This window comes from Orcinus orca, chromosome 19 (genome assembly GCF_937001465.1).
Source record: "Orcinus orca chromosome 19, mOrcOrc1.1, whole genome shotgun sequence".
Taxonomy (NCBI): Eukaryota; Metazoa; Chordata; class Mammalia; order Artiodactyla; family Delphinidae; genus Orcinus; species Orcinus orca.
In genome coordinates, this window is record NC_064577.1 from 44,612,125 (window position 1) to 44,680,005 (window position 67,881).

Sequence of the window (67,881 nt, forward strand, 5' to 3'; positions counted from 1 at the left end):
GCAGAAAGAAATCTTATCTGAACTTCCCTTATCTGAATAATGCAGAGGTTTACAAGAGCCAGCAGTTACAACCCAGCAACACCCCCACCCCTCCAGGGAGACCTCCAGTCAGGGAGGCACCATCCCGGGATACACGGATATTCCAAACAAACTGTCTAAATAAGTCTCATCAGAGCCTTCCATCCTTTGAAGCCTTGAACACCCCCCCACACACCCTTATTAAACTGATGTATAAACCTTAATTCCTAGCTATCGGGGGAGTTACTCACTCTAGACTGCTCTCGTATGCATATAAACTGTTACCTTTCAGACGTAAATTGGTAGAGGAAAAGATTTCCTGCCAACACAGGACACTGCCCCTTTACCTGCTGATCTGCCCAGGCAGGAGGATAGAGGTAAAGGCATAGCTTAACCCGAAGCAGACACTGAAATCCTGCTACGTGGTACTTAAGTTCACACTGTAGGGCCCGAGGTGGAACCAGCAGCCCATCTGCTGCTCTTCCAGAAAACTCTCTGCCATCCTGTCCTCTTCCCTTTTCCCTTTTCCCTCTTCCCTCCAGGTGGCCCTAGGCCATCTTGCCCTTCCCCCTCTCCAGGGCCTCAAGGACCCAGGTGACCATCATCGACTTGTCACTCAGCAGATGCTTCCCTAAGACCAACTGTCCCAGCTTGGTTCCCCTCCCCCCATCCTGCCTCTTTCTTTCCCCAGTGTCCTACCAATCTGCTCTGGCAAGCTCACACTTTGGTCTCTGGTTCCTGTGGAGTGATATTGTGATGGAAATGAGGGAGAGGATGCAGGAGGGAGCTGCAAAGATTTACAGCTTCCAGAGGGCTTCCATTAAAATCCCTGACAACGGGTTATTTATGAGAGGGTTGGCTGCAGTGGGAGCTAATAGGCCAGAGCCTGGCACTGCTGTCCTTTCAGGGGTGATGACAAGAACAAACGCAGGGTGAATAGTAGAGCTGCCCCCACTGTAGAACAAAACAGGCTTCGACCCCATTGGGCATCCTCTCCAGGGCCAGAGAGTGACAGCCAGGAGAACTGAGAGCATCAGCGATTTGTAGCAGACAAACCGGAAACAGAAAAATACACGTGACAAATAAGTGAGGGGTTTTCTGAGCCTGGGTATGAAGGTTGAAGCAGTGTGTTGGAGGGTCCTGCCGGTCGTTGCAAAATGTGAACTATGTGCCCTCCTCTGAGCTCCAACTCAGGGGAAAGATTGTGTGAAAAAATACAGGTCTGAACTTTGGTTTTCACTTTTTGTGCCTAAGGCACCCACCTGACTAAATAAATAGTAAGACAATAACAAACCCCTCAGAAGGTTGTTTACGGTTGACACACACTCTCAGTTTGAGATGCTTCCTTTAAGTAATTAATGAAAAAAGAGAGAGTCCTGCTTTTGCTCCCCTGAACCAAGGTCCCGCCTGGAAGCACTCTCTTCCTGTGCCAGTCAAAAGAAAGTCTTGGTGGGCTTCCCTGGTGGCGCAATGGTTGAGAGTCCGCCTGCCGATGCAGGGGACACGGGTTCGTGCCCCGGTCCGGGAGGATCCCACATGCCGCGGAGCGGCTGGGCCCGTGAGCCATGGCCGCTGAGCCTGCGCGTCCGGAGCCTGTGCTCTGCAACGGGAGAGGCCACAACAGTGAGAGGCCCACGTACCACAAAAAAAAAAAAAAAAAAAAAAAAAAGAAAGTCTTGGTATATGTACCAGGAAGGAAGTAGGGAGTTGAAATGCTGCAATGTATTAGGGAATGTTATAGAAATGTGTCCAATCACAGAATCAGAAGTCTTGTTAAATCAGAAGAGATCTTAAAGACCCTGGTATTTCTCTTGTTTTCAGATGAGGAAAGTGAGGCCCAGAAAAATATGGTGGCTTGGCCAAGTCCTTGCAGGGTTTCATAGAGAACGGCTCCTTCCTTCACACATTCTTAGTACTGTTATTGGTGAAACAGAAACAGAAGTTGCTGTCCAGCACCTTTTTTGATGTCTCCCATTTTGGTGTGTATCTGGTGGGGCTGAGAGAGCCCCTGGGAATGGGGTTACTTGACGAGGGCAATGGAGCTTCCAGGCTTCTGGGTTTTCTTTGTTTTTTTTGTTTTGTTGTTTTGTTTTTAAATTTATTTATTTTATTTATTTTTGGCTGCGTTGGGCCTTTGTTGCTGCGCGGGCTTTCTCTAGTTGCCACGAGCAGGAGCTGCTCTTCGTCGTGGTGCACGGGCTTCTCATTGAGGTGGCTTCTCCTGTCACAGAGCATGGGCTCTAGTTGCGTGGGCTTCAGTAGTTGTGGCTCGTGGGCTCTAGAGCGCAGGCTCAGTAGTTGTGCTCAGGCTTACTCCGCGGCATGTGGGATCTTCCTGGACCAGGGCTTGAACCATGTCCCCTGCATCGGCAGGCAGATTCTTAACCACTGCACCACCAGGGAAGCTCTCCAGGCTTCTGTTTTTATCTTGTCCTTCTTCATCTTCCCTCTGCCTTCTGGGGAAAACAGCTTTCCTTGAAAGGAGCTATTCATGGTTGTTTTTAGGGCACCCTTTTCTTGGCATAGATGCTCTTAGAAACAAGTTCCATAGAAAGTGCCCTGACTGCAGCTGAAATAACAGGCACATTACTTGAACAATTTCTATGTGCAAGGCAGTTTGCTGGGTGCCATGGGAGACACCCAGACACATGCACTTATAAGTGCACTGCATGTAGCAAAGGATCCTCTGTGAAGTTGCCTTTTTATTTTTCTTCAAAGTGCTTGGAACACTCATTTCCCACCAACACTCCTTTTTGGTGGGCCAAACAATATTTATGTGTGTGACATGGGTATATAGTATGGATTCCTCTCACTTACACATTGCTGTCATTTTATAGGGCAAAAATAGTAATGATAGTCAAATTCAAGAATTACAAAGCAGTTAAATAGATGTAGAATCTTTGCTTTTTAAAAGTTGTTTAGGGGGCTTCCCGGGTGGCGCAGTGGTTGAGAGTCCGCCTGCCGATGCAGGGGACACGGGTTCGTGCCCCGGTCTGGGAAGATCCCACATGCCGCGGAGCGGCTGGGCCCGTGAGCCATGGCCGCTGAGCCTGCGCGTCCAGAGCCTGTGCTCCGTAACGGGAGAGGCCACAACAGTGAGAGGCCCGCGTACCGAAAAAAAAAAAAAAAAAAAAAGTTGTTTAGGGAATTCCCTGGCATTCCAGTGGCTAGGACTCTGTGCTTCCACTTGCAGGGGCATGGGTTCAACCCCTGGTCAGGGAACTAAGATCCCACATGCTGCACAGCACAGCCAAAAAAGAATATAAATAAATAAATATATAAAGTTTGCTTAATGCATAACCTAAATATTCAATGGTTAGAGAATGGGGAAGTAAACTGTGGTAGAATCACTTATGTAACAACAACCAAAAAAAAAAAAACAAAACCAATCATTATGAAGTTTTACAGCGTATAAAAGAATTTTTTACCTAATAGTAGTAAGTGAAAAATAATTTTATAAAGGCTATGACTATAATTATGTCAAACATGTATTTGTTTGCATTAAAATTTTGAAGTACTAAGAGAATGTTCACCAAAAATGGTAAAACCAGGGCTTCCCTGGTGGCACAGTGGTTAAGAATCCGCCTGCCAATGTAGGGGACATGGGTTCGAGCCCTGGTCCGGGAAGATCCCACATGCCGCGGAGCAGCTAAGCCCGTGGGCCACAGCCACTGAGCCTGCACTCTAGAGCTCGCAGGCCACAACTCCTGAAGCCTGGGCGCCAAGAGCCAGTGCTCTGCAGCAAGAGAAGCCACCGCATTGAGAAGCCTGCGCACTGCAACGACGAGCAGCTGCCACTCACCGCAACTAGAGAAAGTCCGTGCGCAGCAACAAAGATCCAATGCAGACAAAAATAAACAAAATAAAATAAATTAATTAAAAAACAAAACAAAACAAAAAAAGGTAAAACCATGACTCATACTGGCATAAAAGTGAATGCATGTTAAAGATGTTATTTAACTTATTCACTGAAGATAGTCAGATAGTCAGATCGTTCAGCTGGTTCAAAAAAAGCAGCACAATTTGTCTGATAAAAAGAATTGCCAATACAAATAATCAATAACCAAATTATAATAGGAATATAAAAGAGTTGTATTTGAGCCAACCAGGAGACAGCCTCTCAGATATCTCTGAGGAGCTGCTCTGGAGAAGCATGGTTTTCAGCACAGCTTTATATCTTGTCAGAACAAAGAACATCAAACAAGTCAGAGATACATTCCTTCAAGGTTTCCAGGAAAAAAAAAAAAACCGATCAACATGTACACAGCAAGTCAGTATGGCCTTAGCACCTGGGAAGGGAGTCTTATCATCAGAAGAGTACCAGCACTGGTGTCCCAGGAACTTTATTTTTAACATGGACATTCTTTACTTCTGGTCAATGTCCCCTTTTCTTTGATGAGTAAAGCAGATGCATAATGTATGTTTGATAGGCCACAAACAGTCTGTATTAGTTAGCATAAAATTCAACATAAATCATCTATAAGCCAGAATGACTTCCTCATACCTCTATGTGAAAATTTCTTCCATTATTTCCCTCTTTTGATCGTAAATCTTTTTTTTTTTTTTTTGCGGTACGCGGGCCTCTCACTGTTGTGGCCCCTCCCGTTGCGGAGCACAGGCTCCGGAAGCGCAGGCTCAGCGGCCATGGCTCACGAGCCCAGCCGCTCCGCGGCATGTGGGATCTTCCCGGACCGGGGCACGAACCCGTGTCCCCTGCATCGGCAGGCGGACTCTCAACCACTGCGCCACCAGGGAAGCCCAAAAGCCAGTGGTATTTCAGATAAAAAGTCACAAAAATCATAATCACATTTACCAATTAGTCAAATCCCATGTAGTTGATTTTTGTTCTGCTTGAGTTTAGTTTTTCCTTTAGTTTTGTTGACCATGCCTAGTGATTGAGGATGATGGTGACAGTAATCATTTTAAGAAGTTTGTAAGGTTTTTTTTAAGATTCCTATGATTGGGAATTCCCTAGAGGTCCAGTGGTTAGGACGCTGTGCTTCCACTGCAGGGGGCACAGGTTCGATGCCCAGTTGGGGAACTAAGATCCCGCATGCCATGTGGCATGGTCAAAAAATAAAAAATAAAATAAAAAATAAAAAAATTTTATTTTTAAAAATAAAAGATAAAAAGAAGACTCCTATGATTTGCCCAGTGAAGTGGGTGCCTTGATCACTGGAGACTGTGGAAAGCATACCCCACATGGAAAATACATTTTCTAACAGTTTCTTTGTCCTTGGGAGGGTGTCAGCTTTGCAGCAAGGGAAGGCTTTAACCCATCAAACAAAAAGGGGGTTGCCAGGGAGCCAGGAAGAGCCAAGCAGCTGTATTGGGTTTCCCATAGCAGCCCCAACTGTTTAATTTACAGCTATTGTTTACCCATCTTAATTTCTCTGATTTGGTAGCAGACTGTTGTCATGTTACAAAGACATCAAGATGGCAAAAGTCTGACAGCAAGGGGTTCATTTTTGAAAAAGCAGAATGGACTTTATCTACACGTGCCATAACCTTTACAGATTCTGTTGTTGTTGGCTTTGTATGAAAGTCAGCTAGAGCATTTCTCTAATACTTCGGTTCAGTCCCTTTAGTGTGAACCTCAATTTTGATGACTAATGACATTTTTATGTGAGGACATATAAGACTTCCAGGAGGGACTTCGCTGGTGGTCCAGTGGTAAAGAATCCACCTTCCAATGCAGGGGACACAGGTTCGATCCCCGGTCAGGATACTAAGATCCCACATGCCACAGGGCAACTAAGCCCGCCAGCCACAACTACTGAGCTTGTGCGCCTCAACAAGAGAGCCCACGTGCTGCAAACTACAAAGCCAACGCTCCCTGGAGCCCACATGCCACAACTAGAGAGAGAAAACCCACACACCACAACTAGAGAGAAGCCCCCGCACCACAACAAAGACCCCACATGCCACAACTAAGACCTGAAGCAGCCAAAAAAAAAAAGACTTCCAGGAATTTCACATAATTTCTGGAACGTTTATAATATATATTTATATAGGCATAACATAAAGGAGGCTTAATGTTACCTTTTATTTGACAATGCTTCCCATGTAATTTAACATAACAAATAAGCCCAATTAGTTTAATATCTCCCTTTGAGACACTTTAGGACAAAATTACTTCCTTTTCCCTTAACAAAATTCATTTCCATTCCTCATACCATTTTTTTCTGGCTGCATTGGGTCTTTGTTGCTGCACGCAGGCTTTCTCTAGTTGCGGCGAGCAGGGGCTACTCTTCATTGAGGTGCGCGGGCTTCTCATTGTGGTGGCTTCTCTTGTTGCAGAGCATGGGCTGTACGCACGCGGGCGTCAGTAGTTGGAGCACGTGGTCTCAGTAATTGTGGCGCATGGGCTTGGTGGCTCCATGGCATGTGGGATCTTCCCGGACCAGGGATCGAACCCATGTTCCCTGCATTGGCAGCTGGATTCTTAACCACTGTGCAACCAGGGAAGTCCCTCCTCATACCTTCTTTTACTTAAAACACACACCTATTTTCCTTGTATACTGAAACATTTCCCATATTATTTCTAGTAGCTTTAATCACATATGTGTTATAATTTGTAGCCCTTAAAAAACCTTAGTTGCTAGATTAAGAAACCAAGAAGCAAGCCACTGTGAACTGCTTGTCATACCAACATTTCCTGATTGGTGAACTTATGAATATATTTCCAAACCTCTAGAAACATATATTTTCTCTTCCAATAAACCCAAACATCTAAGAAGACAAAGTAGGTAAACTTAGACTTGCTTAGCAATTAATGTTTTAGTATTTTATCTTAATTGGAAATGATCTGAGTATTCAATGAGTTCCATTATTTAAATTAATTTAGCAAAACCCCAAAATCTGGAGAACCTATTTTTAAGTAGACATACCAGGGAGATCCCTGGTGGTCTAGTGGTTAGGATTCTGGGCTTTCACTGCTGTGACCTGATCAGGGAACTGAGATCCTACAAACAGCGTGGTGTGGCCAAAAAAAAAAATAGACATACCGTAAAATGTAATTATTCTCGGGACTTCCCTGGTGGCACAGTGGTTAAGAATCCGCCTGCCAATGCAAGGGACACATGTTTGAGCCCTGATCCAGGAAGATCCCACATGCCATGGAGCAACTAAGCCCGCGTGCCTCAACTACTGAGCCTGCATGCCACAACTACTGAAGCCTGTGTGTCTAGAGCCTGATCTCTGCAACAAGAGAAGCCACTGCAATGAGAAGGCTGTCCACTGCAACAAAGAGTAGCCTCAAAAAAAAAAAAAAAAAAAAGAGTAGCCTCTGCTTGCCACAACTAGAGAAACCTCACGAGCAGCAACAAAGACCCAATGCAGCCAAAAATAAATAAATAAAAATTTAAAATTAATTAATTAATTTTAAAAAATGTAATTATCCTTAATCACCTAAAAACTCTTATCCTATTTGTCTCTATTTTATTACTTACGAAAATATTATCATATCAAGTTAATTTTCTTGTTGACAAGTTTTATAACAGAGATAACATAAGTTTATTGACTTTCAGTAAACCCAGGCACATTAAAAGTATTATACTTAATGTTGATGACTCCAAAGACATGCCTGTATTAATAAAACCAATAACTTAAACTTGTTTTCATTCATTAAAGATTAATCTTAGATCATGTGATCCTTTAAAAATTGGGGTTAGTTTTTCATTACATGTAGAAATATTTGATTTGTAAGTGCTTACTTTTAAGTCAATTAAATAGAGCTCTTTTACAAATTAATTTTGATAATATCATCTGGAGGTAGAAACATCATATTTATAACACACACACAAGACACACGTATATCCAGATAGACACACACAGAGATCTCATAATTTTCTTGCTTGAGTTTAAAAGGCCTCTCTCCTTCCTTTCCCCCACCTGCCTTTTGTTTTCAATTTTAGTTTCTAGTAATTGAGCCAAGGCTGTAGTCTCAGGCAATGTGGTCTGTGTTTGCATTTCAAGGACATGATAAGAGTTATAACTTCAAGTTTTCTCCTAGGAGTACTTTTGTTCTCTCAGGGTAAGGATTTTGAAAACATGTTTTATCAAGCCAGATTTCTTTAACTGCACATGCAAAAAGCAGTTCTGGAATGTCAAAAGAGCTCCATCCTGGCCATTTTAGGGTTAGATAAGTACTTGCAAGTATTGGCTCCGTAATTGTACATGAAGCCAACAGTTCCAGTGGGTCGCTGTCTGTCTGGGAGCTGATAGGCTTTAGAAGCATAGTTTCCCACTTTTTTTTTTTTTTTTTTTTTTTGTGGTACACAGTTCTCTCACTGTTGTGGCCTCTCCCGCTGCGGAGCACAGGCTCTGGACGCGCAGGCTCAGCAGCCATGGCTCACGGGCGCAGCCGCTCCGCAGCATGTGGGATCTTCCCGGACTGGGGCACAAACCCGTGTCCCCTGCATCAGCAGGTGGACTCTCAACCACTGCGCCACCAGGGAAGCCCTCCCACTTTTTAAAAAAAGTTTAATTTTACTATAAAGTACACATCTTTCCAATTTTAAGCTACATTTTTTAAAAAAGGTCAGCTGACCTAGTTCACTCCAAAGTTCTTTCTAGGTCCCTTGCCTAGAAATTCTCCCTAGGTCCTTGCCTAGGAATTTCCCCCTAGGTCCTTTTGTCTAGGAATTCTCCCTAGGTTACTTTCACCTAGAAAATGAACTGTTACCCCCTTAAGACTACGAATCTTAAGATAACAGCTCAAATAAAAGTGACAGACCATTACTTAATAAAAGGATATCCAGATATCAGGAAAAACTCACCAAAGCATCTGAAGAGTGCTGTGAAGCAGGGGTGGAGGGTGGGAGTCTCCTCAGGGGGCTTGGTACCAAGCACCAGCACAAAGTAACATCCACGTGACCTCAGGCCAGTTTTTCTGATATCCTGTCAAGAACTCCAAGCATTGTCGATGTAAATAATTAATAACCAAACTATAATAGGAATAGAAAGGAGTTGTAGTTCAGCCAAACTGAGGACTATAGCATAGGACACAGCCCCTCAGATATCTCTGAGGAACTGTTCTGGAGAAGCATGGTTTTCAACACAGTTTTATATCTTGTCAGAACAAAGAACATCAAAAAAGTCAGGGATACATTCCTTCAAGGTTTAAAAAAAAAAAAAAAAAAACAGATCAGCACATACACAGCAAGCAGTATGGCCTTGACACCTGGGAAGGGAGTCTTATCATCAAAGGAGTTCCAGCATTGGTGTCCCAGGAAGGGAGACGTTTACTTTTTATTTTTAACATGGACATTTTTTACTTCGGGTCAATATAACCTTTTCTTTGATGACTAAAACAGATGTATAATATATGTTCGATAGGCCACAAACAGGCTGTTTTAGTTAGCATAAAATTCAAGTTCAATCATCTACAAGCCAGAATGATTTCCCCATACCACAATATGTGAAAATTTCTTCCATTAGAATATTGAAAGGAGGGACTTCCCTGATGGTCCAGTGGTTAAGAATCTGCCTTCCACTGCAGGGGATGCAGGTTCAATCCCTGGTTGGGGAACTAAGATCCCACACGCGCTGGGCAACTAAGCCTGCACGCCACAACTAGAGAGAAACCCACACGCCGCAACGAAGAGCCCGTGCGCCGCAACTAAGACCCAATGCAACCAAATAAATAAATAAATAAATACTTAAAAAATATATATTGAAAGGAATTGCAAGCAGAGGTAAAACTGATTTTTTTCCACAAGGAAAGGAGGGAAAACAATCAAGCCTCTGTCAGACAAGTCAGAAATTACTCGTCCACAAATTACTTAAAATTTACAGAATTGTGAAATAATTCCCGTGAAATCAATTTGAATCAGCTAATTAAAGGAAGGGTGTGCAACACACACATTTTTCTCTACAGATGGCAGTCTTAAAAACATGGGTGGGATTATGGAATTTTTTTTTTAGTTTATTTAAAGTGGCGCAGTGGTTGAGAGTCCGCCTGCCGATGCGGGGGACACGGGTTCGTGCCCCGGTCCGGGAAGATCCCACATGCCGTGGAGCGGCTGGGCCCGTGAGCCATGGCCGCTGAGCCTGCGCGTCCGGAGCCTGTGCTCCGCAACGGGAGAGGCCACAACAGTGAGAGGTCCGCGTACCGCCAAAAAAAAAAAAAAAAAAGTAATTTTAAAAAACAAATATATCCCTCCACAATTTTTTTTTAACATCTTTATTGACAAATTTTTAACAGGACATTCCAAAGCACCTTTAAATATTAACACCCCCTGAAGTGCTTAGTAGGGGATTTGATTTGCCAGAACATTTTAGAAACGCATGGTTAATTTGAGGCATACCTGGTTCCTGTTTCTGTCTCTCTTTTTTTTTTTTAATTTTATTTATTTATCTGTTTGCGCCAGGTCTTAGTTGCGGCATGTGGGCTCCTTAGTTGTGACATGCAAACTCTTAGTTGCAGCATGCATGTGGGATCTAGTTCCCTGACCAGGGATCAAACCCAGGCTGCACCACCAGGGAAGTCCCTGGTTCCTCTTTCTCCTGAAGTTTATCAAATACCATACTTGACCTAATTAATAGTCTCCTTCTTCCCATTGATTACTCATTCCTTCTCTTTCTCAAACCTGGGCATACAAGCTATCTCTGCTTTGTAAGTCATCAAATTGCAGAGTCTCTAAATGGTTACAGAGACAGCAAGCTTCAGGGATAAAAATTCCTCTCACCTTCCTTTTCCATGGAGTCGAGAGTCCAAAGGCCAGAGGAGCCATTGCTACTGTGCAGGACTGGGCAGGGCCGGAGCTGAGGGCAAAGGTGAAAGTAGCAGCAGCTACTTGGGCACCTTCTCCTTCCCAAAGTCCACACCCCTGCCGCCCAGATGCTGCAGATCTGCACTAGCCAGGACAATGATCATGTAGACCTAGTTAAATTTACATTAAAAGAAAAAATCCAGTTTCCAGTTGTAATAGCCACATTTCAAGTGTTCGATACCCACACGTGGCAAGTGGCTACTGGATCAGATAGTGCAAGTAGCGAACACTTCCATCATCGCAGAGAATTCTACAGGACTGCACCACTGAAGATGACCACTCCCTCCCTCCATCTCAGATTTCTCTCCCATCACTTTTTCTGCCTGCCACGTTTGTTATTCAAATAAATCAAGCGTCTGACAAAGACTGTCTCTTTGACCAAACTCCAGTTAGGTGCCTCTGAGCACTTTTCTCAACTAGGTCTCAACTTTTGGCTTCTGTGTCTAATCCTTGCCAAGTCCAGTTTTAGCAAAAATCCTAAGTCAATTTAGAGGGAATCCTCCACCCCTGAGATCTGATCCATCCCTAGCTTGCCCTCAGCAAAAATCCTACTTAGTCAGTTTAGCAAGAATCCCCACTACCCTTGGTGTGTCCTCTTGGTAATTTTTCATCTACTGACCCCCCTCACTCTGCTTAATGGCTATAAATTCCTACTTGTCCTTATTGTATTTGGAGCTGAGCACAATCTCTCTCCCCTGTTTTAATGTTCCTATTGCAACAGTTCTGAATAAAGTCTTCCTTACCATTTAACAGGCTTCAGAATAATTTTTTCTTTAACACCTCTTCTATGAAACCTTCCTTCTTGCCCCTAGGAAAAATTAATTCTCTTCTATCTTAGCACCACGTCAATTCCTCTTCTAAAGCCAATATCGTGGTATTAAACTCATTTATGTGTTTTTCGTCCCTTATGGATTACTGAACTCTCATGAAAAGTATAGCGAGTATAGTGATTAAGAGTACACTTGAGTCAGAATGCTGGGTTCAAAGCCTTCTAATGGCGCTTACTAGCTGTGTGAGCTTGGGCAAGTAACTTTATTTCTCTAAGCCTCAATTTTATCATCTGTAAAATGGGGATAATAAAAGTGCTTCTCTTATAAGAATTAAATGAGATAACCCACTGTGTCAGGCACAGACAAATTACCCCAATCCCCAGTCTTTGTTTGACTCCATACCTGGAAGTTGAAGATAAAAGTGGAAGATTTTCTCTGTAGGTCTGAATGTAAATTCCCATTTCTTCAATATTCAGTTATAAAGGGTTGTACTTGCAGGCTTCCCTTGACACTTCTATTGGAAATAAGTAAATCAGACTAATTAACCTTTTTTTTATTATTCTGTGCTGTCAAATTTAGCTCTCCAAGCTATCAACAAAACAACCTATTGATAAGACAAAAGTGAGTTTATTCTTACTGCAGTAAGGAAGACTAGTATCTTGACAGAGTTGTAATAGTGGCCGACAGGTGGCAGGACAAATTAGTAGTATTTATTGAGAATTTGAAGATTGGTTGGAGGCGGGGTGGGGGGGGCGGGAATCTTTCAGTGCAGGTGCGGGGGGCGCAGGATTTGATTAGAATTGGGCAAGGGTCATGATATAATACTTTAGGACTGGAGGGCACAGCAAGGATTTTGAGGCCAGCGGTTCTAAGAGTCTTGGAGTGTACAGAATTGTCAAGTGATACTTCCTATTGAAAAGCTGATGGTTCTTTTAGGAAGTTCTTAAAATGAACAATGGATTTATTTGCATTTTTAACTTCCAGGCAAGAGTGTTAATAGTTGTCATATTAACATAGACAGTAAGCTGTGTGTGTGTAGGAGGTGTCAGTTCTCAGTGCTTTTAAGAAAGCTAATAAGTAGAATTAATGGAAATATATCCAAGATTCTAAGGTCACCCCTGTAGATAGAGTTTTAAAGGGAAGAGTATTATTTTGGTAACTCAGAAGGTGATCTGAACTTTCAGTAGAAACCCCACTCCCAGGTTTACTCATCATTTCCCACCATCCTTTCATCTCAGTTGAGTGCCACCAGTCTTGTGAGAAGGCAGGATTAAGAATGCTCATTCTCCTGCCTGAAACCTCAAGTGGCTTCAGGGGCAAAAATCCCTGGTTAGATGACATGGAAAACTTTCTCTCCAGATTTAGACAGATGCTACTCCTTGGAGAAGGGGCACTTCTGAATTTAACCTTCCATAGACAGCATGTTCAGTGTTAAGAAATAATTATCCTGGGCTTCCCTGGTGGCACAGTGGTTAAGAATACGCCTGCCAGGGCTTCCCTGGTGGCGCAGTGGTTAAGAATCTGCATGGCAATGAAGGGGACACGGGTTCAAGCCCTGGTCTGGGAAGATCCCACATGCTGTGGAGCGACTAAGCCCGTGTGCCACAACTACTGAGCCTGTGCTCTAGAGCCCATGCTCTGCAACAAGAGAAGCCACCGCAATGAGAAGCCTGCACACTGCAATGAAGAATAGCCCCCACTCGCTGCAACTAGAGAAAGCCTGCACGCAGCAACAAAGACCCAACATAGCCACAAATAAATAAATAAATTAAAAAAAAAAAAAAAGAATGTGCCTGCCAATGCAGAGGACACGGCTTCAAGCTCTGGTCTGGGAAGATCCCACATGCCACGGAACAACTAAGCCCATGCACCACAACTACTGAGCCTGCGCTCTAGAGCCCGCGAGCCACAACTACTGAACCCGAGTACTACAACTACTGAATCCTGCGCCTAGAGCCCGTGCTCCGCAACAAGGGAAGCCACCACAATGAGAAGCCTGCGCACTGCAACAAAGAGTAGCCGCCACTCGCTGCAACTAGAGAAAGCCCGTGTGCAGCAATGAAGACCCAATGCAGCCAAAAATAAAAATAATTTTTTTAAAAAAGAAATAATTATCCTGACACTTGATAAAACAGTAAAAGAGACTTTAACCAGGACTACTGCAATAGGGGAGAGAGATTGCACTCAACTCCAAATACAATAAGGACAAGTGGATAGAAAATTACTAAGAGGAGACATCAAGGGTGAGGGAATTGTTGCTAAACCTACTTACAGGATTCTTGCTGAAGGCAGGTCAGGGTTTGATCAGATATCAAGGGTGGGGAATTTTCTCTAAACTGACTTAGCAGGGTTCTTGCTGAGTTTATTCTTACTCCGATTAGGAAGAGCACTACATTAACAGAGTTAACACTAAAGAATAATTTCTTTCTGGAGGGGTAATGATGAAACACAAACTGGGCTACCCAGGGGGGTTGCTGGGTCTCCTTTAGGGGCAAGTGGGAGGCATGATTAAATGACAAAGAGATTCTCATCTATAAGACTCTTAGTGAAGTATTACGTGGAGCAGGAGAAAAATGAAGATGACCTCTGAATGGTCCTTCAAATGTACGGAGCTTTCACTCAGGTCTAAAGGAAAAAAAAAATTTTTTTTAAAGGAAGGTAAATGGCTCTTTCTAGGGAAAGAAGTAGGCTCCTTGGAATGTGATCTTTGCTCCAGACTGGGGAAAACCATACAGGGCTGCAGAGCAACCCTGGGGCGCAGTCACCTAAACACTACAAGTCCCCAAAAGCACCGCGGTGAGGGCGGGGCTTGCTGACCGTTACGACGTAGCGGGCGGGGTCAGACGGGACCGCTCTGCCCTGGGTTTTCAGCCCCGCCCCTGTCCCTTTCCCCGCCCTGTTGCTGTGGCGCCGCCGCTGGCTGTAGCCCCTGGTGAGTCCCTGGAGTGAAGGTGGGCAATTAGGGACAGTTGGGCCCTCGGGTTCCCCGACTTCACACATCCAGTCCTGAGAAAGGGCCATGGGCGGGCAGTGGTGCGGCTGGTTTCGGTTTTCACCTCCTTCCATCCTTCTAGGGTGACCGTGAGAGTGGCGTCATGGGGCCCCTGGAGCTCCTCCGCGGCCTTGGAGGGTTGAGGGCAGTTTTTTCCCCGAGGAGGGTAGGGATTCAGTGCCCGGGGCCGGGTGGGCGGCTCCTGGGGCAGAAGGAATCCTCTGACCCGAGTGAGGGTCTTGAAGTCACGACGTCATGCCCCCGCCTCTCTGGCCGAGGTCGTGTTGGTTCCTTAATCCCCGTGCTTGACGTCATTGGTGGCTGTGGCCGAGGGCGGACCTTGCCCAGTCACCCTAGGCAAGTTACTTTCTCTTTGGGCCTCAATTTCCCCGTCTTGATCCCTGAAGCCCCCTTCCTTCAGTTGAGGCCGTTTGTAATTGGAGGAGATGTTCTAGACGACCGAGAAGAAAGAGCACTTGGGGTGCGGTGACCTGCTTCTTTACCGTTGATCTCCGGTGGCCCCTCCCTCCCCACCATCCCCCCCCATCTTCCCCCACCCCCAATTTAGTTTGGGGCTAATGTTCCCACTCTAATTTATTATGATTTCAACCCCTCCTGGACATTTAAACTTTTTTCTATCACTTGGATTCTTTGCTTCTGATGTAAGCCAACAAGTGGCCATGGTTGGAGCTGAGTAGAATAATACAAAAGCTATGTATTATAACATCTCCACTATTGCAAAAACTGTTAAAAGCAAAAGACTTTTAATACAATAGGTCTTTGTAGACTGTGTAGAGCACATGATTAAGGAATATCCAGGTGAGTGACTTTCACCGATACTTTCAGAGGGCCTCTATTTGAAACTCTACCCTTTTGCAGAAATGACAGCTGTGGAGTGGGAAGGACCCTAAGAAAGGTAGTAAGAGTTACGTAACACAAGTCATGTGGTCTTTGGAGTCAGATAGTACAAATAGGGCTCTTTAAAATTTTTGACTGTGCTTATTAATATAATACCATGCTTCCTCATTTTCTTAGATGAAAAGACAGTTAAACTCTTTCATTTCCTTTTTCCTTCACTTGGGATCATCATTATAGCTGGAAAGTTCCTTAGAGATTTTCTTGCCTGATCCGTGTGTTTTACGGATGAGGAAACTGAGGCCTAAAAAGAGGTAATGTGACTTGGCCAAGATCTCAGAGCTAGTTAGTGGCAGAACTAAGACAGGAACCCAGGTGCCTTGGCTCCTAGCTTAGTCCCCTTTCTATTACACTTCAAACACTGTCACTACCCAGGTCACTTCAAGGGTTAGCAGAATCACCCTTTTCACAGAAAAAGTATAAAATCTCAGTAAAGTAAAATGGAATAAAATGGAGATTTAGTCCACAGCTTGGAGCTTTTCGCAGTTTCTCCTGGTTGCCCAGAACAGTTTTTCTGTTCTTCCCTAGTACTGTTGGCACTGTGGTGTTGTGGTATGTGGGATGAAGGCTGCTTAGAATAAGCCCGGCAGCTAATCCAAACAGTTGTTACTGAATTAGGTATTAAAAGTCTCCTGGGGGTACAAAATTTACTTAAGGCACTAGAAAGATTTTAGGTAAGGAACTGGAATGAACTTGGAAAATTCGGATTAGAGCAAGTGGCTCTCATAATTTGAGGACCAGTGACTATGTGTCTGTGCTTTTGCTCCCCATCTCAGGGCCATCTACACATCCATAATATCTATTGTCAGTGTTCTCGAAAGGGTAGTTTTGTGGAAGCATCTATTCCAGGGCCAGGGGGAGTGGAACTCAAATCAGTTTGTCCATTTTGCTAATTGCTAGTAGTTTAGAAACTTAAGTAAGCAGAAGGATGAAGGGATTAGGTTGAATGTGTGTTTAGTTTTTACTTATTTTTGTTTTTACTATTCCCAAATGAAGAACTGATTGGCATTTCTCTCTCGGCTGTGGATTCATTTGGTTTCCTTCTGTGAACTGATCCAGAGAAACTTATAATCTATAGTCTTCACTTCTCTTGAAACATGTGCCCACTGGTATAAAAGGCGAATGTAAAAATGTTGGGCATTCTTTGTGCTAGAATTTTAGTTTTTGTTGCTGTCGTTTTATAAGGTTATTCTTTGTGGTTCAGCACACATGAGGAAAAAGCTTTAGGAAAATTGGTGAATTGATTTGGTTGAATATTTGCACTGTTAGAACCTAAACCAGAAAGCTTAAAAAAAAAAAAAAGACAAAGCTTAACATTTTTCAATTATTCTGCTAAAAAGCGTATCAGCGTAGTTTACAGATTCAAGAAAGAGCAGGAGTAGAACTGGCTTCTTGTTCCTTCAGGAGAATATAGGAGAATCTATGCCCTCATGGAACAGTCCTGGGAGTACTGTATTAGGCTTGAGAAGCTCATTAGATGAAAATGTGTCAGGTTTTCTTAGAAGCCAGGAGCCAGTTCGGGAGACTCATTTTAAGATATATTGCCTATTATTGCCTGCCTCCTCTGAGGACCCTCATCATTTTGGAAACTGAGCTGAAAAAAAAGAAAAAGTAGCAACTGTGTCAGAGTCCAACTAAAGTGCCTCTGACAGTTTGTGGAATCTCTGCATTATTTTCCCACGTTTGATGGTTTGTTTTCTGTTTTTGGTTTTGGTTTTTTTTGCGGTACGCGGGCCTCTCATTGTTGTGGCCTCTCCCGTTGCGGAGCACAGGCTCCGGACGCGCAGGCTCGGCGGCCATGGCTCACGGGTCCAGCCGCTCCGCGGCATGTGGGATCTTCCCGGACCGGGGCACGAACCCGTGTCCCCCGCATCGGGAGGCGGACTCTCAACCACTGCGCCACCAGGGAAGCCCTGATGGTTTGTTTTTAAAATTTTCTATTTGTTTTCCCTGGTCACTCGTTATATGGCCAGTCTTTGATTTGAGGGTAGGAGTAAGGAATTAAGTGGAATACCATTCCATGACTTCTGGGGAGCCTAATTCATCCCACTGCTTTTTAATGACTCTAGGTTTCTAAATTTAACATTTGCTCTTTTTGTATTTCTTCTCTCTTCCTTGTCTCTGTGGATATTGCCAGAATTAGAAGTGGATGGTGGACAGGTTCTATAGTGGGAAGAGTGGTTAAAAGAGGGGAGCTGATGCTTAAATCATTCTAATTTTCCTTCCGCATCCTTCCTGCCCGCCCCCGCCACAAACAGTCATTTCTAGACTGCTTTGTCAGAAAGACAATTTCCCAAGCCGTTGTTGGAGCCCATTTCTCCCAGGGAATTTTATCGCTGGGAGGGAGGATAAGCTTTAAGGATCACTGACCTTAAAAATCAGTAGATAGCTTCCTTCCAGGAAAAGTTGAATGAGGTACCTCCTCACTGACCCAGTGTAGATTGACATGGTTATGCTCTAGGTTTACCCATGGCCTTTTCTAAAAGTCGTCGGCTTTGGTAAGAAGCAGAAAAGCCACTATTTTTCTTCACTCTACCTCCTCAAACCCTTCTGCAGTCTTGGCAGAAGAGTTTTTTATTTCAAGAATGATTGAGTTCCAAACACCCGGAGTGCCATTGGGTGTCCCCTGAGTCCTTCTGGGAATGTAATGAGGTCTCTGAAATGGAAAACTTCATGGAGTCTCTTATATTTTTGATAAGCAAGGAACCAAGGCTGTTGACTTTTCCAGACAGATGTTAGGTTTTCAGATGAATGACAAGAGATGAAGGTTCCATTGGCTGTGCACTCAGGCCTCAGAATATGAGCTCTTTCATGTCATTTTGTGTGTGTATGCTGTCCTTTCTTCAGTGAGATTCTGTCAGGATCTCAGTTCCCCAACCAGCGGTTGAACCCGAACCACAGCAGTGAAAGCCCAGAATCCTAACCACTAGGCCACCAGGGAACTCCCGCCTCACCCTATTTTAGAAAAGAGAAAGCTGAGAAACAGCTTCTCCAAAGGTACCCAACAAGTTAAGAGCAGGGCTAAAGACAATAATCAGCCCCTCCATCATTCACAGCATTGTTTACCTACAAAGCCGCTTCCTTTCACTTTTTGATGAATTGCATATGTATCTTATTCATTCATTTATTCAGTGAGTAAGTACTATGAGTACATAGCAATAAGTGATTGCTATGGGCTAGGTGTTCTGTTGTGTATGTAGTGGTGATAGTGTTATGAAGGAAAAGAACAGGGAGTATGATGGTATTTAGGCTAATTGAGAGACAGGCCCCGAATTCACTCTTTCCTGAGTGTTCTCATGATCCACAGTAAAGGACAGATTAAGTCACATGCTCAGATAAATGGTGCTCCAGGCTTAGGACACAGGGGCTATGCTGGCCTCAGTGTGACTGAAGACCACTAGGAAAGACAGGGGGTCTGCGAGCTGAGAAATCTCCCTGCCCAACCTCCCACAGCATCCAACAGATCAGTAGTCAACAGCTTATCATGAGGAACAAGTACTGGCCTAGACTGGAATGTGACCTCTTTCTTCCTTAGAAAAACTGATCTGAGGTTTGAGGTTGAGGATGTGGCCAAACTGTGTCACAAACCAGAAAGCTAGTACATTTCTTAGTTCCTTAGCTCAGTCTCGAGAACAGACAGTTCAGTGCCTCAAAGTTCTCTTACCTTCTCTGTGAAAAAATTGACTTCTGGGGGAGCTGGAAGAGGAGGCCTGTTAGCTTAGAGTTCAAAATAAAACCAGGAAATAAGTGGGGTGGGGCAGAGCTAGAAGAGCTACTGTGTTTTTCTGGTTATTGTACTTACTCTTTTTTTAAGGGGTGTGTGTGTGTGTGTGTCTGTGTGTCTGTGTGTGTGTCTGTGTGTGTGTGTGTACAATCTTCCAACACGTTCTAACAGCTGAATTTGTAAGATACCATGTAGTAGTATTTGCAAATGTACAGCCCTTTCTTCATCTGCTGTGTAGAGCTGCAGTATTGTTTTCATTTCCCAGTAGAACTCTGGGTTGAGAAACATAGACTCACTAAATGCATTTAGAAGACAGGCATGTGGCTTTTGAGGTCCCGACAATTCAAAAGACTTTGTTTTCTTTTGTGTGCTGTTTTTATCTCCCCAATAGTTCCCATCCTTGATCACATTTTATCTGTACTATGACCTAGAAAGGTGAAATACAGCTTACTATCCCCATTTTTAGGAATCCAAACTTGCTTGCTGTCCTCCATGGGCTGCATTTTTCTGTTTCTTTGCTTTTATGCATGCTGCTTCGTTCATCTGGAATTTCCTCACCCCCAAACACATTTGTCAGAATTCTAATCTTCCTTGAGGGCTTATCTAGGATTCTACTCACTCCTCGAAGCTTTTCTTCATTTTCCTAACCAGTTTCATTTCTCTCTCTTTTGAACCCAAGAGCATTTTGCACTTATTTGGCAGTCACTTAAATTCTCATCTAACCTCCATATCGGATTGGGACTCTTTTGAGGGCAAAGACTGACGGAAAAGAAAAGAAGCACAAACGTAATAGTCACTAACATCTGTAAAACCCTCTCTTTATCCAGACTTTGTGCACGTGCTTTATTCTGTCACTCAGCCTTTACTTTGTGTGAATTGCCTGCTCTATGGCAGGTACTGATTTAAGGACTAGACACTGCACATTGTAGGCATACCTATCTGCTTCACAGATACTATTTTTTCTTTTTTTTTTTTGCGGTACGCGGGCCTCTCACTGTTGTGGCCTCTCCCATTGCAGAGCATAGGCTCCGGACGCGCAGGCTCAGCGGCCATGGCTCACGGGCCCAGCCGCTCCGCGGCATGTGGGATCTTCCCGGACCGGGGCACGAACCCATGTCCCGTGCATCAGCAGGCGGACTCTCAACCTCTGCGCCACCAGGGAAGCCCACAGATACTATTTTTTTTACAAAATTGAAAGTTTGTGGCAACCCTACCTTGAGCAAGTCTGTTGGCGCCATTTTTCTAACTGCATTTGCTCACTTCATGTCTCTGTGTCACATTTTGATAGTTCTCACAATATTTCAGACTTTTTCATTATTATTATATTTGTTACGGTGCTCTGTTATCAGTGGTCTTTGATGTTACTTTTGGAAGTCTTTGGCATTTTTTAGCAATAAATTATTTTTCAATTAATGTATGTACATTTTTTTAGACATAATGCTACTGCACACTTAATAGACTACAGTATAGTGTAAACATAACTTTCATATGCACTGGGAAACCAAAAAAACTGTGTGACTTGCTTTATTGAGGTATGTGCTTTATTGAGATGGTCTAGAACTGAACTTGCAATGTCTCCGAGGTATGCCTGTGTTTCAATTAATGCTCACAAAAAAAAGAATGAGGTAGATGTTATTAGCCCCATTTTACAGATGAGGAACCATGCACAGAGTCCAGTTAAGTAAATTACCCAAGGGCATGCGTTTAATAGGTGATGAAGCTGGAATTTGAACTCCAACATTTTGATTTCTGAACCCATGCTCGTCACCACTGCATGTCAAATAATCTCCTTCTCTCATCCCTATCTTTCTTTCTGCACCCATCCCCAGCTCCTAGCAGAGTGCCTTAATGTATAGAAGGACCCGATAATTACAGGATAAATGAAATTGAATAGAGAAGCTGAAATCTAGAGAAATTGACATTCCAGAAGTCATAGGGCTTGTTGGAATGAAAAATCTAGAATCTAAGTCTTAACAGTTCCCAGCTCAGGAACCTCTAGGCTGCCTTACTTAAGGCATTTAGAGGAAGGGGAGCAAACTAGATGTGAGCAGAGAACAAGGGTATGTGAGGGTGGTGGTGCCTGTGGTGAAGAGGTCACAGAGACTCAGAAAATTCTTATAGCACAGGAAGTTATGAATGCAAAGTGGCTCATAGTGAAACCGAAAGCAAGTTGTGTGCTCTCAATACTTGTCAGGCTTTTGCTTTAACTGACTGGCCCCGAACTGAATGTTTCCTGGGTGAGAGCCCAGAAATTTCCAGCATTTCAGACAACCCTTTTTGAGCCTTATTCTATCCCATATCTCATAACAGGACCCCTACCATGGAAGAGACAGTAGAAGATCCCCCCACATCAGCTGTCTTGCTGGACCACTGTCATTTCTCTCAGGTCATCTTTAACAGTGTGGAGAAGTTCTACGTCCCTGGAGGGGACATCACATGCTATTACACCCTCACCCAGCATTTCATTCCCCGTCGAAAGGATTGGATTGGCATCTTTAGAGTAAGTGCTTAATTTAGTACCAAGTGACTGGGAACTAGAGGTTCATCTTAGTTACCTGAGTGTGTGTCTGTCTCTGTATTATAAGCATTTTGCATATATGTGTGGCCAATGTTAAAATCCTAAACTAAGCTCCCTAGCACTTCTCCCTACACACACCAGCATGTGCTGTAGGACTCAAATTTTAATTTCAGTCTTAAGCTAAAATAAGATAGCAAATCATACAATCCACAAGTTTTATTATACTTTCAAAGACCAAATGTAAATGTTTTTTAAATTATCCTATTTTGAAATATTCATCTATGACTTGACTGGGGTAGGTGGCCCCTTATATAATTTCTGTGAATTTAAACGTCACTTGCTTACTTAGTACAGTGTTTAATTTGTTTTAATATAAGTATTACAAATCTGGAAAGGATGTTGAAAATTTACCTTGTCCTATATCTTGCATCCAAGAAGTTTGTTCCTGAATAAGCGTGTCTTGCTTCTTTGTGAAGATTTCCAAGAACGGAAAGTTTATGAGCTCCCTCGGTTTCCTCTTCCAGTGTCTAATCGCCCTGTCAGTTCAAGTACAGAAATGGTACTTTTTATTATAGTCAACTTACTGTCTAGCTCCTCTTCTTTCCCCCTCTGTATCTCTGTCTCTGACATCCCCTCACACACAAACACACACATCCACACTCTTACTCATTCACTCACTCACACACCATAATGACAAATCGTCCTATTTACAGAGACAGAGATAAAGGTCAAACGTAAGTAACTTACACTGCTGAGTCCCAACATAAGTGACCTTTGTTTTGACACCTCAGTATGTCATGTGCTTGTTTACCAATGCTGTTCATCCTAAAATCAGACATCGTTCTTGAGTGCACTGTGTAGGAGCTGATGCTAATTCACATTTCCTCATCGAATTCCTTCTCCTTAATTGTTTGGAATTCCAAGCTAAGTGATAGAACGATGGAAGCTGTAGGTAACAAGGCTGGTGTTTAGAGGTGGGGGTAGTGGACAACCGGAGGGACAGCCGGAGCAACTTCCAGTGAGGACTTCACTCTAAAACAGATGAGAGTCTTATGCTTTTTATTTATTTATTATTTATTTATTTTAATTAATTAATTTATTTATTTATTTTTGGCTGTGTTGGGTCTTCGTTTCTGTGCGAGGGTTTCTCTAGTTGCGGCGAGCGGGGGCCACTCTTCATCGCGGTGCGCAGGCCTCTCACTATTGCGGCCTCTCTTGTTGTGGAGCACAGGCTCCAGACGCGCAGGCTCAGTAGTTGTGGCTCACGGGCCTAGTTGCTCCGCAGCATATGGGATCTTCCCAGACCAGGGTTCGAACCCATGTCCGCTGCATTGGCAGGCAGATTCTCAACCACTGCGCCACCAGGGAAGCCCTATTTTTATTTATTTATTTATTTATTTGGCTGTGTCAGGTCTTCATTGCTACACGAGGGCTTTCTCTAGTTGCGGTGAGCGGGTGCTACTTCTTGTTGCCGTGTGTGGGCTTCTCATTGCAGTGGCTTCTCTTGTTGCAGAGCACGGGCTCTAGGCACACGGGCTTCAGTAGTTGTGGTGCGCGGGCTTCAGTAGTTGTGGTGCACGGGTTTCAGTAGTTGTGGCACGCAGGCTCAGTAGTTGTGGCTCTCGGGCTCTAGAGTGCAGGCTCAGTAGTTGTGGTGCACGGGCTTAGTTGCCCCGTGGCATGTGGGATCTTCCCAGACCAGGGCTTGAACCCATGTCCCCTGCATTGGCAGGTGTATTCTTTTTTTTTTTTTTTTTTTTTTTTTGCGGTACGTGGGCCTCTCACTGTTGTGGCCTCTCCCGTTGCGGAGCACAGGCTCTGGACGTGCAGGCTCAGCGGCCATGGCTCACGGGCCCAGCCGCTCTGCGGCATGTGGGATCTTCCCGGACCGGGGCATGAACCCGCGTCCCCTGCATCGGCAGGCGGACTCTCAACCACTGCGCCACCAGGGAAGCCCAGCAGGTGTATTCTTAACCACTGCACCACCAGGGAAGTCCCGAAAGTGTTAATTCTTTTTAAAAACAAATGTTTAAAAGCATTGTTTTTAAATGCATCTATACTTCATTCATTTCAGAGGTATTGCGTACCACAATAAGGAAATTGTGGTTAACCCAGAGAATGGCCTCTGATGTTCATTGTCACAAAGCTGTTGATTTGAACACCTACCCTAAAGTGTGTAAGCAAAGTTTAAGACTAATAAAGAGAGAACACAAACTTTTTGAGAACATATGATGTGCTAGGTCTTTGATGAGGGGTGTGTGTGTGTGTGTGTGTGTGTGTGTGTTGTGTTTGTGTGTGTTTGTGTTTTCTAATTTAATCCTTACAGCACAGCAGCCCCCTGAGGTAAGTAGTAGTATTGCTTGTGCACAGATGAATAAAGTGAATGTACTCAAGATGGTGACCTTCCCAAGGTCTCCTAGCGGTGAAGCAAGTTTGTTTGACTCCCAAACCTCTGCTTTTCTTCCTCTTTTCTGCTGAATTCCTTTGAACAACAGATGGTCAGTTAGAGAATTAAGGGCTGACTGTAAAGTTGTGTACTTCCTAGCTCACTTCTAAAGTGCTCCTGGTGTTCTTGCAGTGTAGTCTTAATCATACCCCTCAACTCCTCATTTGCCCTAACACCGCTGGTTCCCAGCACCAAGTAGGCCCTCACAAAATGTTTCTGCACGTGCAATATGCTACATCTTCTCCATAGAGTGAAAGCTACCACCAGTGATAAAGCCTAAAGTGGATGGGAGTTAGCTTTTCTTCCTTCAACGTGGAGCCCTGCGCTCCATACTCTCCTTTACCCGGGCATTTATGCGATGTTCCAAGGTTCCGGGGAGGGGAGATGTCATAGCACAAGAGGCAGGCTGCGACTAGGACTGCTCAGTTGGAAGAGCCAAGGACAGAAATCGCAGGTGGCTAGAAGTTGCTTCCTTGTTCCAAGGCAGCAGTAATTCTTAGGCCTTCCTAGATGATATTTTGGTCACAGTGCATTAAGAAACTCCAGGATGTGAATGAAGACTCCATAAAATTCCTGCTTCCTGTACCTCCACAGGTTTCAGTGGCCCAGAGGTGCTTACAGCAATGGTGTGGGTGTTAATGAGACACTAAAACATGCCCTAGTATGTGTGATGCACTTACAGCCTTTTCAACCCTGCTCTGATTCCTTAGTATATGAACATGGAATTTATTTTTAGTTCTTTTTCTTCCCACTGGGCTCAGGCAGGGTCACAATATGGCAATAAATGTAATTTTGCTTATTTGCTGAGTATTCTCCCCTTGAAGACACACGGCTCCTTTTCTATTCTCCGGTGTACTCTCATCTTCCAGATAGGATTTGAGCCGTCTTTTACCCCTCTTCACATTTAGTGAGAATGTTTTCCACTTAGCCAGCTTTCTGCTCTGAGGCATAGTTTACAGTATCCTTATATCTTATGACTTACTGCATTCCATACCTAGAAGGGGCCTTTATGACTACCAGATTGTTGTTATCTTTATCACCAAAAAGCCTTCATTAAACATGCATTAAGAAAAACACTGAAGAAAGAAAACTCTACAGATTGGACTCAGTTATCTGGTACCTCATAGTCTAAGAACACTCTTGCATCCAACCCCAACACACACATTATTTTTAAAATGCACTTTTAGGGGCTTCCCTGGTGGCGCAGTGGTTGAGAGTCCACCTGCCGATGCAGGGGACACGGGTTTGTGCCCCGGTCCGGGAAGATCCCACATGCTGCGGAGCGGCTGGGCCCGTGAGCCATGGCCGCTGAGCCTGCGCATCTGGAGCCTGTGCTCCGTGATGGGAGGGGCCACAGTGGTGAGAGGCCCGTGTACCGCAAAAATAAATAAATAAATAAATAAAATAAAATGCACTTTTAAACGCAGTGATATAACCGGGTTGGTATAGGTGACAAGACTGAATTGGACACAGGAGAGGACGAACCAGTGGAGAGGGCAGATCAGAAGTGCTTTCTGATTAAGAGGTTCCAAGAACACTGTTGTAGGAAAATAGCGGGATCAAGGTTCACAATCCCACAACTTTTCCCCATCACTCTCGGTTCTATGTCTGACTTGGAGATACAATATTTGGAACTCTTGTCCTGGGTGTTGAATGGCCAGTTTTTGTTTCCTTCTAAGACAAGTAATTTAGACTGTGTGTGTGCATACCAGTTTTTAATTGTATATATAGTTATCATAAGTCAAAAAACAAGATTTGATCCATTGTGGGTAGATCTTATCATAATGAACTTACTCTATTGTAAAATCAACATAACAAAAAGTGCATTTTACGAAGACGTGGCCCAAACCTGAGCGCTTTCAGATGCTGAACAAGAGCCTCTTGTCATTGCAGGTGGGATGGAAGACAACCCGTGAGTACTACACCTTCATGTGGGTTACTTTGCCTGTTGACCTAAACAGCAAATCTCCCAAACAGCAGGAGGTCCAGTTCAAAGGTGAGAAAAATACTGGATCAAAGGTAGAAGACAGCTAGCAGCCAAGACTAATTAATTCCCTTGAGCTTGAGCTTTCTGGGTAGATAAAAGACTTCCGGATTTTTAGTTTTCTGAATAGACCTTATTTTGGATTAAAAATCATGTTCTGTTTTCAGCTTATTACCTGCCCAAGGATGATGAGTATTACCAGTTCTGCTATGTGGATCAGGATGGTGTGGTCCGGGGGGCAAGTATCCCTTTCCAGTTCTGTCCAGAAAATGAGGAGGACATCCTGGTTGTTACCACTCAGGTCTGTAAGCATCTCATCTCAATCCCTTCCTGCCGCTAAGGGTAGCAATTCCAGGATAGGGTAGAATTTTAGTCAGTAAGCCTTTATTGAATGTCTAACAGTTAACTGTTGGGAAAATTTTATACAGTACCCATTCAAACCCACCATTCCTAAGGGAATGACTTAGGAATGTTAACAAGAATCATAACAATAAGTGATTTCTCCTTTCTCGAAAACTTCTGTAACTCAGTTGACATTCAGTTATTTAACTTTCCCAGTTACTTAATTTTTGTCATCTGCACATCTTATCACCATAGTAAATTTTATAAGCTCCTTTGAGGAGAGACACACCAGATATTCTTCTTTGTATCTCTCAGATTCATTTGCTTACTCAGTTATTTAACAGGACACCTACTTCCATCCAACACTCTGGTAGGCACTAGGGATGTAGTGAAGAATCAATGAAAATCCTGTCCCAGTCTCAAGGAGCTAAGTCTGAGAGGACAGACAAACAATATTAAGTGTTTGCAAGAAAAAACTCTGTTCTTTTGTCAATTACCCCTTTTAACTTTTTGTGGCCTTAATTTTGTTTATCTTTCTTTCTTGGTAATGGCAGCCTCAATGCTGCAATTATACAGACACACCTCTCTTACCCCGCTTCCCTACATACTGAGGGGCTGCTTCCACTTGGGGTACACAGATGTCACTACAGTGAGTGGGAATCAGCTAGACCCTAACCATCCCAGCCTATGGGAATTTTCTGCTAGAGGGACTTGAATATCCATTGAGCTATAAAGGGCCAAACATGAGTTTATGGAACGTTCTTTCGTAGGGTGAGGTGGAAGAGATTGAGCAGCACAACGAGGAGCTCTGCAGGGAAAACAAGCAGCTGAAGGACAGCTGTGTCAGCCTCCAGAAGCAGAACGCAGACATGCAGGCTAGGCTCCAGAAGAAGCAGGTATGGCTGCTGGTTAAAGGTGAACTTGGAGGTTGGAGATCAGAATCATTTTCTGTTTTTCTTGTGATCTCACGCCCTTATACTAATATCTGGCACAGATTTTAGTATATTAGAGATTTCCTTTTTATTGTTTACATATTGAAATGATATTTTCATTTAATGAATTAAATACATATACTATTAGTAAAATAATTTCATCTATTTCTTTTTACTTGTTTTAATGTTGCTACTAAAATTTTTAAATTATGTATGTGGCTTTCATGAATTAATTGGACAGCACGTTTCTAGGAGAAAAGCACCTTTATTTTGCCCACTGCTGTGTCTGCAGTGCCAGAACAGTGTCTGGTGTGTAATAGGCACTCAGTAAATATTTGTTTAATGAATTAATGGACAAATATAAGCTCCACTAGAAGAGAAATTAGGTAGATGTATTTTTTCTTCCTTTTTTTAATTGAGTTGTAGTTGATTTACAATGTTGTGTTAGTTTCAGGTGTACAGCAAAGTGATTCAGTTTTATTTTTTTATATATATTTATATATATATATATATATATATATATATATATATATTAGATACTTTTCCCATATAGGTTATTACAAAATATTGAGTATAGTTCTCTGTGCTATACAGTAGGTTCATGTTGGTTATTTATTTTATATATAGTAGTGTGTATAATGTTAATCCCAAACTCCTAAGGTAGATGTATTTTTAATATGGAAAGAACATATTAAGAACATTTTAATATAGAACTCCTTTTACTTGGATATTTCATTCACTGCTGTGTCATGCTATATGCCTGACATATAAGTGCTCAATAAATATTTGTTGGCTGCCTGAGATACTAAACACTGTCTTAGAAATGTTAAGTCCCTTTGATGTTTCAATCTACAGGAGGAGCTAGAAACCCTAAAGAGCATCAATAAGAAATTGGAACAGACAATGAAAGAGCAGAAGGACTGTTGGGAGACAGAGCTTCTTCAGTGAGTGTGACTCTTGAATGGGAGGAGCTGCTGTATTATAGACACCCTTAGGCAGGGTCCGATTAGATTTTAGAACAGTCTTCCTATTATGACAGTGATAGGTATGATTCTCCTTCTTTGATTCATGAGCTCTTTGATTCTAGGTTAGAGAATTAGTATCAGAATTGTAAGGACAAATGACCTGAATTCAAGTATTAGCGTTAAGTATTGAACACTTGCAGTTTGAGGTCAGGAAGCCAAAATAGGACTGAAGAAGAGACTAGTGGATTTAAAAATAACTCTGCAGGCTTAGGGCCAAGGCAGCCTTAAATCGTTTAAGGTCTGGGGGAGCTGACCTAGGATCAGTATTTTTTTTCACTTAGTCGTCTCCACTTCCACAGGCTGAAAGAACAAAACCAGAAGATGTCCTCAGAAAATGAAAAGATGGGAGTCAGAGTGGATCAGCTTCAGGTAGGTAATGCCAAACCTTTGCCAAAGTATATTTCCTTAGCCTTTCCACCACTCCACTGCGGTGGCCCAGGAAGATACAGCTCATTGTACTGAGGGCCTAGTGGTGGATCGCTCAGAGCATCACACTACAGTTTCAGTGTGTGTGTTTTCCGTTCTTGGCCCTCCACACCCTTTTTAACTTTTCTTTTAGCTACAAAATCTTTTCAAGCAAAGTCTTACTAAAAAGCCTGGAATGTAAAGCAGGTAGCAGCAGGACTCTCTTTTTTAGGAAGCTGTGCCTTGAAGAGGGGCTTTAAAGGGTGGCTTGTCAGATTTTACTCAGCTGAGCCTTAGATTCTCAGGTGTAAGGTAGAGCTGAAGAGTGAAGACGTTCTTAGGGGTATTTGGCAGCTGGGAGTTGCTGGGGAACACACATCTCTTTATGTTACTGCACATTTAAAAGCATTGTTCCTGTTTAGTTTTCCTTCTTTTTTATTTTGGTTACATTCACTATTTTTGCTTTAGACCCAGCTGTCAACTCAAGAGAAAGAAATAGAGAAGCTTGTTCAGGGAGTCCAAGATAAAGCAGAGCAGTTGGAGGACCTGAAAAAGGAAAACGGCCAGCTCTTTCTCAGCTTAACTGAACAGGTAGAGTCATGGAACAAAATATTTTTAGGGATTTGTGAAAAAATATATACATTGTTCTTTCTTTGCTCTATCATATACCTGGGTGTCACTGGCTGCGGGAAAGATCTCAGGGAAGCCATCTGAAATGAGGTATCTAACGGCTTTTCTCAGAAACTTACAAGAGAAGACTTGCTTTTCTCTCTGCACCCTGCTCGCTCATTAGCTTAGCAGGCCTTTCCCCAGTGCGTGCGCACATGTGCTTGTGCGTGTGCGTGTGCGTGTGTTTTCCCAGCAGTGGTACTGAAATCTGTTTTTGTGCAGAGGGAACACCGGAAGGAGCTCGAACGGACAGTGGAGGAGATGAAGCAGAAAGAAACTACTGCAGCGAAGAAAGAACAGGAGTTAACGGCATGTCTGTCTTTGGATGGCTATGTGGGAGGGAGCCTAAAGAAAGGAAGGGATAGAGCCTATTTTCAGGGGATGGACAGGATAAATGACACAGATTAGAATAGCATTTACCTCTGGACTTTCTTCTCTCTACCCAAAGGGACAGAGAATCTGCCATTTATAGACTGTTGAGGAGAGGTGGGCATTTCTAATATGTGACGAGTGAAAAGGAATATTGGAAGTTAAACTTCACGAGAGATTGTAGTAAATAGAGCCTTGGGCTAGGAATCACACAGAATAACCCCTACCCCCTTCTTAAAGAGTTTTTGTCGGGGCAGACAAATTAATGATTGTCAAATGAGCTCTACAATTAGAAGATATTATAGTGGTCAAACAAATTTTGTTATAATTAATATAATGTTAGCGATTATCATAATTATAAATTGTTCTGAGCTATGTAATATAGTAATGAAAGCCTAATTGACTAATAATTTCCTATAATACATTGTTGGAAACAAGGCCTCATGGTGATCACAGGTGCCTAGAAGCTCCATTTTCTGAACTGTTGTAAGGACATGAGAACTCCTGATGTGTGGAGAATATCCAGTTATTGGGAATGTAACTCATATCCTCTATGCATCATTCATTCATTCAATCATTATCTAATTGATCATTGAGTACCTACTGTATATAAGATACTGCGTATTTTAGCTTATATAATAAAGAATAGATGCAACAAAGTTTGAAAATCTTCAACTCACAGATCAAGTATAGCTCACAGGAATGTTTTATTGTTCTAGATGGTGTTTTTTAAAAAACTGATTTGGTGAACAGCACTTAAAAATGGGAACATTTCCCGTTAAAAGAAATTTGTATTTCCAGCTTCTTGAAAAATCAGAGGCTCTGGCAACATATGAGCCGACACTCCCGCCCAGTAGCAGTATCTGGAGCTGGAGCTGCTGACCCCTTAGATGGGTCATGCGTTCCCCATGTGGCTGCCGTCCTCACTGTTTTGTTGCATCCCACTCCTTCATTCAGTTCCATTACTTGCCAGGCCCCTATTGGCACTTTTGAGTTTGTGACCTCTGATGTAACAAAGAAATCTGCTTTAAATAATCTACAGCCATTCAAAGGTTTGAACCTCCTTGGTTTTCATGGAATACTTTGAAAGATCCAGGGGCTCCCCAGCTGTCTGACAGCAATTCTTTATTCCTCATGCATCCAAAAGTCCCCTAACTCTGACGACTATGTATCTTAGGCTTCAGGAGCCTAAGAACAAGAAAACAGCAGTGGAGGAGCAGCTAGTACAAGAGGTGGAACGCCTAAAGGCAAAGGTAGAGGCCGGGAAAGCCTGTTTCTTAGAGAAGTACAAAGAGTGTCAGCGGCTCCACAAACAGATCAGGCAACTCAGGGCTGCCGCACGGGTAGGTGACAGAGATGAGGGGCCCAGGAAGCAAAGGGTGTGAAGGTTTGTGGCTCCTGGACCAAGCCCAGAGGATTGTACACCCTTGTTAAGGAGCATACACCCTCTGCTAAAAAGAGGGATGGAGTATGGGGCCAGAAACCAGCCTGGAGATCCCCAGAAATAGAGGCCCCAGCTCAGCCATGGGTCTCAGGGAAGGTTTTTTTTTTTTGCAGTACGCAGGCCTCTCACTGTTGTGGCCTCTCCCGTTGCGGAGCACAGGCTCCGGACGCGCAGGCTCAGCGGCCACGGCTCACGGGCCCAGCCGCTCCGCGGCATGTGGGATCTTCCCGGACCAGGGCACGAACCCGTGTCCCCTGCATCAGCAGGCGGACTCTCAACCACTGCGCCACCAGGGAAGCCCTCAGGGAAGGTTTTTATAACCATTGAGCAGGTTTCTGTACAGACTCAGATAGTGCTTTCTTATTTCTGCCTTTTGAGGAAGTGAACCAGGACCAGAAGAGCCAGCAGGAGCCAGTGGGGGTGGGGAACCAGGGGCCTGCAGTCAGCACTGTCATCGGGTAGCCCCCTTTCGCATTACTACCTCAGGGTCGGCTAGAAGTGCACAGCATTCAAATAAAAAATCTTGAAAAAAAAAACCCACAACTGGTAGGATTAGCTTAAAGTGTTTTTGTGAGGTATTCGCATGTGTGTGTATACAGGCAGGTGTCGGGAAGCGCTGAAGCATGCCTATGAGTTTTGGCTCCATGAAACTAGTCAGGTGAACCCATCGTACTGGGAAGCCCAGGACCGCAGTCTGGGTTCCTTTTAGCCTTGGATAAATGCCTTCCAGGGTTCCTTCTTCCTCAGTGTAACTTGAGTCCACATGCTTGTCTTCACACTGGGAGGGAGTCACACCAGCCTAACTCAGTGCTTCTCGCTGTGTTGGGTGAGATGTTTATTCAAGACAAAGATGATGATTGTTTCCATGGTTGCGTGGGGTTTAAAAAAAGCTCAGTTTATCCCTAATTCTGTTAAGCCAGTCTTGAGGTTTCCCCCAAGCTAACTTTTTCTCTCTTTGGTCACTTACTCCCAGCTAAACCAAACGAAACTGGCATCTTGATGCCAGCCCAAGCCTTCAGGCATTTTGTTAAGTCATTTTTCTGTAAGTCAGCATCACCTCCATGGTACCACTCCTCCCTACCCCCATTTCCTTCTCCACCACCTCAGTCCCACCACTTTGGACAGCCAGATCCTCTCTGATCTTGTTTTACCCCACCTTGGATCCAGACTGCAATAGGTGGTCCTAATCCTAATTTTTTTTTTGACAGGACCAGAACTTTGACCTGTCAAAAAGACTGAGTGAGAACAAGATTATATATAACGTTCTGCAGAAAGAGAAAGAGAGAATGGAAGAAGAAAATGGTGTAAGTGTGTAAAAGACTTTTTAAGGGAAGGAGCAGGGTGACCCAGAGATGTGATGATAACATAAAAAGTTAAACAAAAGAGCCCTTTCTGGGACATTGGATGAGACAGTTGCTCCCAAACAAAGGGTACATTTCATCTGGTTTCCTAATCTACCGCAAAACCCATTCTTTGTTCTGTAACTGAAGCTTGTTTGGCATGGCAGTAGTGACCTTGAAAGGAACAGCCTTGATGAAGATCTAACTTATTATTTTTGCTTTTAACTCCACAGCTATTCTAAGTATTGTCTTTGGGGAGTAATATCCTACATCATTTTTGTGCTAGCTGAGGGACCCTTTTCCTTCAGCACAACTTTTTTCTTTTTCTCTGCTGCCAAACCAGGAGCAGAAGTGGTGGTCTGTACCAGTGCTGGACCCATGGTAGGCCCCAAATAAATACCATGCATTCATTCATTCATCAGTTCATTCTTTCATCCAACCAGTATTTATTTTCTGCTGTATGCTAACACATTATTATTGATTGATTGAGGATGATGGCAGCAAATAAGGTTGAACTTGAAGTCATTCTCACGTGCTTGCTGGCATCAAAGAGCAGGTGTCCATGCATTCTGGCTGCTCCTCCGATCCACACCTCCAGCCATTCTCCATCTCTACCCTCTCCATAACCTTCTGGGCTGTGCCTTCAAGTGATCATTTCTACCTTTGATTATATCATTTATGCCAATGTGTTTCAATTTTGCAGAAAGACTTTGGGGTCTGTTTCTGGTCCTGTCATTCTCATCCTCTTGATTTAGTTAGCGGTACTTTGACTTTGAAATAGTCGATGGTGTGGGCTGGGGGTGGGGGAAGGGTGTGCAGCGGATGGGGAGGAAGAATGCACACAACTTGCAGCAAGAAGAGAAAGATCTGATATTTGGAGCTTTGTTAGGAACTGTAGTAAAACCCTCTGAAGATGTTAAGAGGAAATTTACTGATTTTCTTTTTTCTAAGAACTTTAAACGCTGCCTGTCCCCCTTGTGGCTTGATCTCTTACATTCTTTCTCTCTCTCGCATTCCCTCCCTCTCTTTTTTCCTCCCTCTCACTCTCTGTTGGCATATCCATTTAATGGGATAAAACATGAAGAGGGAAAATTATATCAGATGAATATTCACACTATGTAAGAAAATTGTTCTAGGAAGGAGACTAAAAAGCATTCTGCTCTCAATAATGTGTAACAATTTCAATCTTAATATAGCTCCCACCACCCTCACATATCCATAAAACTTCTGTACCCCCTTCAGTTGGTGTGTATTTAAAGGTTTAAAATTCCTTTTTGCATTCATTCTAAACAAAATTCAATACATATTTAAATTCAGATATTAAGAACTCAGATCTTTGGAATACTGAGGCTGCTGCTTCCCCTTTTGAAGGATTATGGTTTATCATTTCTTGGGCTTCTCCAGTGCCACACTGTTAATTGAGAACTACCTGTAATGGGCATCCCTGGCCAGTTCCTTGTGGCCATTTGTTGTTGGCTTTTAACATGTCTCTTTAAATACTCTATCCTTAGCTTTTGAAGATGGAGAACAGCACACTGCTGAGTTACATGGGTCTGAATTATGACTCTTTGCCGTATCAAGCGCCTGCTTCGAATCAAGGAGGTGCGAGACCAAACCCAGGACTTGTCTATGGAAACCCATATTCTGGTAAGACAACTTTGCCATTCGAGGTGGAGGCCCCTGCTTGCATCCCTTTCCTCCAATAAATTTTCTTTTTATCTGAAATGCTAATTAAGACCAGCTTCATTGTTAAGACTTGTTGGGCAGAAGCTGAGTACCCAACAGAAAGACTGCCAGGCAAGAAGTGTTAATTGAGAAATAAATCTGAATCTAGAAGACACAAATAGATCATTCGCCTAGAGGCAGCAGACACAAATTGAGTCCCGTGGCTATATTCCAAATATATGAGTCAGAGAAATGTCTCTGTGTAGAAGATATATACATCTAAAGCTGAGGAGGCTAATTAAGATTTGGAAGTGGAAGCACGAGAGGCGGACTGTGCCACCCAGGATGGGCTGTTAGGCAGCCACCCCCGTGGCCTGACCAAGGGTAGCAGGGATGTGCTCAACAGAGACTCCTGAGTGGTTTGGAGGACAGGAAGTGGGGTGACAACCAGTCTTGTCATTGAAGGACCCGGGGTCAGATGTCTTTGCCAAACAGGGAACTTTACTCCTTTTTTGTCTCCAAAGCGATATGAGACCTCATTTGCTTTTTTGCGACAGTTTAAAGCAGTCCTGTTCTCTTTTTTTTTTTTGCGGTACACGGGCCTCTTACTGTCGTGGCCTCTCCCGTTGCGGAGCACAGGCTCCGGACGCGCAGGCTCAGCGGCCATGGCTCAGGGGCCCAGCCGCTTAGTGGCATGTGGGATCTTCCCAGACCGGGGCACGAACCTGTGTCACCTGCATCGGCAGGTGGACTCTCAACCACTGCGCCACCAGGGAAGCCCAGTCCTGTTCTCTTAACAGTCACAATCTGATCTTTGCAACAGGCAGGGGTACAAGTTTATTTTTCCTTAGAAGTATATTTTTAAACATTTCATTTAAAAAATGACTGTGTGGATTTGGTCTTAAAATCTATTCTCAGACTATTTCCGTGTTAAATTGTTACTGTTTTCATTAAAATCTCATTTTCTCCACACTGAAAATAGGTTTATTGTTTTTTTCTGATTATATAATGGCTACTGAAAATGCCACTTCATTATTTTTTCCTCTTTTCCCACTATCCTTGACCTAGATCCCCTCTATCAAAGTAGATGGTATATATGAGAGCTAAAGAATCAGAAGGGGAACAATGAGGGTTACAAAAAACAGCTGCTAGAACACAGCTGGAGAATGTATTCTAAGGATGCATTTCATTGAGTGCAGTCTTTTTTATTACCTTCAGGTATCCAAGAAAGTCCTGCCCCCAGCCTGGTAAGTATTTGATTCCTGAGATTGCCCACAGCAAATCTTTGAGAAGATTTCCCTTCCTGCTCCATCCAGTTCACGGGAGAACCGTAGGGAGACTGGTTCACTGTGATAATCCAAGTCAGCAGGGTCAATTTGGTCAGTGCCGAAAGCTGAGAGAGCCTGTTAGGGCGGGGAGAAGAAAACACAGTTCATCCATCAGTGTTCCGCTGAAGATTTTTCACCTGTGAATTGAGTTTGGTAGAAGGACTAGGGAGGAGATATGAACCAGGCAGGTAGCCAAACAAGGTATGTCCAGTGCCCCTTCCAGGCAGTATTACATCCTTTCAATCCTGGGGTTAGAGAATGCCCCAGTGAGTAGCTCCAAATGTGAATTTGTTCATTCATCCTCTATTTCTTGATCACCTACCATCTGCCAAGCATGATGCTAGGTGCTGAGGATATAGTAGAAAGTCAGACACAGTCTCTGCCGCATATAGCTTACATTAGGACTGACCTCTTTGCTCTTCCTCCCAGCTCTCCATCAAGAAATGCCCCACCTGCAAATCAGACTTTCCTGATGACTTGTTTGATCACACCTTGGAGCAGCACATGCAGCCCCTTAGTTTGAATTGTCCAATTTGTGACAAGGCCTTCCCAGCAAAAGAGAAGCAGATCTTTGAAGACCATGTGTTGTGCCACACTCTCTAAGTGTCCCGGCCTCTTGGATCTATACTGTACGTGGATTTTATAGAGTAGAAGCTTCTACTATGAGTTATGACCCAAGATCCTGCCTAACCTGAATCATTAGGGATTTACTTAGTCCTGCTGCCCTATAGGTGGAGTCATGTCGATTATCTGAAGCATAGTGTTAACGGCTGTTACTTCCATCCTTGTGGGTTTTAGTACCTTTTAAGTCACATAACTCCAGCTGTGTCAGCCTCTCAACTAAAATGCCCATTCTTGCGAGGGTCTCCAGCATAAAGGCCCTGGGTTGGAGCTGACCTGGCTGTTCACAGGAGGCCTGACTCGAGTACTAAGTGAGTAGTTTTCCAGGTTGTCCCACTGCCATTCAAGGTCAGGCCTTGAGTGTGTTTGTACTCAGTCCTCAGTCCTAACCCTGGGGCTGGTGACTGATCAGAGGTTGAGAATTTCTACCTCCTCCTCAGGCCTCCTTCTCCAACTAATTTAGAATAGTCAAAAAAGGCATGGCAGAGAACCCAGATATCCAATTTGGATACCAAAGTTTTCTCATCTTGATTTCCCAGCTCCCGACGGAAGCATTCCTGAACAATGGACATGAAATATTTCACTCACAGAAAGGGTTTCTCTCTGGATACCTCTGACTGGCATTTTCTACTCTGGTTTTTTCCTGTGCACATAACTATTATTGTTGTAAGTCCTTTCTTAATGGTTAGTGGGACTTGTTAGAAACTGTATGGGTTTGCAACTTTCTGAGCAGGTGAGTTTGAATATGGATAAGTTAGAATAAGAACTATTGTTAATCGCTTTAATACTAAAAATAAACTAGTCCTCTATTCAGGGACTTTGGTAATTTAAAATAAACCTTGAGTTCATGTTTTTTTATTTTTAAGCTTGTGGGGAAAGTATAATCAAAAGGATTGTCGGAATTATAGACTCCACCAAGGATTTCTCTTCACCTGTCTTAACTAGTCAACAAAAGAGTGTCCTGGCCATTATCTTGAGGTGGAGAGGGAGGTGACGAAGCATTAGTTTGAGAAATCTGGAGCCCTGACTTTCTTGTTCTAACTTTCTGTGCATTTTTGAAAGGGTGTGGATTTGGGCACCTTTTGTGAACTAACTTCAGTTCCCTCCATCCAGATCTGCCTAATTGAACTATAAGAAGCAATTCCATTTTCTCCACCCCAGGGACTGAACAAATGGAAATGACTCCCAGGCCGTCAGCCAGCTAGCTGGTCACTGTAGAGACTTTTACAGAAACTTTTGAATGATGTGAAACATGATGCTGTGCATCAGGTTGAGCCAGTTATAGCTCTGCATTCCTTCTGTGGTTTTCCCTGACGTGACTAAGTTAGGCCTTAGACTAACTGTATTGTCCTAGTCACAGCTCCTCACCTTTATTTCTCCTTTGATAAAATGAAGATGAGACTATACTCCCACTGCTTCTCCCGTATCACCATTTCGATATGATGTCTCTTGGACTCATAAGCCTTTGCCCTGTAAGAATCAGATGTGACATTAAGACAAAGTTTAGAATAGAAATATAGGACTTCCCTGGTGGCGCAGTGGTTAAGAATCCGCCTGCCAGTGCAGGGGACAAGGGTTGGATCCCTTGTCCAGGGAGTTCCCACATGCCCCGGAGCAACTAAGCCCGTGTGCCACAACTACTGAGCCCACGTGCCGCAACTACTGAAGCCTGCGCGCCTAGAGCTCCACAACAAGAGAAGCCACGGCAATGAGAAGCCTGCGCACCGCAACGAAGAGTAGCCCCCGCTCACCGCAACTAGAGAAAGCCCACGCGCAGCAACGAAGACCCAACGCAGCCAAAAAAATAAATGAATGAATGAATAGAAATATAACGGGGAGAGAGTAACACAGTTTTTCTGGCAGATACCCTTCCTGCAAAATTTCTGTTGCTCCCCAGATAGTTCCAGTGAAGAATTGCAGTTTCATTTATTTTATACTAGTCAGCTCTTAATTAAGCACACGAATGGAGAGGAGCAGTGGTGCACATAACCCAAATCAGCGAATACCATTTTCTGGTGAATCACCCACCCTTTGCCCCTGCTACCCTGAGGGTTACCGTGATTATCAACAGCAGCAGGAGCCCTTCCACAGGCTTGGTACAAAAAAGCAGTTGAGGTGTTAATCATCCTTTTTGCTGGATGTAAAACAAAGCATCTTTAACCACTGTTCATTATCCCCAGCTGCTCTTACCAAGGCTTTGAAGGGGAAATTACGCTCCAGGCATCTACTAGTGGTAAAGGAAACAGTCATTCTTACATAATCCAATCATCACCCCAGCCTTTCCCGTCTATACCTCTTACACCCACAGATTTTAAAGCTGGAAAATTCCTGCAAGAAATAACAGCTTGTGGGAGCAAAATGGATTTGAGAATCTGTGTACTTATTATGGCAACAAGTTTTCCTTCCTAGTTCATTTTCTCTTTTCTAATATTAAAATGTTTTTGCGTTACCTTAGCACACTCACTAAGCAGTGGGGAAAAAAGTCACCCTGGCATACATGAGTGTGAGTGGTGAAGGAAAGCTAACCTAAAATCAGAGAAGGGAGAGTTGGCAAGATATTTGGTAAACTTAGACCCCTAAGAACACCTGTAGCTTCAGCCCTTTTGCCTCATCTTGCTAAAAATTGGGATGAAATGGAACTGCCTTGATGTTTAAATATGATCCTGGGATTCGAGTGATTTTCTACAGTGGCTGTGGACTGCACTGAGCTAAGCACTTTCTAACCTGGTCTCCTAGCAACAAATGCTAATGAGATGGTAGGCTGTGGCAAAAAGATGCCGTCCATTACCTAGGGAAAAAAGCAAAATGGACTCAGCATAACATAGAGATCAAACCTGAAGAGATAGCACCTAATTCTCCTGAGTTAACCAACAACAGGCCACAAGCTCGGGGAAATTACACTGAGATCTCCTTAATTGATCTCATATAAATATTAAAATAATGGCTTTATAAGCATGTAGTGCTTTATAGTTTAGAATACATTTCATATAGTCCATGTATACTTTCAGTAACCCTTTGAAACAGAGAGCTTTTTTTAAATTTATTAATTATTTTTGGCTGCATTGGGTCTTCTTTGCTACGCGGGCGGGCTTACTCTAGTTGCGGTGCGCGGGCTTCTCATTGAGGTGGCTTCTCTTGTTGTGGAGCACGGGCTCTAGGCGTGCGGGCTTCAGTAGTTGTGGCACGTGGGCTCAGTAGCTGTGGCTCACAGGCTTAGTTGCTCCACAACATGTGCAATCTTCCCAGACCAGGAATCAAACCCGTGTCTCCTGCATTGGCAGGCAGATTCTTAACCACTGCGCCACCAGGGAAGTCCCTGAAACAGCTATTAACTCCCATTTTTATAGATGAATAAGATGAAACGTGGAGAAATAACCTGCTAAAAGTGGAAACAACCCAAATGTCCGTCAGTTGATGAGTGGGTAAATATGATATAGCCATACAACGGGATATTATTTGGCAATAAAAAGGAACGAAGTACTGAGATGTCACAACATGGACGAACCTTGAAAACATGCTGTGAAAGCAGCTAGTCACAGAAGATCACATACTGCATGATTCCGTTATATGAAATGTCCAAAATAAGAAAATATTCTGTGGAAATAAAATAGATTAGTATTTTCCTAGGGCTGGGTGTTGGGGGAAATGGAGAATGACTGCTAATGGGTGTGGAGATTCTTTCTGGGGTAGAGAAAATGTTCTAAAATTTATTACAGAGATGGTTGCACAACTGTGTGACTATACTAAATACCACTGAATTATACACTTAACAGGTGAATTGTGTGCTATGTGAGTTATATCTCAAGTTGGTATGTTTTTAAAAGGTTAAAAGGATGTCTTTTTTTTTTTTTTTGGCCATGCCATGTGGCATGCGGGATCTTAATTCCCCAACCAGGGATCAAACCTGTGCCCCCTGCATGGAGAGCGTGCAGTCTTCACCACCAGACCGCCAGGGAAGTCCCTAGGATGTCTTAAATACAGATACAGAGCAGGTTCAGCACTGTTGACCTTGGTTAAATCACACTTGTCAGTACAACCCCTGCCTCAGCAGTGTTGGGTTCTCCCCCTCTCTTGGGCTGGAGGCAGCGCTTCAGTTGTGATTAGTAGCATCAGGCCAATTAATGGTAGCCTACCATCTGGCCAGCAGCATTGGTGGTCTCTGGGAATATCTATTTTGTGGAGATGAATGGACCCAATAAAGTTGGGGTAAAGAGTCACCAGCCCACAAATCCCAGGTAATCATATGAAGGGATCCAGCCTGCTCTGCCTAGTGTTATTACTTTCTCCCTGTGGAAAGAAAGAATATGACACTCTGGGGAACTAAGTCTGTCGTTTACCCAGTCAGTCAACATTTAGTGAGCACCCACAGTGTGCAGAGCTAATACAGGGCCAGGATTTTTTTTTTTTTTTAATAGAAAAGTTCTTCCCTCGAGGGATCTGCAAGATTAATGAAGACATTCTGTCTGCCCTCTGGGAGCCCTCGAACTGCTGGGGGAGAGATTCTCAGGTTTCAGGGGTCTCCTAATCTGTTGGGGAAATGAGATTAACTGCCCAATTTAAGGACGCAAAGATAAGGGACATCATCTCGCAAACTGAAGACATGAGGGCTATGGGACCTGAGTGTTAATTAAGATGTGAGCAAAGCCCAAGTTAATGTCGTCTTATATGAGTGTGCTTTGGAAGAGGTTGAGGGACAAAAATGGCAGACCAAAATGGGGAGGGTATCCTGAGGGTCTCTACAAAGGGGGAGAGAGAAGCCGCTCCAGAATGCAAAGAACTTTGAAGCAAAAGTACTAGCATATAAAAAGAAACAAGTTTCTGTCCTGAAAGACACTCCAGTCAGTTGAACCACATCTAACAAGCTCATTTGAGCTCAAAAGGGACAGGAGGGAGGGTGGCGAAGGGTGTCAGTTTTAAGGATATAGGAGTGTCTCAGAGCCCCAGGCTTAAGATTCCCAGCCCTCAGGGCTAGAGTGCTAGGTGACACAGAGACATCATCCCTTGCCATTTGTTACCCCTGCTTCTCTGCCTCTGAGTCAAACCTCTTTCACTGCAGTCTGATTCTCTGCCTCCCAGACTGCATGATGGAAACTGGTTGCTGCTTATCTGAGTTTTTAGGCTACTCTGCTTTAAAAAAAAGAGTTGTGAAAGGAAAGGATGGGAATCTCAGTCCAACTCTAGATTCCCTGAGGGAGGGACTTGTTTGGCCCTGCTAGGGTGAACCAATGCACTCACTCCTTGTTCAGTCAACTGTGGCCAGAATGTGCGGTCACCCTGCACCAACCTGGCAGCTCTGAGTCACTGCAGGGATAGGAAGGGAGGTGCATGGGGAGAGGAGAGTACCAGAGAAGATGGTCTGAGCTGAGCGTGCAACAGATAATTGCAATAATTTATAACAAATGCTGCGGGTGGGAGGATGGGATTCAAATCTGATTAAAGGATGAGTGGCCTTTAGGTGGAGAAAACTGGGCAGGATGCCATAATAGAGCGCAGGATGGGGACTTCCGTGGTGGTCCAGTGGTTAAGACTCTGCACTCCCAGTGCAGGGGGCCCAGGTTCGATCCCTGGTCAGGGAACTAGAACCTGCATGCTGCAACTAAAAGAGCCCGTATGCCACAGCTAAAATCCGCGCATGCCACAACGAAGGTCCCGCACACGGCAGCGAAGATCCCGCGTGCCACAGCTAAGAACCAGGCACAGCCAAATAAATAAATAAATTTTTTTTTAAAGACAAAGGATGGAATACTACCGAGCAATAAAAAGGAGCAAACCTGGCACATGCAATAACTTGACTGACATCTCCACAGAATTAAGCTAAATTTGAAAGCATTTTAAATTACATACTATATATTCTGTTCATTTAACACTCTTGAAATTTCAAAATTATAGAAATGGAGACTAGGCTACTGATGCTGGGGGTTAGGTAGAAGGGAGGTTGGGGTGTGAGGGCTATGTGAGGAAGGGGTCCTTGTGCTGTATCTTGACTCTGGTGGTGGATCCACAAACCTACATGTGATAAAAATGCATTGAACCAACTATGTAATGAGAACCAGAAAAATGGGAAATTGAATAAGGTAGGTGAATTGCATCAACGTTGATATCCTGGTTGTGATATTGTACTAAGGTTTTGCAAGATGTTGCCACTGAGGGAAGCTGCATTAAAAGGTGCATGTGAGGGTTTCCCTGGTGGCGCAGTGGTTGAGAGTCCGCCTGCCGATGCAGGGGACATGGGTTCGTGCCCCGGTCCGGGAAGATCCCACATGTCGCGGAGCGGCTGGGCCCGTGAGCCATGGCCGCTGAGCCTGCGCGTCCGGAGCCTGTGCTCCGCAACGGGAGAGGCCACAACAGTGAGAGGCCCGTGTACCGCAAAACAAAAACAAACAAAAAAAAGGTGCATGTGATCTCTCTATTATTTCTTAAAATTGTACATGAATCTACAATTACCACAAAAGTAAAGTTTTATTTTCTAAAAAAGAGCAGGAGCTTCAAAAAGCAGGTCATGACAAGGAGATTGCAACAATCCGTGTGATGAGAGCACGGCGTTCCTAGTGGGGCAGAGTGAGAAAGGAGGAGGCTGGAAAGGTTAAATCCAGCCTGGGAAAGGCCTTGTATACCGTCCTGAGGAATAATCTGGACTTGGTCCTATTAAAGGCAATAGAGAGCTTTTGAGGTCTTATAATAGGGGAGTGATGTAGTCAAACATATTCTAGAATGATCCCTGTGGTTCTAGGTTGTGGAAGCACTGTGGAGAATGGATTGGGTGTAGGGATAATAATCAGGGGAAGCCGGGAGGAAGGGAGACCAGTTAGGAGACCACTACAGTGGTTCAAGAGAGCTCAGGAGGGCCTGGACCAGACAGTGGAGATGCAGAAGGGAGGGAAAACCAGAGCTATTTAGGAGTTGAAGTCAACAGGACTTTTGTGATCAATTAGGTGCCAAAGAATGAGGTTATATTAATTTCCATAACAACACTAACTGGGTGCCTTAAAGCAACAGAAAGTTATTCTTTCACAGGGGCAGATTCTGGAGGCTCTTAGAAGTTCAAAACCAAGGTGTTGGCAGGACCACACTCCCTCCCGAGGCTGGAGGGGACAGTCTGTCCTTTGAGTGGCTGTTGGCATCCCTTGGCTTGCAGCGTCATGCCAGTCTCTGCCTCCGTGGTCACAATACCTCCTCTTCTCAGTATGTCTCCTCCTCCAAGTGTCTCTTAAGGGCACTCCTCATTGGATTTAGTACCCACCTAGATAACCCAAGATAAGCGCCTCTCAGGATCCTTAATCACATCTTTCTTCTTATAAGGCAGTATACTTTATCCATATAAGGTAGTAATTATAAGACATGGACATCTCTTTTCAACCTGCTACAGAGAGGTAGGGAAGAATAGATGATAACTACGATTCTGACCCAGACCACCAAGATAGATGATACAGAAGGGAGAGTTGCTCTCAGGCAGAGAGTTGAAGTTTTAAGCATATTGAATCTGAGGAACTTGCAGGAATAGACAGTAGATGATTGGAGAAATGTTTCTGCAAGAAGATGGGCTGGGGGACTTCCCTGGTGGTCCAGTGGTTAAGAATCCGCCTTACAATGCAGGGGACGTGGGTTCGACCCCTGGTGGGGGAACTAAGATCCCACATGCCACGGGACAACCAAGCTCGTGCACCACAACTGGAGAAAAGCCTGTGTGCCACAATTAAGACCTGATGCAGCCAAATAAGAAGATGGGTTGGAGCTGCAAGTTGTTACTGACACAGGGCAGTGTAGCTGCAGCCATGGGAATGAGTGTGCTAACGTGGAGGGTCAGTTGAGGACAGGCCCTGAATAACATCAACTTTCGGGGCTAGGCAGCCATCCAAGAAGCAGAAGAAAGCTGCCACCTGAAAGCCGAGGGGTGAAACAGCTTCAGAAAATGAGTTCAACAGTGTCAAATACTAGCAGGTAAATTAGGTGCAAAGGAATCATTAACAAAGGAAAAGAAAAACATATGGAAAGAAGACGTGCAAGTGAAGTATAAGGTGATGGAGGCCTAAGTAATTTAGTCAGTTTTAGCTATATCAGTAGGGCTAGAAAGAAACCTTTGATTTCAGGAACTAAACGTTGACAGGCAGATGCGCTTCTTTTCTCTCTTTAAAAACCAGTATTTGCTCATTAAAGAACATTTGAAATGCATGAAATAGAAATAAAAGAAATATAGTTCCATCAAGCAATCACTATTAACATTTCCATCCAGTTCTTTCTATGCATAGGTGACCTTAAAAAAAAAAATTATTTATACGTGTGTGCTCCTGTGTGTGCATAGCCACCTGCCTTGATTTCAAACATAAGGATCCTTCTCTAAATCCTCCTGGAGGATCTGTCTCCAGGTAGGGAGACTGAGTTCTGGACCTTGGTGAGGCTCCCCCAGGGCGAGCTGCAGGAGCCTCGGCCTCCCAACCTGGGCCATCTTCCTGCACCTCCTCCCGCAGAAGCTGCTGCACTGGTCTGGCCTGGACAAACACCAGGCACTTTTCTCTGGGTCAGTATTTCACATCCGTTGTCAGAGGCTAATCCTTTCTCAACATCTGCTCCCTGGGGTGTTGTTCACTGCCCCGATACCTCTGATACCACCTGGTCTCTCTACAAGCCCCCAAGGCAGAGGTGTTTTCTCCACCTTACTGCTTCTTGGTGTTGATCCTCCTCTCCTTTTTGAATCCTATACCCTTTGCCTGAGCCAATAATCTCCCGCCAGTTACAAGAAGAAGCCCCCTCCACCTGGAAGCCTTCTCTGATTACTGAACACACAGGTGCCTGGTAGACGCTTGTTGCCTCCTGTTGAATTCGGTGACCCCTGCCTAGTCTTCAGCCAGCACAATCTAGTCCCTGCCATCCCCTCTGTGCTTTTGTAGTGAAATGGTCGATTCCCCAAGTCAATTCCCCAGAATCTGCCAGGCGGCCCAGAACACATTCTGACCAAATGTCCGGCTCGCCACCATGTGCTTCCTGACTGCTGCTTCCTGCTGTCAGTGTGTGGGAGCCCAGAGGACACACTTTTATTTGAACAGCATCTCGAGATAGACAGGGCTGAGAAAACCAACGCAAAGGTGTGACAAAATATACTGCAGAGAGTAACTAGAAATTCTTTCCAATGTTTGTGTTTTGCTCCCCACCACTGGCTGGAAAAGGCATTTTCCAATTGCATTTCTTTTGATTTATGCCTGGCTTGTTCCTCTAATCAGCTCCCAAGAAAAGGGACAGACTCTCTTCTCTGTTCCTTCCCCTCAGTGCAAATCTTTGACCTCAGGAGTCATCACATATTATTTAAATCCAAGATACATTGAGTGTTTGCTACCAGTTAAGCGCTCTTGTCATCCCCTTTTATAGAGGAGGGAGCCAGGGCTTAGTGAGGATGAGGACTGGACGAGGGTGGCACTGCTGCAGGAGGCCAAGCTGGATCGGGGTTTAGGTTTGTAACACAGAATCCTGCTGTGGGGCAATGGGTGGGGTGGGTGTGGCGCCTGAGGCCAACTTCCTCTCGTCCACCCATTCTGCCCTCTGCAATAAAGTTCATTGTCCAGGAAATCCCCTGCAAGTGACAATGACTCTGAAACTTTCCCGAAGATAAAAACTGCTTGGCCAGGGCCCCACTCACCACTCGCCATCCCTTCAGCTGATGCTTAGTAACTCTTCCTTTGCCAGTAGTCGGGCTTTCCAGCTACCTTCAAGTCAGGACAAATTCTCTTAAAGAGGCCCTAGGGACATCCAGGCTCGGATTCAGGCCCATCCCCCATTATGGAGGACCCATCCCTGCCACCCCACCCAACCCACTATCCCTTCCTTCCTTTCTTCCTTCCCGGAGTTTTTGCAGCTCAGCTCTCACTCAGCCAAAGGGAAGCAACTGCTAATGTTAAGCAGTAAGGAGACTTAAGTAGGGGCCCAGGAGGTACTTTTTAAACAGAAATTTACTCAGGTTCAGGAAACAGCTATAAAGGGCATCTTGGCAATGCAGGCGCTCCTTCTCCTGGTTGTAAACCCCAGGCAATGCCATACAGAGTGTCTGTTTATCAGTTGTCATGGATTCAGGAAGCCACACAGACCTGCCCATCACCAGGGCATCCCCAGGCCCTGCCTCCAGAAATGACCACCCCTGAGTTGAGATCCACTCTTGGAAAGAAACTGAGGAGGGGCTTTCACAATTTTCTTAGGCTTCACACCCTTTGTTGTTAGGAAATTCTTTCTACAGCCAACTTCAGTACCTGTTAACATATTCTGAACAATAGAGTTGTTTTTGTTGTTGTCCCCCATTTAATTTGAATAAAATAATAGGCATTGAATGTTTGTATGACAAGCATTGTATTAAGCACTTTGTACTTGGTCATTTTAATTCCCACAAAAAGCCATTAATCATTACTGTATAAACAGTTAATGATCAAAGGTATCATTAATATACCCATTTTACAGATGGGGCACCAAGACTTAGGTTGAGTAAATTACCCAACATCATACAATAACAGAGTAGGGATTTGAATTCAGACAGTCCCAACTTCAGGGCCCATGTGCTTAATTAATTATTAATGCTCTGTATCTCCCTACAATTTTCCTTTCCCCAAATGGGATCGTTCCACCTGCATATATACCTGTCCACAATATTTCCCCTTGAGGCAGGCAAGAAGGGGAAACGATCTAGTCTCACCTTTGGGACTAGAACTGGTCCCAAAGACCCTGAATAGAGTCATATTAGGGACCAGGGCCATGGAAGCTTTCCATTCCATCTCCTAATTCAATCTCTGACCACATCCACACCAGCCTTTCCCTTGTATGGCCCCATCTTGTTAATATCCTTCGTAACAAAGTGGTTCCTCAGCCTAACTGGAGGACTGTGAGCCATTCAGGAAAGCTCCAACAGACCAGGAGCTCTGGTCACAAGCGGAAAATAAACCCCTCTTTGCAGAGCAGCTGTATTTGCTAATTAAAAATTACTTCAACAGGGCTTCCCTGGTGGTGCAGTGGTTGAGAGTCAGCCTGCCGATGCAGGGGACACGGGTTCGTGCCCCGGTCCGGGAGGATCCCACATGCCGCAGAGCGGCTGGGCCCGTGAGCCATGACCACTGAGACTGCGCGTCCGGAGCCTGTGCTCCGCAACGGGAGAGGCCACAGCAGTGAGAGGCCCGCGTACCGCAAAAAATTAATAATAATAAAACAAAATAAATAAAATTACTTCAACAAAATGCCATAAGGAAAAGATACCTGGGGAGGCATTATGCTCTCAGTAGTTTTGGTAGGAACTCAGCATTGAATTCCAACTGAGGAAACAGCAGAGTAAAACACTGTGATCAGCTCCTGTGGCTGGGTTCTCCCTCACACATCACATAGACCACTACATCCCTCCCTCTTATTCTCTACCCCACTGGGCTTGTCACTGCCCCAGCCCCATACCTTATGACCCCATAGAGTAGGCAGGCTTGTGGTAAAGAGCCCAGACTCTGGAACCAGACAGCCTGGCAGCAACCTTTAGCAAGTTACTTAGCCTCTCTTGGCCTTGGCTTCCCCATTTATGAGTGGCAAATGAGTTAAAATGTTCAAAGCATTTAGAACAGGGTCTGACACATTGATTGGGAACAATAAATGTTCCACCCTTCCATGTAATTCATAGCCCTGTAAAATTGGGCAGGCCACTTTGAAAAAGGGCATGATGTAGTGATTAAGAGCACTTGGTTTGAAGTCAGATAACCTTGCCCTTGAATCCTAACTTTCAACAACTTATTTAACCTCTCTGAACCTCAGTTTCCCTATTTGTAAAATGAACCTAATAACATCTACCTCTCATTAGGATTGTTGAGAGGATTAAATGAGACAATATATGTAAGGGGCTTAGCACAGGGTCTGGATGGAAGTAAGCACTCAATGATTGGCCTTGGTTACTATTATTATTAACTCTCTGAACTTCACCCCTTCATGTATGACTTGGAGACACCACTGCCCTATGAATTCTGTGAAGCCTGAAGGACATGCCATCTAGTTTCCCCTCCACTCTCTCCTGCTCTTTTAGGATGTTCCAACTACTGCCTGTGTGACACTCACCTGTCAAAGCCAACTCAAAATACTGCCTCTTCCCAGAAGCCTTCCTGGGTCCCTACCTAGTGCTTTAGAGCCCCTGACTTGTTCTGACTTGAATTCAGAGTCACTTGGTCCCGTTCTTGTCTCCTGCCCATTCTACCTGCTGAGCCAGAAGTCCCAGGGGACAGAACCTCTTCCTATTCAATATCTTCCCAGTGGAGAAGCTTAAACCACCCCTCTGCCATCTTACCTTGAGACCAAGAAAGATGTTGGCTGAGGTCAGCCTTTGTTACTGACCAGGCCTGGGTAGGCATGGCTCCAGAGCCCCCAGCAGGAAGGGGGGAGGCAGATGTGGGTGCGCGGGCCTTCAGCCTCAGACTCATTGGGTAGCTGAGCTAAAGAGAAGGACCCTGAGCCCTCTGGTGGGGAGTCTGGGCTTCCAAGTAACATCCATTCCGCTTACTCCCTCCCAGGGCCTTTTCAAGGGCACTCGATGCTTTAGGACTGCCCACATAATGACAAAAACTAAGATGCACTCACATGCCACATGAAATGTCATTTATACATAAACTATGTACAAGTGAAACTGCAGTTAACTGGTTGACGTTTTTGTCTTATAGCCATTTATTTAAATACGAATTTTCATTTTGCAATTTTCTTTGTTCATTTTGAAACCAAAAACTTTTTTCCATCTTTCAACCATAGTCCCTAGGCCCTAAGCCTATGTCTAAGGTATGGGCCGGCAGTGCCTGGTTAGAGTCCCAAATCCCAGTGCTTGTCAATTCCTGGGCCCATCTGGACCACCCGACCATATCTATCCACCCAACTATCTATCATCTATGTAGCACCTATCTACCTACCTATCTATCCATCATCATCTATGTAGGCTGCCTAAAGTAATAAAGGCAACTGGACAGGGGGTAGAAAAGCCGCAAGTGGTGTGACACTGCCCTCTAGAGGTTGCTCCAGGAAGGTGCAGGTGGGGAGCCCCCTCAGCCGTCAGGCTGAGATCAACCCCACCATTCACTCACTCACATTTATTGAGCGCCTACCTATACCAGGCGTCCTGTACGCACTTTGGGAACAAAGGGTAATAGGAATAAAGTTCATCCCTGTCATCTGGGAGGTCACCATTTTGTAGCGGTGACTACAAACACAAACACAATTACAATTCAGTGCAATGACTACTGTAATATATGTGTGTACCAAGTTCCATGGGAGCACAGGGGGGATGTGAATAAGTCTGGGACAGTAGGGGAAGGGTCACCACAGGGGAGGTGACATTTTACTTGGACTTCGAAGGATAAGTAAGCATTTTCCAGGCAGCGCTAGACAGGGAAGACATTCTGGGCAGAGGGAACCGCATGAGCAAAGGCAACGCACTGTAGAACCGTGAGCTTGTTGGAGGGCAGTGAGAGGTGCCCTGCAGCTGGAGTGTGCATAGCATAGAACAGTGCAAGACCCGCCTAGAGAGGCAGGTGGCGCCAGATGGTGACGCAGCTCCCGTTTGAAAAACAGGGACATGCTACTCTGGCCAGGACCCTGTGCCCAACAAGAGGGAGGAATGTCTCTCCATTCCCATGGGTTTGGTTAAGGTCTTGCATTGGCCTCCTTGTTTCTCCCCTGCCCCTCACATCACTACCTAAGGATGCTTCTAGATCACAGTCAGGTTGCTCCTGATTTCTGCCTGCTTAAACCTCTCCATTGGCACATCAACATGCACAGGGCAAAGGCCAGACTCCCAGCCTCACATATAAGGGGGTGAGTTTGGGGCTCTTTCAAGGAGAAAGTTCTTTACGTAATGGGGGTTTATTACGAGGCCGCACGAGGAAGGCAGGAGGACAGGAGTCTCAGCTGCCAAACAACAAGGCCGTGCAGTGACTGGAAGGCGACTGAGCAATGCCGAAGGCTGCAATACAGCCGTGAGGGAGACAGTCCTTTACTGGCAAACATGACACATTCCTACAAAACTGTACGAGGGTGATATGTCTGAAAGCTGAACAATAGATTCGTGTGTTAGAGGAAAGAAAGTTCTGGCCCCAGGGAGCAAAACAAAAAAAAAATATCTCAAAATACCTAAACATGGTCCAGAAGCAGAATAAAATAGTGACTAAGAGTATTGGTCCCGGCACCAGGCTGCCTGGCTGCATCGCTTATTACCTATGAGATTCTGGGGAAATTAATTAATTGACTGCTCTCTGCCTCGGGTTCCTTTCTATACTAGTGCCCATTTCATACATTTTTGTGCAGATTACAAGTTTCACACGTGTCCTGTGTTTGAAATAGAGTGTCCACATAGGAGCCACTCAATAAACATTCTCTATTATGATTCATGCAGGCCTTGGGGCAGAGAGGCCTAAGTACCCCCTGAAGTACTACTCTCCACTACCTCGTCTCCCTTTCTTCTGGTTGGTAATGGAAACCCCACCCTCAAGGATAAGTGGTAGTCCAGCCAGAGACCAGATTTCATCACCCTCCTTGCAGCCCGCTGTGGCCACATGACCGAGTTCTGGCCAATAGGAGGCAAGCAGTACTGAGATGCCCAACTTCTGGATCCCGTCCTTAGAAGGAGAAAAGGTGCTTGCCCTTCACGCCTCCCCTTCCTGCTGATGAGAAGTGGCTTAGACACAGAAATGGAAGCACATGTTGAAGGTGGCAGAGGCACTCCAAAAGCCCCAGGCTGCTCCCTTCTTACTGCTACATGAGAAGGAATTGATCTTCTGTCTTACCTAAGCCACTGTATTAGGACCTAAGCCACTGTATTAGGGGCCTCTGTTACAGCAGTTTAGTGTATACCTTTAATGAATGCAGTATCTTTTTCTAAAGTAATCCTTCCCCGTTAGAATAGTGGGCAAGAGGCACAAAGAGATAGTTTACTCACATACATCAGAATAAAACATCTAAAAATGGCCTTTAAATAGATGAAAGTATGCTCAATTTTACTCATGAAGAAGAGAAATGCAAATTAAAAGTACACTGTAACCCCATTTCTCATTTATCAGATGGACAGAAATTCAAAGGCTTGACCACATACTCTGTTGGCGAGGCTGTATGGGAAACACACACTTTCATATTTTGCTGCTGTGACATAAGACAAATATATTTGGTCTCTGCCACTGTTGCCTGACACTGAGCCCCTAAAACCCTAGGAATTTCCTGAGTGTAGGGGTGATAAGCCCCTTTCAACGTTACCTGAATTTATGCTAATGAGGTGACTCTTGGAGGATAGGGGCCGGTTGCCAGAGGAATCAACCACAAGATCAGAGGGTTGGAACTTTCAGCTCCATCCCACGTCCGCCTCTGGGGAGGGGAGAAGGTCTGAGGATCAAATTAATCACCAATGGCCAATGATTAAATTAATCATGCCTGTGTAATGGAACCTCCATTAAAATCCTAAATGAATGGGTTCAGGGAGCTGCACATAGAGGTGCTGCGTGGCTGGTGCACCTGGAGAGGGTGGGGGAGCTTCACACCCCTTCCCCACATACCTTGCCCTGTGAACCTCTTCCATCTGGCTGTTCCTGAGTTACATCCTTTATAATACACCAGTAAGAGTATGCAAAGTGTTTCCCTGAGTTCTGCGAGCCATTCTAGGAAATTATTGAACCTGAGAGGGCTTCCCTGGTGGCGCAGTGGTTGGGAGTCTGCCTGCCAAGGCAGGGGACACAGGTTCGATCCCTGGCCTGGGAGGATCCCACATGCCGCAGAGCGACTAAGCCTGTGCACCACGGCTGCTGAGCCTGCACTCTGGAGCCTGCAAGCCACAACTACTGAGCCCACCAGCCACAACTACTGAAGCCCGCGTGCCTGGAGCCCGTGCTCTGCAACAGCAGAGGCCACGACAATGAGAAGCCCGCGCACAGCAGCAAAGACACAACACAGCCAAAAATAAAAACAAATAAATGTGGGAAGCCCTGATTTACAGCTGGTCGGTCAGAAGTATGTGAGGCCTGGACTTACGACTGGTGTCTGAAGTGAGGAAGTAGCTTTGTGGGCCTGAGCTCTTAACCTGTGGGGTCTCGGGGTCTGCTCTAACTCTGGGTAGTTAGTGTGTGAATTGAATTCTAGGACACCCAGTTGGTGTCTGCAGAGAATTGGAGAATTGGTTGGTATAGGAAAAAAACCCACACATTTGGTGTCAGAAGTATTGTTGGTGTTTAGAGGAAACAGTTTTCCTTTAGCTGGTGGGAGTGCAAAATGGTACAACCCCTATGGAGGAGGATCTGGCAATATCTAACAAAATAGGCATTGACCCTTTGACCTGGCAATCCCAGTCAAGAATTTACCCTGAATATAACCCTCCAACACTATTTTTTAAAAAAATACATACAGGTTTTTCAGCATTATTTGTAATAGCAAAGTATGAGAAACAAATGCCCAAACATAGGAGATTGGCTAAAGAAATTCTAGTACATCCCTGCAGTGGAGTACTAAGCAGCTATAAAAAAGGAACAAGAAAGTTTGCTTTGAACTGATACAGAGTCACGGTCAGGATGTATCATTAAGTGGAAAAAGCAAGATACAAAAGAGTATGCGGATATCCCCTGCTTCTCAAAAGTTCACTTTACACCACTTCGCTTTTACAGAAGACCTACATTAGTATCTGTTTTTGCTAACCAAAAGAAATCTGAAGAGGATTTTTGCTTTAAGAAAAAAGGTGAAAGGGGGGACTTCCCTAGTGGTCCAGTGGTTAAGAATCCACCTTCCAATGCAGGGGACGGGGGTTCGATCCCTGGTCTTGGAACTAAGATCCCACATGCTGCAGGGCAATTAAGGCTGCGAGCTGCAACTGGAGAGAAGCCCACCCACCGCGACGAAGATGCCACATGCTGCAACTAAGACCCGAAGCAGCCAAATAAATAAATATTTAAAAAAAAAAAAAAAAGGTGAAAGGGAATTCCCTGGCGATCCAGTGGTTAGTGCTCTCACTGCCAAGGGTATGGATTCATCCCTGGTCAGGGAAATAAAATCTCACAAGCCGCCTGGAGCGGCCAGAACAAAAGAAAGAAAAGCGCTCAGCTTTGCAGCTAGCTGGGCAGCGGGAGTGGCGCCACCAGGCTTCTTCCCTGGGAACTACATTCAGCATCTCAGCATCAAGCCACTGTAGCTTTGAACGAGTCTGTGAGCATCTGTGATTTATCTGTTTATTTTGTGCATCCCATTAGCAAGATGTGTCCGAAGGTAATTGCTTCTTCACTTCACGCCATTTTATTTTATGAAAGATTTCATAGGAACACTCTACTTTAAGAAAGCAAGGGAAACCTGTATATGTATAGAAGACTACCTTTCGTATAAAAGAAATATTCCCAGTCACAAATGCGATTAAGGAAGGGGGAGGGAAGAATTAGTAGTAGCTTCAAAGAAAACTAAACAACTGAAAGAATGAGACAATTACTTCCAGGCAAACCAAAACACTGCATAAGAAAGGAAATGCAATTATAGTATAATATATGGCTTAGCTGGGAGTCATAGTTATTTAGTCATAAAATGTAAATGTTGAATTAACCAAAAATTATGATATGTGAAGTGTGGAGGTGTACAAGAGGAGAAACCAAGAATTGAAGGGAGCTCTATGCTCATCTACCATAATAATAAGTAAAATGGGTAATGTCTAATGTTGAGAAATTAGGCGTTAACGGTATAAGCATATTACTTAGAAATATGGTGGTAATACCAGAGGAAACAGCCAGAAATGTTAGATGAAAATAGTGGCCTCTGAGAAGTAGGGAGGGGTCAGGCAGGGAATTGATATTTTCCATTATAAGCCTTTTAGTATCATTTGCTTTTTTTAATATCTTTTTTAAAATTTTATACTTATTTATTGATTCATTCATTCATTTTTGGCTGCGTTGCATCTTTGTTGCTGTGCGTGGGCTTTCTCTAGTTGCGGTGAATGAGGGGCTACTCTTCATTGCAGTGCACAGGCTTCTCATTGCGGTGGCTTCTCTTGTTGCAGAGCATGGGTTCTAGGTGCACGGGCTTCAGTAGCTGTGGCGCGTGGGCTCTGTAGTTGTGGCTCACGGGCTCTAGAGTGCAGGCTCAGTAGTTGTGGCACACGGGCTTCATTGCTCCGCGGCATGTGGGATCTTCCCGGACCAGGGATGGAACCCATGTCCCCTGCAGTGGCAGGCAGATTCTTAACCACTGAGCCACAAGGGAAGTCCTCATTTGCTTTTAAATGGTGTAAACATATTATGTTGACTTCAAAAACATGTTTTTCACTTAAAAAAAATAAATGAAAAGTTAAGAACAGGAGACTCCATACCAGCAGTAAAAGCTAGTAGAGCGTGAAGGGAACTGGGGAACCCACTTCTGTTCTCATTTGGTCAAACCACATTCTATCCCTCTGATGTCAGCAAAGACCGCACACAGGGGAATATTACTGGCAATTATCTGACCCAATCCTGAGATGTTTGGGTTTTTAAAACAGAACAAAGGACTTAACTTGGGTTCCCCCAGAAGCAGACCCTGAGTCTGTTTTTGAGGACAAATAGTGTTATTGGGTGGTAATCCCAGGAAGCATGAGCAGAGAGGGGTGTGGGGGAGTGAGGGGAGGAATGCAACACAAGATGTGTTCCGCAGCAGATGATTGCTATGGGCAGCTGGGGCTCAGTCCTTACAGAACCCACCTCAGAGCTGTCCCAACCACGAGTGAGAAAGCTGGGGTATTTATCCACCAACTCCTACCCACCATTGGTTGCGGGCCACCCCCAGAGCTGTTAACTCCCACCAGCTGCCCTGTTTCCGGCCTGCCCCAAGGAGGTCACCTCACTTCAACAGCAGAGCGTGCCTCAAGTGGGAAGTTGCAGGAGCGTGATGTCGAGAACCATGTGTGTGGAAGGGAAGGTACATGAGGGGAGAGTGGACGTGGAAGGGATACAGAAGGGACACTGACGTTGTCTGCTTTTCTTTTGGCCAGGGGTGAAGCTTCTCAAGAAGGGGCTGGGATGCACTGTACTGTGCGTCCTATAAGAGGGGAAAGGGGGGAGAACTGAGGGGACAGAGAAAGCTGAGTGAGAGGGACTGTCCACATTAAACACCCTCCTTTCTAAGGCTTAGGATGGGAAGACTCTTCCCTTTTATGGTACGAGGGAACATGTAACAAAGTTACTGCTCTTTTTTCCCATACTCTACTGGTCTTTTCAGCCCCTTTAGTCATTGTTGCCTGGTGTGTGTTTCATGAAGGGCAGACAGGACATCACTTTACAGGGGTCTTCTGTCGAGCTAGCCCAGATTTCTAGGTGGAGTAACTGTTAGTCACCCCCTGATGGTGTCAGCTTTGCCTAAAGACTCTTCTGTCACAGCCGCCAGGCAAGTACAGCAGTTCATGGCATAAATCCAGACGACAACGTCCCGAGTAAGAAAAACGATTAGTTATCCTTCTTGTATCTCTTTCTTAGAAATCCCCTGGCAGACTTCCCCTCATATATCATTGGCCAAACTTGGGTTTGCTGTAGAGGAACCAACCATCCTGGTTTACCTAGGACCGAGGGTTTTCTGGGCTGTGGGTCTTTCATGCTAAAACCAAGATAGTGCCCTCAACATAAAAACAAAAGCAAACAAACAAAAAAATGATTAAAAAATGGGCAGAGGACCTATTGAAAAATAGATATTTTTCAAAAAAAGACATACAGATGACCAACAGACACATGAAAAGATGTTCAACATTGCTAATCATCAGGGAAATGCAAATTAAAACCACAATGAGAGATCACCTCACACCTGTCAGAATGGCTATCATTCAAAGACATCAAATAACAAGAGTTGGCGAGGTAGAGAACAAACGTATGGACACCGAGGGGGGAAAGCGGCGGGGTGGTGGTGGTGCTGTGATGAATTGGGAGATTGGGATTGACATGTATACACTGATGTGTATAAAATGGATGACTGGGCTTCCCTGGTGGCGCAGTGGTTGAGAGTCTGCCTGCCGATGCAGGGGACACGGGCTCGTGCCCCAGTCCGGGAAGATCCCACATGCTGCAGAGCGGCTGGGCCCGTGAGCCATGGCCGCTGAGCCTGCGCTTCCGGAGCCTGTGCTCCACAACGGGAGAGGCCACAACAGTGAGAGGCCCGCATACCGCAAAAAAAAAAAGGATGACTAATAAGAACCTGCTGTATAAAAAAATAAATAAAATTAAATTAAAAAAAAACAAACAAACAACAAAAAAAGAGTTGGTGAGGATGTGGAGAAAAGGGAACCCTCATGCACTGTTGATGAGAATGTAAATTGGTGCAAGCACTATGGAAAACAATATGGCGGTTCTCCAGAAAGTTAAAAATAGAATTGCTATATGATCCAGAAATTTCACTTCCAGGCATTTACCTGAAGAAAACAAAACCTCTAATCTGAAAAGATATATGCACCCTTATGTTCAACCTAAGTGTCCATTGATAAATGAATGGACAAAGAAGATGTAGTATATATATATATATATATATACACACACATATATATATATATACATGTATATATATATATACACACACACATATATACATACATGTAATGGAATATTATTCAGCCATAAAAAATGAAATCTTGCCATTTGTGACAACATGGATGGATCTAGAGACTATTATGCTAAGTGAAATAAATCAGAGAGAGAAAGATAAATAATGTACGATCTCACTTATATGTGCAATCTAAAAAACAAAACGAAAACAGACTCATAGATACAAAGAACACGTGGGTGGTTGCCAGAGGGGAGGGGGGAGGGGTTGAGTGATATAGGTGCAGGGGATTAAGAGGTACAAACCCCCAGTTATGAAATAAATAAGCCACAGGAACGTAATATGCAGTACAAGGAATATAGTCAATAATATTCCAATAACTTTGTATGGGGACAGATGGTTACTAGACTAACCATGGTGATTGTTTCATAACGTCAAATCACAATGTACTACACCTGGAAACTAACATAATATTGCATGTCAACCACATTAAAAAAAAAAAGGAAAAGAAAAAAACCAAGACAGTCCCATGCAAACTGGGACAGTTGATCACCCTAGCTCCATGCTATAATACATGTCTTTGGTGTCCTGCTCAAATTCCCTTTGCTGGGCTGGGGATTCCCCTGAGGGTTGACTACTAATGACCCACAGATTGTCTCCAACTCCAAAGAATTGCCTTCAGCTGAACCAGAGCCACCTTGCTGTGGAGGTTACACCATCACCACCACAGCCCCTCCTCAGGGGAGCCTGTAGCCAGTGATTAACTCATGGGGGGTACAAAAGGTTGGCCCCTGGTTCCAAGATGGGAGGAACTGTGTGGTGCAATTTACACTCCAGAACTCCCCATGGACTCAGATTGAAGCTAATCTCCAAATGAGACCATGTCCTTGCTTCCCAGATTCCCTCATGTCCCTTCTCCCGAGGGCAGTCCATCTAACAATCAAGCATCCCTGTCTTAGGCTGTGCTCTAGTGAACCCAACAGAAGACACTCAACCATTGCTAAACCAATTAACGACAAGGGCAATGGAATTGCCATGACTCACTTCAGGTGCTGCCACTGGAGTTGGGATAGGGTCCCCTTCCACTGACACATGTAACACCGTGGAGAAAAAACACCAGTACATGCCCTTCAGAAGGAAGAAAAGGAAGACATGGTTATTAGTCAGGCAACAGGGGCGCCCTAGCAAGTAAAACTCTTGGGAAAGAATGGAAGTAACCGCTTACATCTGGGCTACACATTGTATAAGGAGCAAAGCGTGGGGTTTTATGAAATGTAAGCTTTTACTCCCTGTGAAACACCTCTATATCTTTATAATAAGCCCTCTTATTTTAAAAACAAACTAACTTGCAACCAAAGAGTCCTAGGCGACATAGAAAGGAGCATCCAGAGTCATGTTCATTTCATAAAACTTGAGAGATACCGTGGACTTGGCTGAGTTGGGCAGAGGGGTGCGAGAAAGAATATGTGACCACAGAAAGGGGAGCTGGCAGTCCTTGCTACGTGGTTGGTTAAGCTCTTCCCTGGTGTCTTTTTTTTTTTTGGTAGTTTCTCTTTTTTTTTAATTGAAGTATAGTTAATTTACAATGCTGTGTTAATTTCAAGTGTACAGCAAAATGATTCAGATATATATATATATGAATATATATATGTATTCTTTTTCAGATTCTTTTCCATTATAGGTTATTACAAGATATTGAGTAGTTCCCTGTGCTATACAGTAGGTCCTTGTTGGTTACCTATTTTATATATAGTAGTGTGTATATGTTAATCCCAAACTCCTAATTTATCTCCCCCACCCCTTCCCTGGTGTCTTTTGGTGCTCAGTCCATGTGTCCACTAAGACCAAGGCTTCAGATGACCTGATAGCAAGACCCAGTGTGTTGGCCATTGTTTGTGGACTTCAGTAAGGTGCAGCCAGAGACAAGCTGTTATCCCGCAATGGCCCAGCTGACCAAAAATGGTAAAACCCCGGGCGACCTGACGTCGTTGCAGTCATGATCAAGAATTAGCCTTGGAGAATGTAAAATAGCTAGCTAGTGGGAAGCAGCCGCATAGCACAGGGAGATCAGCTCGGTGCTTTGTGTCCACCTAGAGGGGTGGGATAGGGAGCGGGGGAGGGAGACGCAAGAGGGAGGGGATATGGGGATATATGTATGCATATAGCTGATTCACTTTGTTATACAGCAGAAACTAACACAACATTGTAAAGCAATTACACTCCAATCAAGATGTTAAAAAAAAAACAAAAAACAAAAAACGACTTAGCCTTGGGGGAATTCCCTGGCGGCACAGTAGTTAGGACTCTGTGCTTTCACTGCTGAGGGCCCTGGTTTGATCCCTGGTCAGGGAACTAAGATCCCACAAGCTCCATGGAACGGCCAAAAAAAAAAAAAAAAAAAGAATTAGCCTTGGAATGGGAGTTTGGGATTAGCAGAGGCAAACTATTATATATAGAATGGATAAACAACAAGGTCATACTCTATAATACAGGGAACTATATTCAATATTCTGTGACAAACCATAATGCAAAAGAATATGAAAAAGAATACATGTATAACTGAGTCACTTTGCTGTACAGAAGAAATTAACACAACTTTGTAAATCAACTATACCTCAATAAAAAATTTTTAAGAAATTAGCCTTGGGCTTCCCTGGTGGCGCAGTGGTTAAGAATCCACCTGCCAAGGCAGGCACCACGGGTTCGAGCCTTGGTCCAGGAAGATCCCACATGCCGCGAAGCAGCTAAGCCCGTGCGCCATAACTACTGAGCCTGGGCTCTACAGCCTGTGAGCCACAGCTACTGAGCCCGTGCGCCACAACTACTGAAGCCCACACGTCTAGAGCCCGTGCTCCGCAACAAGAGAAGCCATCACAGTGCGAAGCCCGCGCACTGCAACGAAGAGCAGCGCTCCCCCACACTCGCCGCAACTAGAGAAAGCCCGCATGCAGCAAAGAGAAGACCCAACACAGCCAAAAAAAATAAATTAAAGAAAATAAATACAGAAAATTAAAAAACAAACAACAAATTAGCCTTGAATCCTGCTGAATTGCTGTGTCAGATTTTCTGATTCTCTATACCTCCCCACACCCAGGAATGAAGTTAGAGCATTGATTAGAGAAACTGTAAGATCTTAGCTGTTGGAATGAAGGTATTGATCGATTCATTCAGTCAACAGATATTTGTTGAGCACCTACTCTGGGCCAGGTACTATTCTAAGCACAGTGAATGAACATCCCTGCCCTCAAGGAGCTCATGTAGGAGGGAGAAAGATGATAAATAGTAAACATAACAATTACATTTGTTTGTAACAGTCAGTACAGAACAGTATGTTAGAAGGTGCTGAGTACTGTGGAGGAAATAACAGAGCAGGCTAAGAAATTTGGAGAGAGAATAGGGAAATGGTGGTTGCAATTTTAAATAGAGAGGTCAGGGCAAGCTTCATTGAAAAGGCAAGATTTGAGTGAAGACATGAAAGAAACTAGGGAGTGAGTTACCTGGACATAAAAGGGGAAGAGCAAGAATATGCCTGGGAGTTCAAGCAACAGCCAAAAGGCTAAGGGGGCTGGAGCGGGGTATGGGGTGGGGGGACTTGTAGGACAGGTCAGACAGGTAGTGGGGGACCAAGTGGGACGGAGTTTGGGCTTTTACTCTGAGAGAAATGAGAAAGCCTTTGCAGGATTTTGAGCAGAGGAGTGACACAGTATACTTATATCTTAAAGGATCTCTCTGGCTGCTGGGTCGGATGAGGATAGATGATAAGGAAGCAAGTAAAAGCTGGGCAAGTGTTCGGAGGTCTCTGCAGTAACCCAGATGAGAGAATGAAGGCGGTTCAGGCTACAGCGGTACCATTGGAGGTGTGATTAAGTGGTCAGATCCTGGACGAATTTTGAAAGCAGAACCAGCATAGTTTCCTGGGATCGAATGTAGGGTGTAAGAGAAAACAGCTTTGTTGGGAAAAAAAAAAAAAACCACCACCAAACCTCAGATCTCTCCAAACCATCTTTCATTGAGCCCCCTCTGCTGGACAAATGTGAAATTGCCTCCCATCTTAAAAGACCTTCCCCATGGCTGTGGAACGCGAGGTTGCAGGGATGACTGACCTTCGAGGGCAGATTAGAGGAGCAAGTCAGACACCTCCACCCTCATTATTCACCATCCATACCCTGAAGCTAAAGCATGAATTGGAGAATTGGTATAGCTGAGCAGAACCCCCTAGGCAGACCCAGCTCTGAATCTTCACCAAGCCTGGATATTATCAAAGAAAGACAAGATTCTTAGTTTGGACTTTTTAGCAGAGAACTCCCAAAGGAAATGCTCAGGTCACCAAAATTTTATGGGAATTGTAGTACCAGAAAAAAAAAAGTAATGCTGGCAAATAGAGGCCTGAGATTTTCTTAAACCAATGTTACAAGAAGACTCGATCCCAAACCTCATAAAAAGGATACCAGCAATAATAGGAAGTAGATGTTTCCCTAGAGGAGACCCTACCCACTGGTCCTCTTTGAAGCAGTCCTGAAGGATGCTGGTTATATCAATATAAAGGAAGTCCTCCAAGCAGGTAGATCATAGGGACCAAGGAAGTCACTCCACTGCTCAAGAAGTGAGTTATACAATGATGCCAATGTGATTTGCTGTTGCATCATTTACCTATACAGACTTGTCCAGCAGCAAGATACAGCACAGCCCCTGGACCAGTGGCCAAGTATGGTGCTTTCATGGAGGCCTCCCACTAAACCCTTTTCTTAAGAATAACTAATGTGATTCTCCTTTTTTTTTTCCTTTCCCACTATTGCATATGAGTAGTGGTTACTGGTAGGTACTACTAATCAGAATTAAAATTGGGATTTTGTATGGTCAGTGATATGTAGGGAAATGTACCTTATAATTGATGCTAATGTGAGCATGTACGTTTAGGAATACTTTGTGTTAGAAAAAATTCAGTAAATTTATATGAATGTGTCTTGGTCAGCAAAATGCTGGGAGATGCAAAACTGATTTAAAAAATAAATTGTACCATTTGACTTTTTTTTTTTAAATCATAAGAGAGAGGGAGGCATTGGGCTAGAAAGTGGAAGAATTTTGTGCAAAGATAATGACTGAGATCCTTAAACTGAAGGTCTAAGTTATGGACAAAATGCAATGCAATCCGCCTAGTGCTCCAAAAGATCTTGGCACTGCACCTGCATAAATGAACCAAGTGTCCATGAATCTGTCCTGATCCTTGCACCATCTGAGACCTCTGCTGCATGGAAGGAAGCCCAAGTGTGCAGAAGGTGGGGCTCTATCTATTGTTTAGTCCATAAATAACAGGACGATGTGGAGCCACACCAAGGTAAGATCGAACCTGAACTAGAAGATTAGATAGACATCAGAGGGAGGTAATACACTTGGGGAATAGCTGCCTCACTATGGTGCCTCTGGCTACTAGCTGGACACAGATGATTTTAGCTTTGGGAAGAAGGTGAGTAGTGGTCATTCTTGAAGTGGTTGGGCCGTGCTTAGAGGGCTCATCTTAGGCTGTACTGGGAGAAAGGTGGTGGGGGGATGGGGTTTAGAATGTAGTGGGGACTTTTCAAGGTATCTGCCTGGCTAATGGGGGTCTTCACTCCCTCTTCTCTAGTTACTGCCCTTCAATTCTTGATATGGACTCCAGCAGTCACGTTTGAAAGGTTTCTTTATGTCTAAATGCATGTTTTGTAATGTTTTGATTTCTCATTTAATTACATTGTGGTCGGAGAATGTGGTCTGTGTGACATTGATTCTTTGGTATTTATTGAAGCTTGTTTTGTTATTTAGTAAGTGGCCAATAAGTGTTCCATGTGTGCTTGAAAAGAATGTGTACTCTTTAACTGCTGAGTGCAGAGTTCTATATAAGTTCACTTAATGAAGGGAGTTAATTGTGTCATTCAAATCTTCTATATCCTGGTTTATTATTGGTCTGTAGATCTGTCAATTACTGACAGAGATGCATTATCTCCCAACATGATGCTGAATTTCTGAATTTCCCCTTATAATTATGTCAATGTTCACTTTATATGCATGTTATTAGATGCATACACTTTATTTTATTTATTTATTTTATTTATTTATTTATTTTATTTATTTATTTTTGGCTGTGTTGGGTCTTCGTTGCTGCCCGTGGACTTTCTCTGGTTGCGGCAAGTGGGAGCTACTCTGTGTTGTTGAGAAGTGTTGCGCCGGCTTCTCAATGCGGTGGCTTCTCTTGTTAAGGAGCACAGGCTCTAGGCACGCGGGCTTCAGTAGTTGTGGTGCATGGGCTCAGTAGTTGTGACGCACGGGCTTAGGTGCTCCGCAGCATGTGGGATCTTCCCGGAGGAACAGGGCTCGAACCCGTGTCCCCTGCATTGGCAGGCAGATTCTCAACCGCTGTGCCACCAGGGAAGCCCAGGAAAGTTTTTCTTTATCAACTGAATCTATTTGATTATCCCAAAATACAGTTCCTACTGGAAAGGCAAGACAAATGCTTGTTTATTTTCCTTTAATGACCAATTTTCAAAGTAACGTTTGTTTGTTTGTTTGTTTGTTTGTTTTAGGCCATGCCTCACGGCATGCAGGATCTTAGTTCCCCAACCAGGGATCAAACCTGCACCCCCTGCAGTGGAAGCACAGAGCCTTCACCAGTGGGCCACCAAGGAAGTCCCTCAAAGTAAGTTTTAGTTAAACAGTCATTTAAAATTATGACAAATAACTCTGTTCTCAAACCCACTCTAATCATCTTTCACTCCCACCAATCTACAAAACTTTCCTTGTTAAGTTGACCAATGACCTCCAGGTTGCTCCACCCAGAAGTAAAGCCTAGTTCTCACTGATTCGCCTATCGGCAGCAGTTGAGACAGTTGATCACCCTCTCCTTGAAACATTTTCTTCATTTTACTTTCAAGACACCACTTTGCCTAATTACCCTCCTACTTCCTGAGCCATTCCTTCTCAGACTCCTTTGCTAGTTCCCCTCATTTCCCTGACCTCTTAAGATTGGACTTCTCTATCTACACTCATTCTTTTTTCAACTTTAACCGAAAGGTATGTTTTTATTGTTAATTTATATATTTGGTTTTTCAAAGTAAATGTAATATATATTCATTATATACAATTAAAATTTCAAAAAAGAAAAAGATTAATTGAGGCATTGTTACTTATAAACTAAAAACCCAGGGGCAACCATTGTTAACAAATGTATTTTTCAGACTTATTAGGTTCTCTATTTAGGAGTTGTGAAATGCCATTAAAATGTATTTACGTCACCTTGGGGACTTCCCTGGCAGTCCAGTGGTTAAGACTCGGCGCTTCCACTGCAGGGGAACTAAGATCCCGCATGCCTCGCAGCCAAAAAAAAAAAGAAAACAAACGTATTTACATCACCTGAAACTAACAGAACATTGTAAATCAACTATATTTCAATTTAAAAAAAATTTTAATAGTATTTACATATCACTTGGATATATTTTCCTCCATATTGTAGTGTGTGTGTGTTCTGATACACAATTTTTGTTTAATTTTTACACATATTTTAAAAATTGTGGTAAAATGTACATAACAGGGCTTCCCTGGTGGCGCAGTGGTTGAGAGTCCGCCTGCCGATGCAGGGGACGTGGGTTCGTGCCCCGGTCAGGGAAGATCCCACATGCCATGGAGCAACTAAGCCCATGCGCCACAACTACTGAGCCTGCGCTCTAGAGCCCACAAGCCACAATTACTGAGCCCGTGTGCCACAACTATGGAGCCTGCAAGCCACAACTACTGAGCCCACGTGCCACAACACTGAAGCCCACGTGCCTAGAGCCCATGCTCTGCAACAAGAGAAGCGACCCCAATGAGAAGCCCGCACACCACAACAAAGAGTAGCCCCCGCTCACCGCACCTAGAGAAAGCCCACTCACAGCAACAAAGATCCAACGCAGCCATAAATAAATAAATATAATTAATTAATTAATTTAAAAAATACTTTTACATTTACTTGTGTATTTACTTTTGCTAATGCTCTTTATTTCTTCATGTGGATTTGAATTACTGTCTAGTTTCCTATCATTTCAACCTGAAGGACTCCCTTTAGTATTTCTTGTAGGCAATTCTGCTAGTAGTGAATTTTCTCAGTCTTTATCTAGGAATGTCTTAATTTTTTCTATTTTTTTTTTTTTGTGTGTGTATGGTACACGGGCCTCTCACTGTTGTGGCCTCTCCCGTTGTGGAGCACAGGCTCCGAACGTGCAGGCTCAGCAGCCGTGGCTCACGGGCCCAGCCGTTCTGCACCACGTGGGATCCTCCCAGACCGGGGCATGAACCTGTGTCCCCTGCATCGGCAGGCAGACTCTCAACGACTGCGTCACCAAGGAAGCCCCCCTTCTATGGTTTCTGAAGGATATTTTTGCTATATATAGAATTCCTGGCTAACAGGGTTTGTTTGTTTGTTTGTTTTGGCTATGCCACGCAGCTTGTGAGGTCTTAGTTCCCCGACCAGGGACTGAATCTACACCTTGGCAGTGAAAGCACAGAATCCTAACCACTGGATCTTTCAGCACTTTGAATATGTCATCCCACTACCTTCTGGCCTCCATACTTTATGGTAAGAAATCAGCTGTTAATCTTATTGAGGATTCCTCTGTCCATGATCAGTCATATTTCTCTTGCTGCTTTGAAGTTTCTCTCTTTGCCTTTGTCTTTTGACAGTTTGGCTCTGACGTGTCTAGGTGTGATAAATGCTAACTACTTACTGATGACTTCCAAATACATATTTCAAGCCCAGACTTCTCCTGGACCCCAGACCCATATATTCAAATGCCTACTTTTTGTCCTCACTTGAATGTGTAACAGTCACCTCAAACTTAATATGGTAAAATTGAAATCCTAATCCCACTTTCCCAAAAATATCCTGCTCTAAACATAGTCAAACCTTATCTCAGTTAATGCCAACTCCATTATTCCAGCTCTTCAAGGTAGAAACCTTGGAGTCATTCTTAATTGCTCTCATTCTCTCATTCTCATCATCCATTAATAGCAATTGTTGTCTCTACTTTTAAAATAAAACCAGAATCCTATCATTTCTTACCACTTCCACTGGTCCAAGCCACATCATCTCTCATCTAGATTATTACAATAACCTCCAACTGGGGTCCCTGCCTATCCTGGTCAGTACTATTTTCTCAGAATTACCCTTTTAAAACAGAAGTCAGACTATGTCACTCCTCTACTCAAAACCCTCTAATGAGTCACCATTTCATTCAGAGTAAAAGTCAAAATTCTTATAAAGCTAACATTTACAAGCCCTCCTCTCCCACCACCAGTATCTCTCTGATTACATCTCCAGTGATACTCCTTGCTCCCACCTCTCTATTAAAACTGGTCTATTCCTATTCCTAGAATGTGTTAATCATTCTTCTGCCACAGCACTTGCTGTTCTTTCTGCCTGGAATATGTTTCCCCCAGATATCCTCATACTTTATTGCCCCTCTTTCAAGACTTTTTCAAATATTACCTTCTCAGTGAAACTTTCTATTGTAGACAAATTGTTTTTCTTTGTGGTAACTTTTAATATCTTCTCTTTGTAGAGTGGCCTGTAGTTTGACTAAAATGGGAAATGGGATTTTTCTTTTTTTATAGCTATCCTACTTGGGATTTGTTGAGATTTCTAAACTATAGGATTCATGTTTTTTATCAGTCTGTAAACGTCTCAACCATTATATTTCAATATTTATTATTTCCCATTCTCTCTGTTCTCTCCTTCTAATATTCTAATTAGGTGGATGTTAGCTCTCATTTTGCCCTCCATGGCCTTTAACCTCCTTTTCATATTTTTGATCTTTTATTTCTTTGTGCTTCAATAGGAATAATTTTCTCAGACCTGTTTCCAGTTTGCTGACTTTTCCTTCAGCTCTCATTAATCTTTTGTTTAACCTATCCATTAAGTTTTTTCTTAACTTCAAGTACTATATTTTTCATTTTTTGTTTCATTCCTTTTTCTTTGTTCATTTCTTTTTTATTATTTATTTATTCATTTATTTATTTACTTATTTTTGCTTTTTACTGAAGTATAGTTGATTTACAGTGTTGTGTTAGTTTCCGGTGTACAGCACAGTGATTCAGTCATATATATATATATATATATATATATATATATATATATATATATATATTCTTTTCCCTTATAGGTTATTATAAAATATTGAGTATAGTTCCCTATGCTATACAGTAGTAGGTCTTTGTTGGTTACCTATTTTATATATATTGTAGTGTGTATATGTTAATCCTAAACTCCTAATTTATCCCTCTCGCCCCCCATTTATTTCTTTTTCAAATCTGCAAGTTCTTTTTTATACCATCTTGATTTTTTCTTATGTCCCTAATCATTGTAAACATACTTAGTTTTAAATAATGACAAATGCATCTGTGACACTATGTGCCAAGCACTGTTCTAGGTACTTTATAAATATTAATTCATTTAATCCTCGTAACAACCCTGTATAAGGAAGTGGAGGCACAGAGAACTTAGGCAACTTGCCCAAGATCACCTGGATAGTAAGTAGAATGCCTTGACTAGAATGCCTGGCTGTCTGGGTTTAAAGTCCACATTCTTAATCACTATACTTTACTGCCTCTTTTATAGTTGAGTTGCAATCTGAATATTGTGTTATCTGAAATTCTTGCTGTTTGTTATGTTTGCTGATGCTCGCTCATTGTGGACTGTTTCTTTATGGAGATTATGTTTCAGTTATTGTGAGAATCCTGCATGGGTCCAGAGGAGTTTGACATTGTTTCATCCCAGGGACATCCCCTGTCTAGAACAGCTTTCAATATCAGTTCCTTAGCCTGGACATTCCTGGACCCAGGGTATAGATTTGAATCCAAAACCCAACATATAGTCCTGTCACTATAAATTCTCAGGAAAGTTTTTGTTTGTTTGTTTGTTTTTCTTTTCCCACTGAGAGCCAGGAATAGGCACACAAGCTTCATTGTTACCTCCCTGTGGATGGTAGTCCACATTTGAAGTCCACACTTCAAAGGGTGTAGCCTTTTGAGGATCTTAGGTTTATCTGCAAATTTCAATTTTAACTCCTTATTTTATACAGACCCCAAATCCTTCTGTCCCCATGGGCGATT

At 43.8% G+C, this 67,881-nt stretch overlaps 1 protein-coding gene and 2 long non-coding RNA genes across 6 annotated transcripts; 1 reads left to right on the forward strand and 2 right to left on the reverse strand.

Moving 5' to 3' along the window:
- Positions 1-8,741: 8,741 nt before the first annotated feature.
- On the reverse strand, positions 8,742-22,228 carry LOC125962193 (uncharacterized). Its single transcript, XR_007473693.1, has 4 exons — positions 22,124-22,228; positions 11,966-12,077; positions 10,710-10,903; positions 8,742-8,929 (listed from the first exon to the last, which is right to left on the reverse strand). It is a non-coding gene; the product is annotated as an uncharacterized LOC125962193 (long non-coding RNA).
- Positions 14,363-37,119, forward strand: CALCOCO2 (calcium binding and coiled-coil domain 2). 4 transcript variants are annotated; one of them, XM_049702542.1, is made up of 13 exons: positions 14,363-14,495; positions 21,505-21,694; positions 26,052-26,154; positions 26,310-26,443; positions 27,255-27,380; positions 28,272-28,360; positions 28,741-28,810; positions 29,315-29,437; positions 29,738-29,824; positions 32,537-32,632; positions 34,180-34,315; positions 35,552-35,580; positions 36,822-37,119. In XM_049702542.1, exons 2-13 carry the CDS (start codon positions 21,515-21,517, stop codon positions 36,897-36,899), a joined length of 1,251 nt encoding a protein of 416 aa, XP_049558499.1. In that variant the 5' UTR covers positions 14,363-14,495; positions 21,505-21,514; the 3' UTR covers positions 36,900-37,119. The 4 variants fall into 4 exon arrangements, with proteins under 4 accessions (XP_049558499.1, XP_004282706.1, XP_033267020.1 ...); XM_004282658.4 differs by having other exon boundaries at positions 14,364-14,495; positions 36,091-37,119; XM_033411129.2 differs by having other exon boundaries at positions 14,449-14,514; positions 36,091-37,119.
- Positions 35,175-57,894, reverse strand: LOC117197760 (uncharacterized). The gene is made up of 3 exons (XR_004478620.2): positions 57,811-57,894; positions 37,651-37,752; positions 35,175-35,736 (listed from the first exon to the last, which is right to left on the reverse strand). It is a non-coding gene; the product is annotated as an uncharacterized LOC117197760 (long non-coding RNA).
- Between the last annotated feature and the right edge of the window lie 9,987 nt (positions 57,895-67,881).

What these genes read in the sequence shown, in the direction of transcription:
- CALCOCO2 (XM_004282658.4), top strand. Translation starts at nt 21,515, where the DNA reads ATGGAAGAGACAGTAGAAGATCCCCCCACATCAGCTGTCTTGCTGGAC. An exon ending in TCAGAGTGGATCAGCTTCAG is followed by an intron (nt 28,811 to 29,314) that starts GTAGGTAATGCC and finishes TTTTTGCTTTAG; the next exon opens with ACCCAGCTGTCAACTCAAGA. An exon ending in AAAGTCCTGCCCCCAGCCTG is followed by an intron (nt 35,581 to 36,090) that starts GTAAGTATTTGA and finishes TCTTCCTCCCAG; the next exon opens with CTCTCCATCAAGAAATGCCC.